The sequence below is a fragment of the Peromyscus leucopus genome, chromosome 11 (genome assembly GCF_004664715.2).
Source record: "Peromyscus leucopus breed LL Stock chromosome 11, UCI_PerLeu_2.1, whole genome shotgun sequence".
In the NCBI taxonomy this organism is placed as follows: Eukaryota; Metazoa; Chordata; class Mammalia; order Rodentia; family Cricetidae; genus Peromyscus; species Peromyscus leucopus.
The window spans coordinates 19,312,602-19,384,690 of record NC_051072.1 but is presented as its reverse complement, the minus strand read 5'-3'; positions in this window follow the sequence as shown (position 1 = coordinate 19,384,690).

The window sequence follows — 72,089 nt, the reverse complement described above, 5'->3', positions numbered from 1 at the left end:
CATGTGGTCAGTGGTAATATATCTAATCCCTTTTAGTACCAGCCAACTTCAAATAATATTTCCAAATTGAAATACATTAATCTCTTTGGTCTGACTTTACTAAAATGAATTTATGGAATAGGTTAATTGGAGCCACCACATCCATGGCTGTGAACCAGTCATTTAAAATGATATAGGTTACATTAGCTCATGGTGGAGCAAAGCAAATTGATTTTCCAGATCCAGTGACCTACTAATATTTGGTATCTGTGACTGAAGAAATGCCTTAGGGATAGAATGAATCTCATTATCACCAGTATTGACAGAAAAGATGGAAGAATGAAACAAACAGAAGTGGGCAGAGTGATGGAAGAGGGAAGAACTGCAGTATGTGTTGGGAGGAGTTGAGGATCCTAGAGTGGTTTGACATCATAGAGTCCATTTATCATGGAACAGGGTGGCTTCAAGTACTCCCCATATTGGCCAGACATTCATAGTTTTCAGTAGTGGTCTTCTTGGTTATAAATTGGCAATTTTATTGAATTTGATAGAAAACTGGCACTATGAAAAGCTCTATGATTAGGGGGTCCCTGGCTCCAGTGTGAGTCAAGTGAATGGACAGCACCCCATTCTTGCTTTCTCTTCTCACTGGGAGTCTTTAGAATGCTTCATGTTTCATCGTATAATGTTAAAAAAAATTAACTTCAGATTTCTCAAAATGTTGCAGTTTTTTTTCAGTTTCTACTATAATTTACACCCTATCAGTGGGATGCCTGCATGCAGGCAAGTATACACCACTAAAGGGTATTGCTAAGTGTCACCTTCATGTGCGTTTTTCTAGTGCCGTGTGTCTGTCCTTTACTCTTCAGTCCTGCCTCTTAACTTGCAGCTGTGGCAGGTGCTGTAATTCAGCTGACTTCTTGGGCTGTGAGTTCCTTTTCTAGTGAGGAGGGATTAAAACCCTGTTCTTCATTCATCTAAGTCTGCTCTAGAGGAAGCAGAGCTTATTCTGGTCTTCATAAATGGTTCCTTCCTCTAGCCATTCACTTTTTCATATACTTAACAGGTGTTTTGAATATATTCTATCATCATCATCATCATCATCATCATCATCATCATCATCAACCTTCTCCTCCTCTTCCTTGTCTTCTTCCTTTCTCATCCCTCCCCACCCCCAGCTCTTATTGAATCAACACTACTGTACTGAAAAGCCTTGGTGTTAACAAATGAGAAGTTAGGACACCTAAGCAGAGAAACACCAATTATCTTGTCTATGTATTGTGTCTCTTTGCTTTTTGCTATGGAAACCACAATCTTAAACTTCACCAGATAAGAAGCACAGGAAAACTAACCTAATAAACAAACATCCTGCATATCTCTGGCTCCTGTGATTCGAGTGTACTTGGATGGCACTGGTGACAATCGACACTTCTTATCACATTTGCTGTGAGACAATGAATATTCCAAGTGCTTTGCTTTAATTTTTATAACAAATGTACGGAGAGTAACTACTGTTGCCATTCTGTTAAGGTGAATGGAAGAGAAATGTGACACAGAAGTTTAGGAAACTTTCGAATATTAAACAGCAGGTGATGAAGCTGTGACTCTATACCCAGCAACCTCGTTCTAGGGATGTTTCCACAGACACTAAACCGTGCATCTCACAGGAGATTGCAGGAAGATTTCCTATGCAGAAGTGCATCTCTGCCACATGGACTAAACAAGTTTATCTTGTTCAAGATTCCAATTCTAGCATTGAGCACCTAAATGAATGAATAAGCAACTGAAACGGCGGCTAGTATTTGTAGATTATGATCTACAAATTTTTAGAAAGTATAATTCTAAATAATTAAACGTTATCAAAATCAAATAGAATTTGAGGCATTTTCTCTACAGTCTCCCTACCCTAGAACTGCAGCTGTGGTTTCTTTTGCATGTTTCTGTCCATATTCCCTTTTTCTCCCTTCTGTCTCCTACCCCAGCCCTTTCTTCTTCCCTCCCTCCACTCCTTCCATCCTTTCTTCCTCAAGGCCCAAATTCTCACTCATTTATTCTCTCCCTCTCTTTCATTTGGGGTTGAGCTAGGACTTTGTGCAAGCTAGACCAGCATTCTACCATTGAGCTACATCTTCAGTCTTCTTTTTATTATGCATTTTGAGACAGGGTCTCACTCAATTGCTCAGGATGGCTTTAAACCTGCTTCTGCCTCCAAAGTAGATGGAAGTGAAATCCTGAGCCACCAGGCCTAGTAATGTCCATGTGCTCTAGTATACATTTTTGCATTGTATCTTATGGATGTCTGAAAACCCAGGATGTTCCAGACTGAACTCACAGTTTCCCTGCCTCAAATGCCCTGTAATTTGGCCAGTGTCTTTGAATATGGTGTAATTATTATCTATGTTGTTGTTTAGGTCTGAAAGACAGGATCTCCCCTTCATTTTTATTCCAACATTATATTAAATAATTCCCTACAATGCACACACACACACACACACACACACACACACACACACACACACACACACAGACACCAAAGTTTAGTTGAGAAGAATAGCCTCACACAGGCTTTCAACATGCTTCCAAAGTCACTTTTCCAAGTCAGTTTGTTGTAACTTCTTCACAGTCCAAAACTTTCATGGAAATTGAAACTTTGCTTATCTTTGCCTCTCTGTCTACATTTTTTACAATGTCTTCATTATTAACACTACAAGTACAGAACATAACATTAGTTTAGCTATTACACATTCTCCGAAGGCTCATGTGTCAAAGCCTTGGTTCCAGGATGACACTACTGTATAGTAGTGGAATTGTTAGAGGTAGAGCCTAGTGGTCTGTCACTAAGTCATGGGGAGCATTATTGAAGAGGAGGTGGCACACTGTCTCTGCCTGTTTTCCTTTCACTTTCTGGCCATGGAATATGTGGTTTTGCTTTACCATATGGTTTCTGAATGGTGTGCTGCCTTGACACATTCCTCCAAAGCAATGAGAAAAAACAAAACAGACTTTTTTTGCTTTGTAAATTGATTATCTCAGGTGTTATTATAATGGCAGAAATTTACATGGATAGCTTTCTATATTTCAATATCACAAACATGAAAAAACTCAACCAGGTTATGCCTGAAGAGGATTATTTGATTCTTGGGTCAGACACTTTAGAGACAAGAACCAAAGGACCAATGATGAGGACATCAGGCAATAACTCTGGAGAAATTCCTCAGTATTCCTGTTTTTAGAGTGATTCTCATGTATTTCTGGATACCAAATGCATTGAAAATTTAAATAAGAAAATTAAATCTAAGGAAAAAAAGGAGATGATAGACTTAGACCATCTCAGGGTGCTAAAGTTACTTTTAAAAAGCAGTAGTTGTAATAATGATAATAATCCTGCTTCTTTCTAGTTCTTAATTTTTTTAAAAAAGTCTCCAGTGGAGAGTAAAAAGAAAGGACAGGTTAAATTTGGAATAGACTTTTCCCAAATTAGGATGCCTTGCTTTCCCAGTACTCCATATAGATGTGAAAGTTATAGAGGGAGGTAAAAATCCTGAAACTGTAATTATGCCTTTACTTTTAAAAATTTAATGGTGATTCTGTTTTGAAAAAGGCTTTAATCCATGTGGTCCCTCATTCACGCCTTACATTTTTATTTGTTTGGAATAAAGCATAAATACAGAAGATGGGATAAATTTTGATGAAAATGAAAACAGCTAAGTGGTCAGTGACAGAGCCTTCATGAGTATTTTCTGTTCATCTGTGTGAAGAGAACATGCATGAGGCTAGGCTGTGAGCCAGGGGTCGTCTCAGTAGACACTGTCCTGCACTTTCCTCTGCAGATTCATTCAGTAGATGCAGTCATGCACTATCCACCATCTGTCTCATTCTCCATTCCCACAAATTCTGTGTTATCACCAGGGAACCATCTCAGAGCTGGGGACACTGGAGGTGCTGGGTGCTAAAATAATAAAAATAGAGGCATTTAAACGGTCACTCTCCCAAACTGACATTTCCTTTTCTTTATGAACAACTAATAGCGGAGTGTGGTGACAGGAGGAGAGGATCGGCAGTGTGTGATAGCAGTCATGGTAAACAAAGAAAAAACATTTCAGTGTCTGCTGCTGTCAGCACTTCAGGTTTGCCTTGTTTTCTTCCCTGCACTCCATCCCATCAAGATGCTTCAAGATGACCATTGCCATGGTTTCCTTTATCACAGTTTAATGACTTGGCATCTCTTCTCCCACTTCCCAGTGTTTTTCTAGGTGGGAAATTACCAGCCTGTGTTGGTAACAGAGAGAAGAAAAGCCCATGTGTCTTTCTAATCTAGTCTCATCCCTTCTCCTTCTTACCACCTGCCAGGGGTATATAGCCTTGCTGTTATCACTTCTGCTGAATTAAACCTGGAGATGACTCTATGGCATATATTTCCTTCCAGAAAAACATCAAAAACAGTTTGGCCCCTGGCATAGCATTGAGATGATGGACAGGGTTTCAGTTCAGTATCACCCTCTCTATACGGAGCCAACCATGTGTTATGACTGCCAAAAAATACAAATAAGCGCTAATGCAATGCACGACATTTCCCTCAGCATTCTCATTAAAGGAGTTTGCCTACAAACAAAGCTAATGATAGTTATTATACAGATTAAATTATGTTTATCAAATTATTCAAATAAATTAATAAAAATTACACCATGCTGGAATTTTCTAAGCATTCAAAGGGAGGAAACGCAGGCATCACCAGTTGTCAGTCCTGCTGAGTTTCAGTGTGGTACTTCCAGAATTTAGCATTCTTTATAAACTGCAGCAGTTAATGGGGGGATTCTACTGACCGTTCTGAGTACAGAAAACATTGAGTTTCTAGAGCCTGTTCAACACTTTCTCCATAAGTGGGATAGGAAAAGAACTTGTCACTTTAAACATGCAGAATCTGGACTCCTGTTCATTTAATACTGAAAGGTAGAAGCTCCACACAGAAGGCCAGTTTCAGACAACCTACTTATTACGTTTCAGTTGTAGACCGTATCTCTCAGATATTCGTGTGTTGAAGTCCTAATTTCCAGTGTGACAGTGTTTGGAGATGGGGCTGGTTGGGCTTAGTTAATGTATTGAGAGTGCAACCCTTGTAAGAGGAGACATTGCCAAGCTTTCTGTCTTTGTCCCTAAGAGTACATAAGAAAGAGATGCCATGAGTATCCAGGGAGTTGGCAGTGCCCTCAGAGCCAAGAGAAGAACTCAGAATTAAATCTACCTCGCTAGCACCTTGATCTTGGCCTTCCCCCTTGCAGATATTTGAGGAATAACTTGCTTTTGTTTAAGTGTACACTCTATGTATATATTATTGTAGCACCCGACCTGACTAGGAAGCACTTTTATCTTGCTAAATCTCACTGTTACTAATTTTGTAGGTGCCCATGAAACCTTATGACTTTTTTTTTAAATCATTATTTTGTGGATGAGAAACAAACGTTAATTTAGTGCCTGCTTTGTGCTAAGAAGTGTGCTAGATGGCAGAGATATAAAAATGAACCCACTATATTCAGGTCACTCTTATTTTCCTAGAGGAATGAGTCACATAAGAAGATAATTATAATGCAATTTGATAAATGCTATAATAAAAGTATTAAGCAGAGATCTGGAAGCACTAAAGAGCTCATTTGACTTGGGGGAACTCAGGAAATGTTTCACAGGGGAGGTGACATGGATGACTGTTTTAAGTGATTGCACGTGATGCTTGTAATCTGTGCACCAGGATTTACTCAGGAAGATGTGGCTCCCAGAAGGAAGGAGGGCATTCACATAAGCAGTCGGCAGCAGTTCTTGGGCTGTATGCCCAGCCTTATGCTGGGTATCAACCCAGAACTTCCACCTACACTGAAATCTCTCTAAGAGTTCTTTTATTGAAACTAAATTCTTTTTGTAAATAATCATTTCAATTGACATTTTCATATAACGCATTTTGATCATATTAACCCCCCCAAGGCTCCTAAGTGCCTCTTTATCCCCCCAACTTTGTGTGTTCTATTTCCCAACCTCTCTGTCCCCCACTCTCTTGTGTTGCTTGAATATTCTTCAGTGTCCTGGAGAGTGGTTGACCTACCAGGGAGTCACACCCTGAAGAGAAAACTGACTCTCACTCTCCCAGCAGCTATGGAATGCCAATAGCTCCTCAGCTCGGGGTGGAATTTCAGGTCCACCAACCCCTTTCCATGCTGGGATTTTATCTGGCTTGAGCTAGTACAGATTTTGTGTATGCCATCACTACCAAAGTAAGCTCATATGTGTATCTGCCCTGTTGTGTCCAGAAGACACTGTTGAAGTCACCCATCATATTCAGCTCTTACAATCTTTTCACGCCTTCTCCATCAGTGATTACTAAGCTTGGGGGAAGACTGTAATATTGTTGTTCTATTTAGGGCTAGGCATTCCCCCACAGTCTCTTATTTTCTACATATTGACCAGTTGTGAGTCTCAGTATTAGTCACAATCTGCTTCAAGAAGAAGCTTCCCTAATGAGGGTTGAAAGATACAACTAATTGATGGGTAAAGATGTAAGTCATTAGGAGTCATTTTAATACTAGGTCCAGTTATCAGAATAATAGTAAGAGTTAACCTAAATTCTTCATTTCTAACCTAGAACCAAACTTTGAGAACAAAATCTATGGATATAACCGAATGAATAAAGTATATTTAATAAGTATCCTTACCTATGATATTTACATACTCTGATCAGCATAGCAATGCACTCAGGATACAGAGGCAAAAAAAAAGCAGGCTTTCTCACACATTCTAGTGTAGATGAACCCTGATATCAGATGCCCCACACATTTCAAAACAACATATCCCATTATCATTCAGTTTTTATTGTAAGTAAATTTAATCTGCTCTACTTGCTTTGTGGGTAATATGATTTTTCTTTTTCTCTTGATTTATAAACAAAGCATCTCTGTTTTGTTAAACTAGTGGAGTTCTATTTAACTTTACCTTCAAAATCTCACAGTCAGTAAAAATAAAACCAGGTGGCACAGCTCAAAGCTTGGTATAGAATTACTGAGAAATAATGTCTGTTCTAATAGCTTCCTTCAATTCAAAATTCCAACCACTTTACAGACATCAGTTAATGATAGCCAATTTCTACCAAAATTAATGAACATATAATGAAGATTAACATACTCTGAGGGCCCTCCCTAGATTCAAGGCCAACTCTTCCTTCTGCTTGGAAGCATCTAATTTGACCTCTTTACTGCTCTTATTCTATAATTGAGGAGTTTCAAACTTACCTGCCCTGAAATTTCTGAGGAACCAGCAGAGATGTTAATCAAATGTTTAGCACATAAAATGTGCCAAATAACAACTATGTGATCGGCCAGGTAGGAGCTCTCTCTGGAACATCTGTGGTGCTTGACCCTTCCTGGGATGCTCTTCTTGACAAATTATGTTATACTGCTTCAGTGCACATGAAGGAGCAACAAGATATAATGTGAATGATTGAAGCTATTCTTAAAAAAATTCAGTTTCTTATTTAAAACAGGAGTGAAGAACACTGGGGGTGTGTTACTACAGTAGCTGATGAAATTTGAGGAACGTGGTTGCAAATGACTGCACAGCATTGTAGAGAACAAATGGAGACTTTCATTCATTTAAGGAGTTTCATGTCCCTTGACATAGCTGTTGTACTCATGAACTCAGTGTAGCTGTGATTTTCTGTACAAAACCTGTACATGATGGGGCCCATAAGCCTTTTTGTTGGATAAGGTGAAGCCCATGGAGTCCTCCTCCTCCTTGTGAGAATATTTACAAGCAATGGTAGACGGGACAAGAAATGCTATTTTCTTCAGTGATATAGCCAATAATTGCTATGGTAAATAGCCTCTCACCTATGCTTGGGAAAGTGTGCTGGCTAGTTTGATGTCAACTTGACACAGATTGGGTCTTCTGAGGAGAGTGAATCTGGATTAAGAAAATGCCTCCATGGGATTGGCCTGTAGGCTAATCTATGGGGGATTTTCCTGATTGATAATTGATGTGAGAGAGCTCAACTCATGGTGGGTAGTGACAGGGGTCTATAAGAAAACAAAATTGAGCAAGCCAAGACTAGCAAGCTAATAAGCAGCTCTCTTCCATGGCTTCTGCTCAAGTTCCTGCCTCTTGATTTCTTCTCCTGCTTCCCTATGTGATGGAGTGTGACCTGAGACTTGTAAGATGAAATGATCTCTTTCCTCACCACATAGCAACAGAACCCTAACACAGCAAGAAAGTCTAGTTAAGCTCAGTAAGTCACATAAAAAAGAAAGTATCAAAGTAGGAAGGGGAGGCTTGTTTGGAAGAGGAGTTCCATGGAGGAGTTGCGGGGAGGAGATAAGTGGATGGGGGCAGTGTGAAAATTATGGAAATCCATTTTATAAAATTATGAAACTGTCGAACAAGAAACGTTTCTTGAGTTCTTTGTATATTCTAGATGCCAATTGTCTCTCTGATACATAGCTGGCAAAGCCAGGAAAATAGAAATGGACCATTAGAGGGATATATTAAGGGAGGGAGAAGAGTAGAATACAGGTAATGAAAATAGAGAGGGGATATTGGGAGCAGAAAGGTTCAAGAAGTGAATGGGACAGGGATGGGGATGGGAAAGTAAGGGTGGCAGAAGGGTCAATAAAAATAAGGATATATGAAAAAAAAACTATATGGAAACCTATGATATTGCAACCCAAGTACAAAATATAATCAGAGGACCTAGAGAACACATCTGATATGGAAGAGCAGGAGATGAATACTGGAGATTAGAGGTTTAGGTGAGGAGAGGGGTAGAGTCATGGTAGAGAGATTGGGCAGGTGCTAACCAAAATCAAGGATGAATAAGAAGCCTTATGAAAAATCATGAATCTGTAAACTAATTCAAAATATAATTTAAAATTGAGTTTGAAAAGAAGTATCCCTGTATGGATGAACAATGCTGCTTCCAGGGAACATGGGTAATTAAATGAAACTCCCAGAGCCAGGGCCAGTCTACCTCATTATTGAGTTATTGACTGGGGAGTCCTTAGAGGTACCCAAACAGCACAGACTGTTGCCATTGCTATTGGTTACCCATCATATGTAGTTGGTAAGACATTGTTGTTGAAGACACCATGTGCTTTGTGTAGTGGGTAGCCATTCCAACTTGGTTCTGGAAGTTCCAACCCCCATTGAGACTCTGGCAACTGTCACGCCTACGAGGCGGGACGAGGGGAGGCGCCTGGGGACCCGGGAGCTGGATGGGCCAGCGCTCGCTCTGGGCGCTCTCTCGTGCCGGGACGCTGACCAGTGCAGATTGACTGTGTAGAGCTCCGGAGAACACCATTGGACTGCATTACACCTTCCCCAGACCCTGCGACCTACCCATTACTTAATTTGTGAGTTTCGCCATTAAATAAATATCCTTTTAACTACGTGGAGTGGCCAAAATAATTTCTCCAATACTTTGGATGAAGGACATAGAGAAATAAGTCTTGAACTGATCATGAAATTCTCTCCTTGGTGACTTACTTCTACCAGCAGGCACTTCGTAGTCTGCAGGGGGAGTAAAGACACCCATGGTCTTGTTCATTGCTGGATCCTCTATGCTACAATATTGACCTTCTAGACAAGATATACTCATTGATTCAACAGTGGTATAGCTGCAATGCCTCAACCTTATGATTGAATTCAAGGCCGGTTCAACAGGAGAGTATTCATGCCTGCCACTGTAAACTAATCAAATCCCCATGCCTGGGATGTCTACTACAGTTTCCCTAAATTGCATTTCTGTCAAGCCAATTTCTAAATATTCATATTTAATACCGTACATTTGTGCAGCTCTCAGCCTTCATCTTAGTAGTTCCTTATTGCAGCATGCAGTGGTTAATGCAGAGGTTCACAACTGGTCAAAATGGTAAGAATATGTAACTGAGTGCTCAGCCACAGGTAGGACATCTATACTAATCTCCTCCATTCCAAAGTTCAGGACACAGCATGAAAGAAGGGCCAGAAAGATTGTACGATATGGGCGATGGGGAGAAGTGTTGTGAAATTCTGTCCATTGGTTGCACCCATGAACTCACAGCAGCTGTAGTTACCTGCACAGGATCAAGTGTGTTAAAATTCCAACGTGGCCAGATAAAGGCCACCTGACTGAGAGGCTATTAGCAGCTGACTTCTTGCTGGAGTAAGAAGTCACTTTTCTTTTCGGGGGATGCAACCACACATAAGTTGTTCATGTCCCAGTGCTTGGCCCCACACACATGCACATAAATAGACAGCACTATCTGTAATAAGTTCTGTTCAACAAAATCAAAGGCCATGAAGTTGGGAGAGATATGTGCTGGGAAGGATTAGGAGATGGCAGAGGGACAGAAAGGAGGGAGGTGGATATGATCAACATCCCTTGTATTCATTATGACTGCTTAGACATAGCTTGACAAGGATGACATAAATGGACATGTTAATGTGGATGAGGGAATGCCCAGGAGGCCTCAATTCTTGACAAAAAACAATAGGCAACTAAGAAATGCTGAGAGCAGGGGAAATAAACAGTCTGTCCTAGAGAAGAGCATACCAATTGGTCATCCAATGCCAAAGGGTCAGCATTTGAAAAAATGCTGAAAAAAAAAATATATATATATACAAGTAACATAATATAGATGGAGGAGGTTGTATTTGTGTATTTAAGAATATATGTATATATACACATACATATTTATACATATATGTAACAACAATTAAAGAAAAAGAGAACATGAATTTGAAAAAGATCAAGAGGGTATATGAGAGAGTTTAGAGGGAAGAAATGGAAGGGGAAATTTTGTGTCAATCTCAAAAGTTAAAAAAAAATGAAAAAAACTTCAAATAATAATAATAAAAGTTTGCTTTCAGGTCTTGGCTCCAAAATGGCAAAACAGAAGAAACAATAAACATGCAGAAAAGGGTCACAGACATGTACAGCTAAATCTCTTCACAAACTGTGCCCAGTGTGTGCCCAAGGACAAGGACATTAAGAAAGGGTGTCATTAGGAATACTGTAGGGGCTGCTGCCATCAGGAACATATCAAAAGCAAGCGTCTCTGACCCTCATGTGCTTCCCAAACTCTATGTCAAGCTGCCTTACTGTGTGAGCTGTGCCAGTCATAGTCAGCAATCAACCTTGTGAAACCTGAAAGGACTGAACACCCCCTGGGAGGATGGAACACCCCCTGAAAGGACTGAGAACACCCCTACAAGGACTGAACACCCCCTGGGAGGACTGAACACCCTCTGGAAGGACTGAGCACCCCCTGGAAGGACTGAGCACTCCCTGGAAGGACTGAGCAACCCCTGGGAGGATGGAACACCCCCTGGAAGGACTGAGCACCCCCTGGGAGGACTGAGCACCCCCTGGAAGGACTGAGCACTCCCTGGAAGGACTGAGCACTCCCTGAAAGGACTGAGCACCCCCTGGAAGGACTGAGCACTCCCTGGAAGGCCCGAGCACCCCGTCCACAGTTTAGAGCTGCTGGTGCTGCAGAACAACCTCCACCAAAGCCCAGGCAAAGAGGTGGCTACATAAAGATAGAAGGAAGAAACAACTTGGAAGAGAAATGAAAGTTATATTTTAAAAAATAACAAGTTCAATGTATATATACTAAGCAAAATGACCTGCTCTGTATAATCACAACTGCTTTGTGGATTATTCAGAAAAATTAGCAGTATGCTTGATTCTGTTGGTAGTTTTGAAACTTTCTCCAATTTCATTTCCACTCTCATATTTATTAAACTAACGTCTTTCTATTGTTCATTTTAATTGATTATTTACTGGTTCCCATGCATCCCTTTCATATCACTCATATACCATTTACTCATGGATCAGCCAGAGAGATTGTCGAGGTAATTGTGAGGACTGAGTAGAAATCCCCACAATGTCTCTCCATTGAGCATAACACCATAGGCAGCCTTGAGAGCCACAGTTATAAGATCATGGCTTTGCTGGCTTCTTCTTAGTGCCCCAGCTTCATTTCCAGTCACTTTCCTTTTCTCACTATTCCTCCAAGCCATTTTGTATCTTGTATTTTTTAAAATACATATCTTCTTTTCACAATTCATCAGAAACGAGCTGTAGGAATCAGAGGTAATCACAAGAAGATGTGTTTTTCTGAAGATACAAATAAAAGTAGGGGCAGTTTTTGACAGTGTGAGATGGCATCTGAACCCATGCTACCTGGTTATTTTATGCCAATTCAGGCCCCAGATGTCCAACAAGTATCAGTTATACTTAGAATATTCCATTGCTACAGCTACAGCAACAGAAGTATTATATGCTTATCCCTGGTAAATATTTCTGAAGATCTAGAGAGAGCTGAGGAGTGATGGTAGATATAGGAAGATTATTGTTTGGATATTCAGTGTCTCCTAAAAAGGCCGCTGTACTGACATATTGAATCCTATTTGTGGCACTCTTGTGAGGAGATTGGATCATGAAACATGGCAGGAAAAGATTAATCTATTGTATGTTTATAGCTGAATGGGATATCTCAAGAAGAGGCAGTGTAGGAAGCCCACCAACCCCTGCCAGGGACATTGCTTGTAGGTTCTATCCTATCCTGCCCCTTATTTTCTGTCTTTAATTGTGTCTTGGTACCATGAGGTGGTTTTCCTCTACATATTCTACAGAAGCAATGGGTCAAGTGAGCATCAACTGTTTTTAACTTTTGAAACAGTAAGCTTTATCTCCATCCATTAAGACACACTCAAGTTTGCCACAGTCAAAAAGTAACGAACGCAATGGGGAGATAGGATTAAGTATCATCCTCTGGCATGTGTATATTCAGTTTCCTTGACATTATTTTTTCCATATTATGTTTACTTTGTCTAATCCTGGGGATCAAATCCAGGGCCTTAAGAATGCTAGGTAAGGGCTCTACCACTGAGTTCCATTTATTGCCTTTCATTTTCATATTCTTTCATTAAGACCTTGCCTTCAGCTGGGTGGTGGTGGTGGCAGCGGCGGCACACGCCTTTAATCCCAGCAGTTGGGAGGCTGAGCCAGGTGGATCTCTGTGAGTTCGAGGACAGCCTGGGGTACAGAGTGAGTTCCAGGAAAGGCGCAAAGCTACACAGAGAAACCCTGTCTCAAAAAACCAAAAAAAAAAAAAAAAAAAAAAAAAAAACCTTACTTTCTTCCCCAGCTCACCCACAATGATCAGCAATCTAATTGCCTTCACCTTAAAAACAAGAGAACACATGAATTGCAAGGAATTGAACCCCTGACAATGCACATGAGCCATGGTAATGTAAGTGCCAGTGTGGACTTAGTGTAAATACCATCTGGAGTGAACCATGTGTTGACTCTGCACCTCTACAAAGTTAGGGATTTCATTATTATATTTCCAAGCTCGTGGACACTGTACTTGGGTATTTTCAGCCCTATATGATCCTTTTCCTCCTCCCTTACACATCTTCTCTCCTCATCCACATCTCTAATGGTACCCTCTCCCTTTAATGTCTCTCCTAACCCTAACCTCCAGATTCCACAAGTGGAAGGAGCATGTGATGTTTGTGTGAGACTGGTTTATTTCGCTTATCATGGTGATCTCTATTTCCAATTATTTCCCTGAAAAACGGTGTAATTTATGTTTTATTTCAGGCTGAATAATGTACAAATAAATATATTGAGTTTTTTTACAATGTGAGAAAGAGTCTGAACCCATGCTATCTGGCTATTTTGTGTTAATTCAGGCCCCATGTGTCCAACAAGCATCCATTATACTTAGAGTATTCCATTGTTACAGCTACAGCAATGAAAGTATTATGTGATTAGCACTGGTAAATATTTCTGAAGAGCTAAAGAGATTTGGGGAGTGGTGCTAGATAAAGGAGATTGTGGTTTGGATATGCAGAGTCTCCTAAAAAGGCCCATGTATTGACATATTGAATCCTATGTGTGGCACTATTGTGTATACATGCCACATTTTCTCTATCCACACACAGAAGTGTGCTTAGGCAGATTTCAAAACCTGGTTACGTGAATATAGCCATCAAGATATGGCTATAGCTACAATAATCTGGATTCTTATGGAGCACACCCTTAAAAATGGAATGGATTCCATGAAGTTTTGTTTTTAAGTGGAAAGAGCCTCCATGTTGATTTCTATAGTGGCTGCACCAATTTACATTCTTACCGACAGTGTATAAAGGTTCCCATCTCCCCCTGAACCCTCACCAACAATGGTTGTTTTTTTTATTATAAATACTATTTTATTTCTCTTTCTAATGTCGATAATATTAATAATGCATTTCCAATTATTTTTAAGGATGATATTGGTATTATAGTCATACTATAAAATGTCCCTTTGAGGCTGAAGAGATACCTAAGTGGTTAACAATCCTTACTGCTTTTGCAGAGGACCTTGTTTATTTTCTTAACATTCACATTGGGCAGCTTACTGTCCTCTGTAACTCCAGATCCAGGGCATCTGACACCCTCTTCTGTGGGCACCTGAATGTATGTAGTACACATGCATATACTCAAGCATGCACACACACACACACACACACACACACACACACACAATCTTAAAAGTGTTTTTTTTTTAAATTTTTTGGTTATATTTTATTTGTCTAGTTGAGAACTTCATACATGTATTCAGTGTATTACCTCCTGCTCCCTGCCTCCAATTCTCCCAGACACCACTCTGTCCCCTTCCCAACCACATATCTTCTTCCCTTTTGCTTTTCTTTATGAGTCACTAAGACCAGTTAGGGCTGCCACCGTGTGCATGGGGAAAGGGCCATTTGTGGGATAGTCTTGTTATGTAGCCCAGATTTGTCACCCTCCAGCCTTAGGCTCACAGATACTCACGTTTGCCATCATATCCAGCTTGATGTAGTTATCACTTACATTTCTCTGAGAGTTTAAGATGTTGAACAATTTTACACGTTTTTGGTCATTTATATTTCCTTGCTTATTTTCAATTCATTTCCACCATTCACTGCTTGAATTATTAACAGTTTTGGTGCTTGACTTTGTGTGCCTTGTGTACCCTGCATGTTAGTTCTTTATCTGGTGAATATCTAGCAAAGAGTCTTCTCATTTTGTAAGCTATAGCTTCACTCTGTTGCCAATTTCTTTCGTGTGCAGAAGCATTTCCGTTTAGGGAATTCCATTTACCAGGTCTTGTTACTCTTTCTGTTGGTGAGTTCTCTTGAGAAAATCCTTTCCTATGCCTAATGTTGGTGTGGTTTCCTCTCGCAGTTTGGAAGTTTCTGGTTTTACATTAAGGTCTTTGGTCCTGTCCAAGTTGATTTTAGTACAGGGTAAGAAATAGTTCTCTAGTTTAGTTCTTTTTTGTGTGGATATCCAGCTTCCTCAGCACTACCGGTTAAAAGAAACCCATGTTACAGAGCTTGCTTTGGGCACTTTTGTCAAGGAAGAATCAATTTCTGGATCTTCTATCCTATTAAGTCATTCTATGTGTCTGTTCCTGAAAAAGCTATAAGGACGCAGAGGTGTCAGTCTTTGAATGACAGCAGATTCTCCCTGGCTGGCCAGCTTTATTGTGCTGGAAGGTGCTATGCAGGCTGCTGGGAGAGAAACGACATCCCGTGCTGGAACTTGGATGCTGCAGCACTGACATGCCAGGCAAGGAGCACCCACCGGCGCAATAGTGGTATGACTGTTTATGTTAGCAACCAACTGTGCTCTTTAATGGAGTTAAGGCTCATTCCATTGGAAGGAACTAATGGCTGGTGCTCTAAACACTGTGAAAACACGAGGGCTGGGAGGAAAGTCACAGGCCCTAGAAAAGAACCTTTTGATATTGTTTTCCTGAATGGTCATATTGTCAATCTGCCTTCTAAATATTAACATTTGTATCCATAGATTCATGATGTTCTTAATCTTGGTTAGCAGAGCTTGTTAGGGCAGGGGGTAGTGGCTAATACAGAGATCTATAATTGGTTTAAGTGCTGAGAATAAACGACGGAGCGTTCAGCCACATAGAAGACATCTGCATTAATACCCAGGCCACAATTCAGGAAGCATAATGAAAGAGTGAAAAGAATATAAGAGCTGGAAGATCAGGAGGACTGGTATGAGATTATGTCCTTGAAATGACTTCTGAACACATGAACTCACAGAAGATTTGGTTATCTTACCCAAGACCTGGACAAGATCAAGGGAGTCAAAATTTCTAGCATGGCTGACCACTTGTTATTGGAAAACAGAGTGCTCATCTCTGGAGAAGACTAATTATCCCTCTCTCATCAGTCCTTGGTTGCCTGTAGCTCTTGTCTAGAAGTGGGTCCCCTTGAAATTTCCCCTTTCTACATTAACATGTCTATTAGTATTGCCGTTGTCTGGGGCTTTTTATGGAACCATGTTGTTGGGGTAGCCTGGGCATAGATTTGCTTTCATTTCTAGGATATACAATCTCACAACAGACTTCTTGTTTCTTTGGTTCTTCTGATCTTTCAGGACCCTCTTCTGCAATGTTCCTTGAGTCCTGAAACCACACACATACTAACAACACTAAATAAACTCGGCAGATTGTGTTTACGTGTTTATGCATACATGTGTATGTATCAATGATAAAGGAAAAGAACCCACATATTTAAGTGAAAGTGTTGTGGGATGATCTTTTTGTACACTGTAAAGATATATCTCTGCCTAAGGCGCCTTCTGATTGGTTTAATAAAGAGCTGAATGGCCAACAGCTAGGCAGGAGAGGATAGGCTGGGTTTTCAGGGGAAGAGAGGAACTTGGGGTGAGAATCTAGGCATGCAGGATGCCAGGAGGCACTGAAAAGTTTGGACATTTGGTACCGAGTAGAAGTGACCAAGCCACATGGCAGAACATAGATTAATAGAAGTAGATTAAGTTATAAGGGCTGGTTGGGGACAAGTCTAAGCTAAAGGCCAAGCTTTCATGATTAATAAGAAGTCTCTGTGTCATTATTTGTGGGCTGGCAGTCTAAGGAAAGCCCGGCTACATGGAAGTATGGGGAGCATAGCTTTTTCTTTTGCATGGCATTTAGGTCTTTCCCTGACTAATCACTCGGACCAGCACTTTCCGTCCTATGTTGAACAAAAGCAATGGGATTTAGCATTCTTATCTTGTTGCTGGTTATTCACATTTGAGTATTATGTTAGTATGGGGTCTTCAAAGATAACACATACTATATTGAGAGTATTTCCATTTATTCCTCATCTGTTGTATTAATTTTAAAACCTAAATGGTTGTTGATTTTTGCCAAGTGCTTTTCCCCCATCTTTTAAGATGATTGTGCAATATTTATCCTCACTCTGTTAGTGTGATTTATCACATTGATTGATTTTGGTATGTTGAATCATTCTTGTATCCCAGGCATAAATCCAATTTGGCTATGATCTATGATCCTTTTGATCCATCATTGAATTATTTGATGATCTGTTGTTGAGGACTCTTGTATTTGTTTCATCACAGTTATTGGTCTGTTGTTTTCTTTTCCTACAGTGTCTATTTTGCTTTGGCATCAGTGGTTCCTGCCTCAAACAGTGAGTATGAAAATCCTCTCCTCTTCAACGCCCTGGGAAGAATATTAGAGAGCCTGACATCAATTCTTTATTTTGTAGCAATGTCCCAGCGAAGCCGTCTAATTCTGGGCATTTCTTTTGGGTGAGGCTTATTAATGAGTCAGTGGACTGGGAAGTGTACTGTGAAATCATGTCTCCTAGAAATGACAAGGAAGCTATACCTGCAATATAGCAACAATATGTCTTCCTGTAAGACCCAAACAACAATAGCACCAATTATTCCAGTTACACACAACAATGTGTTTAGTATGTTATTGTCACTTTTAATGTCCCACCAAACTCCTCAATTTCCAGGCATTTTGTATGAATGAGCCTACCACACATCTCTTGAGAGGCATTTTTTTTTTTTCATTTTTTGAGACAGGGTTTCTTCGTGTTGTTTTGGTGCCTGTTCTGGATCTTTCTCTATAGACCAGGCTGGCCTTGAACTCACAGAGATCCACCTGGCTCTGCTTCCCAAGTGCTGGGATTAAAGGCGTGTGCCACCATCACCTAGTCTGAGAGGCAATTGTTAAGCTGACCTGTCTTCTTTTGATCCACAGTACCACCTCAGATGCTAAAGATTTCACTTTTGCTTTTCCTAAATTGGGGCCCTGAAATATTCAGGTTTCTGCCCTTTCTTAAAACCCTAGTGTCCAGAAAGCTCTTTTCATGAGATTCTTTTTTCACTATATAGAATGGCATTCTAAGAAAGGGGTGGGAAAGGAGCAGTCAGGTTGCCCCTGGGCCATTTAAGGAAGATTCATAAGTAGCTCCTGGGTTGTTTTCTAGATGGAGTTCGTAGGGCAATGACCTTGGTTCATATCCTGTGTTCCATACTTCCAGCTATACCAATCACTGAGGTATGCCAACCATCTCAATGTTCTGGGCTGTTCAAAAAAGAAGTGGCTGAATAAAATAAGAATATATTCATTGCACTCTTACATTCCCTCATGGGGAGATAAGAGAACTATTTCTTGTCACTGAACTGTCTGGCTTTTTAGGAAGTGATGTGAACATAATGATGCTGTTACCTCTTCCATGTGCCTATTCTCACATTAAGATTTTATTCCAAAAATGTGTTGTCACTTCTCTGCTAGACTTTTCAACTCCTATGAAGCTACTCTTGCCCATGGGTAATTGTTTCTTATAATTGGTCCTTCTACGGAAAGATGATGATAGAAAGCTCCCATTGTGACACATTATTGATGTTATCATTCTTTTTCTGTCTTTTAAATATTTAGGTGAAAAAAAAAACTGATGTCAATATATGAATGTAATGGTTAATAATAAATGCCTTTATTGGGACTCATGGCTGAGTGTTTATGTGTTAGTTGATACTATGAGTGCAGTGACACTTTCCAATTATGGTCAAATAGATGAATGTTACCAAGGTGCCTTTCAGGGCAACTTGTCTTGCCTTTAAAGCACAAATATTTAGTTCTAATACCTGCGTCTATAGATTCACCGAGCTCTTAACAAAATGCCACCACTGGTACCTCCCAAAGTGTAGAGAGATATGCTTTTCCAAGTGAAATGCACACTATCACTCTGTGTTCATTTTTAGCATTCCTTAGGAAGGAATAGTTAATTCTTCCCATATTTTAGATGGAATAGAAGCCATAAAGTTGCCCTGCTTAAAGGGCAGGCTGGGGCACAGGTGACTGAAAACTGCATGCTATGGTTCTACTTTCCCTGACTTGTGTCAGCCAATAACTGGGCACAGAATACACGAGACTGAAGTCATCTCTCTCAGAAGTAGGACTTGTATACAAAGGGATGCTGCTCCAACCTGGCTGAGACCTTCTGTGCTGACCTGTGATACAAGGTTGGTGCTATTCAAGTCTCTCTCCAGTTTCTTGTTTCATAGGTGTCAGGCGTACATCAGGACTGAAAAGTCCCTCCTACATGTTTCTGCCTGTTCTTCCTCTGGTCATCATGGGCAATCAAGCTGCCTATTCTCCATTTAATGCCATCTTGTTGCCTGACTCTCAGAGAATCCGAATTGGGTGACATGATGACCATACCACTCCAAAGGAAACTTATTACATGTAGTAATGTATGAACATGCCCAGTCTCGGAAATCAGCTTGTAGAGGTTTGTGGTGGAATGGGGGAGGTGTGTGTAAAAATTGCATCAATAGACTTAGGTTCCTCAATTTGATTTCAGCCTGCTTATATTCTGGGCATTGGATTTTATTTAAAGAATCAGAGCAGAAATCTTAGAATATTAGAGTCTAAGGAGGATTCTTTCTGTTTAAAATGGGATTTCAAGATCAGGATGTATTTCAGTTTCTAGGACAATTAAATCACTCAGAACACCATGTTTGCACACTGTGTCAGATGGGCAAGGTATTTTGCAGTAATATTTTAGAAAATCAGTGGCTTACGGAATGCATATTTGGATTGCATTCATCTGTTTTCTATGTTCTCAGACATATGTAGATGTACGGTGCGAAGATTGTCATCAACAGGAGCAAAATCCAGAATTAGAAAAGCCAGCTCTTCGTTAATTATTACAACCCTAAAATTCACATTTCACTGATAAAATTGTGCTAGCCTGAAGTGGCAACAGAATTTGTATGCTTTTTTTAATTGGGAAAAAATAATATTTGGGTCTCTGTTTGTGACCCATTATAGGTTCAGATACACAATAAATAACTGCTTAACAAAATTCATAAAATGATGTTTAGGGGAATTTTAATATTGAGTAAATATAAACACACTTTTTAGTACTTTAGCTGGTGTGTGTGTGTGTGTGTGTGTGTGTGTGTGTAAAAGGAGAGAATTAGTCCTAACACTTTATAACTGTGTTTGACCTCTGATATCTGCTTCTTTGATGCCAATTTTTATTTAATCAATAAACAAAGGAATGCCATGGTGTGACTGCTTGTGTCCCTCTAAAATTCAAACAATGGAAGTTTATCACCAGATGATGTCATTAACAGGCAAGTCATTTTGGAAATGATAAGATCATGAGATTTTATCAACAAAGCAAATACCTTTATTTTAAAAGTCCATCAAGGCTTTGGGTCCTTTTGCTTTCTTTCACATGTATAGAAGCACCAACAGTCCTTTTCTCTTCTACTGTGTGAAGATGAAGGAGGAAATCATTGCCTTGGAAGCAGAATGTACCTCTCAATAGACACTAAACCTGCTGGTACCTTGATTTTGTGCATCTAAGTCAATAAATTTCTGTTTTTATGCATTACTCAGATGGGTACTTTTTCCCTAAAGCATCAGGGAAAGAATTAGACAAAGAATAATATGGACACAAAGCTAGAAATATATATATATATATATATATATATATATATATATATATATATATAGAGAGAGAGAGAGAGAGAGAGAGAGAGAGAGAAGAGGTTTAGTATTTCTTAAAGTGTTACCTTTTCATGTGATTGCAATGGCTTTCCCTACAATTAAAGAAAACCTTAGGGATGTGTAAAGACTTTATGGAAAGCCCTGAGACTCAATAGAATTTCTCTCTTAATGAAAACCATGTAGGTACTCTATCACATGGTATTGCAATGATATTTAAGAACACACAAAGAGGACATGCTGTCATTTCTTTCCTTGTTAAAATAATGAATTCATGAAATTTCATGAGGTATTTTTTTGGCTTGTACTGTTGGGGATTAAACCTGGGGCTCTGTGTATGCTTGGCAGGTTCTATACCACTGAGCCATAGCCTCAGCCCTCTTTTGAAAAAAGATCTCAGTATTGCAGGCTAGCCTTGGTCTGCAGGCTAGCCTTTGATTTCCAGCAAGCTTTGGATTATGGCCTAGAGCCTTGGATGCAAAGTGTAACCTAGGCTGGCCCCAAATTTATTATCTTTATTCCTTTATCTATTTAATATTGGGATTATAAGCATGTGCCACCATGCCCAGCTGTAAAATATTTCATTATGATGAACATATCCCTACAGTGTCCTCCAGGAGGTAAAGCTCGGGAAAACGTAGAAGCTCCTGGGTAAAAGTTGCAAAGCATTGTGATTCCAGCAGCTAATGCCAAGCATATATGAAGCATATTTGTGTTTTAATAAGAAGATTGATGCTGATTTTAGTCACTTTCTGGTACAATAAATATGGAAGCATTTCTTTTGAAAAGTTTTCTTCCCCAGGAACCAACGTTATTTGTGTCATTTGAGTTTGTGAAAAATTTGTACCATATAAACATCACACACACACACACACACACACACACACACACACACACACACACACTTAAAAAGAAGACAGTATAAATTGGCTTGGGATTTAGCTGTAGATTCAAACTGCTTGGATTTAAGTTTTAGCTTCACCATTTAGACATGGTTCTATTCTGTGCCTTTTGCATCCGCAGTGGTGACATTAGCATAGTAATAAACACTGTGTCATTGAGCTACTTCATGGTTACATGGCTGTGATAGAACGTAGAAAGTTCCAGGCACAAAGTAGGCAGTACTAGTCATCATCATGAAATAAAACCAATCTATTCCCTGAACTATGTCCCACAGAGAGTCTACCTTGCTATGTGGAAACATGGCACAATTTCATAACTGGGACCTCAATATAGAAATTCCCTGAAGGCTCAACTCACAGCTCTTTGTAGGAATTTCAGAAGCCAGTGTTCTTTTGAATTTGTATTCACTATTGCCACAACGTGTTTTTTAAATTTCCTCTGGCTAGAGTCACTAGACTGTGACTCAAATTAAATTATAACTTTGAAAGTGGATTTCCTCAAGTTCCTTGTGCTCCGCGCAGTGGGGCCCTCACATACTTGCTGCTACTATTGGATGTTTTCTCCTGCTCTTTTTCTTGATAAATTTTGACTCATTATGCCACTTCCTTTATATGTGATATTGATACAACTTAATGGGAGCAAGATAGAACATGAATCACAGGATCTACCATAAACACTGCTTAAGTTGCAAAGCATATGTCTAAAATTGGGTAATATGGACTTAAAGTATATTTTTTCTCTTCCTTTTCTGGCAGAAAGTCTGAAACTAAAGATTTGCTAAAGGACAAAAGCATCACAATATTTCCAGGCATGTCTATACTCCTAGAAACACATGGAAAGTGCTAAATGTTGCTAACTGAATTTGCTTTGTTGGTCAGATCTCTACGTTGATGCTTCCTGTCCTAAATACTTGTTTTTCCAAAGAAGCCATTTACTCTTGGGATCAGCAGAGCTCTCTTTTGCATCTGGATATTTTCACAATGACTTGCAAAACAGTGAAGTGATGACATTATAGGTAGACTAAGCCTAATGGCCAGGTTGAGTAATAGGCTGGACAAAGTATTTCAAAGGTGTTTAGTATTCAGCTACTAATAATAGGGGGTACTAACAGCAAAGCAAACTGCAACATTTGTTCTTCTTCATTCATAGTGGAAGAACAGTATCATAAGGAACAAGGCACACTAGCGGTAGAGATATGATATAGATCAGATATGGTATACAAATATTGTGCTGTAGAATTGTACTCATATGAATGAGAACCTTATAAATGAATACTCTGCTCTAATTTAAAGCCTAATTTTGTGGATAACAACTGTTATTACTTTTATTTTCACTCCCTCATTAACAAAGGACTTTAGAGGCTAACCACTACAAATAATGTTCCCTAAAATGTAGAGTGTGAGAGAGATGTAGAAGTTGGGTCCTGGCAAAGGGCGTTAGAAGCAGCTTTGCACCTGCCTAATTACTCTCTGGCTGACTACTGATTTGCAGCAAATGGACAGTTGAATCTTGGCTGTGGGGTGCTGTGATTGAAATCAAGCTTCTACATTAATTATTCCCTGAATTTAGACTAAAGATCATCTTTTTTGCCCATTAAATTGACCCTTACAGGAAAGAAATTGAATGACTGATTTCAGTCATGAGAAATAGGATTTGTGCATCTATTTCAAGAGATTAGAATTGTGTAGAGAGATTTTTCTTCACAAAGCCACATCCAGTTTCCTTTCTTTTCTTTTTTTTTTCTTTTTAGGAGTTTGTGGATTGATTGCTTACATACAGGCTGGGTTTAGAAGATTGTTAGTTATTGATTTAAGAGTCTCAAGCTTTATAGATCTCAGAAATAGTTTTCCTTTCTCCTTAAATAGACATACACCACTGAGCTTAATCTATCCCCTGAGTCCAGGATATCATTTGAATTTCTCAGGAAAAATGGCTAACAGCTTTGAGTAGTCTGCTTGTTGTCACCATCAATATGGACTGTTAGTTAATATACTCAAGCTCTATTACTAGAAACTACAAGCAGATTGTTTGATGCAGGGTCCATGTGCCCAACAGATTCAAGATTGGAATAACTCTTATGTGTCTGCATTGTAGGTACACCTGCATTAAATTCTATCAATGGGCTGGGTTAGAACATTTTCAGGGCACTCTTTTCAGAGAAACCCTTTCCCAAAGAAATTGTTGTGATAGTATACCACTCAGTACTTGCCATGTAGTATGAGTCTACAGTTTCATACCCATTTTTCAGTCCTTATCTTTTCCTTTGATTTCTTTTTCTTATTTCTGATTCTCTCAAAGACGTGTGTGTGTGTGTGTGTGTGTGTGTGTGAATTCTCTTTCTTTATGTCTTGTGATAGGAGCCTGTGAAGGAGATGAACTTGCATAGATAATGGCATTTATGTGTGTGACAGTCAATCTATCCACATGCTCTACTTAATTGGTTAATAGTGATTATAGTGATCTGAATGAGAAATGTTTCCCGTGTTCTCCAGTATTTGAACACTTGGTCGCCAATTAGTGGTTCTCTTTGGGTAGGTTTAGGTTGTGTGGCCTTGCTGGAGGAAGTATGTCACTGGAGGTAGGCTTTGAGAACTAAAATCATACCACTGCTATACCCTCCCCCTCTCTACTCCCTGCTCCAGCTGTCACATTGTCTTGTCTGCTCCGCCATCATGGACACTTAGCCTCTGGATCTGAGAATCAAAATGAGATCTTCCTTCCTCAAGTTGCCTTGGTCACAGTGTTTGGTCACAGCAACAGAAAAGTAACTAATACAGTGATGTTGACATAAGTCTTACACAAATAAGTGAATAAATGGTGGTTTTTATTTTATGAGTTATATAGATGTTTTCTATAGAAAAACACTTTTTAATGTTGCTACAGAGTTTCTTGATTTCTACAATATAAATGTTTATCCACCCATCTCTATGTGCCTTTTGTGATACTGTGATAAGACTTTTTACAAAATAACTCTGGAATGTTTCCTTGGCCCTGAACTCTCAAAGGAATGAAGAATGGTTTTAGGAAAGTACTTGGGCCTCAGATGTTTGGTGAACAGAAAAAAGGTATCTCAAAAGCTCATCATTAGAATGCCTCAATTCTATTTTGTTCTTAAGTGTGTGAAATGAGTGATGTTCATGGTCATAAATTCACTATCTCTAGGTTTCCTTGTTCTAAGTACACCGAATCGAAAGCTCAAAGACATGGACAAGATTATATACTCTCAGTCCTGGATGGGCTATCCTGCTTGCCATAAGAATTTATATTCTTAAAGAGTGGAATTAGCCAAAAATGGCAAAGACAGATATCAAAATTAAGTTGACTGAGATATAAGAATTAAAAACTGAGTGTATTTATCTTTGAAAATAATCGATTGTTGCCTGTGTCAGTGATCTATAAAAGACTGGCCTCAGAACTTACTACAGGGACCTTATCCATTCTTCTACAAATTGCTAAGTTCCACCAAAGCAAAGACACTATTCCCCACTGAGGCCTAAATAAATGACAAGCTTGAAGTGGTAAAAAACAAATTCCTTCTCTGAGTTACTTGAGCAAAACGCTGTTTGAACAGAAATCACATATTTCTACCCATGTGATGGAAGTTCACCTCCTTTTACAATGATCTGTTTATTTGAGAAGTAGCTTGGCAAATTCATCACAAAGGAAAGAGTACTAGGAATTTTAGTGGTTTCTACATCCCCAAGCAATGGAGACAAACATTGGGAATGGAAAATGCTTGGCCTCGTCCACCCTCAAATCCTTATCTGGGTTATTACAATCTATATGTTTTATGTACATATTAAGCATTTTCTAGTAACCAGGGAACAATTTATTTATGCACTTTATTTTCACTGCATATCTATGAGAATGGGATAAAGCAAACATTGATCTACATAATCATATACATAGATTAAGGGAAACTTCCTGAAACAGTGCGAATTAGATCATTAAAAAATAGCAAAATTGAAGTTAATGGCTTATTTGCTGAAAGTAGGTGTTTTAATTATTCTAGAGAGTTTGAATTCATGAATAAGTTATTAGCCACTTATATCCTGCTTTTTCCTGGCTTCCTTTTCCTGTCCATGATCCTGGGGAGCCTCTGATCAAGGTCTCGTCTGCCTTATCTGAACTCTTACTGGGGAAGTCTGAGATGACATAGGCAGCTGCAGTAGATGGGGTTGTCATTGCTTCCCACGAGGTGGCAATTTTAAAGAAATAATGAATGAAAACTGTAATGGAGGATCTGGAAACAAATTTTAATTTTTTTTTGAGCAATGCGGATAATATGCATTAATATCAATCTGCAGTCAAAAGTATAGATATGCTTCCCTTCTCTTTTCTGCTTCTAGAATACACAGGAAAGAGCACAGGCTGGAAGACTTGGGCTTGACCTTGAACAGATTTTCCATGTACCTGATTGGTACAACCACACTCTCCACTGTGTCTCTTGTTTCCATATGCCTTGTTCATCTGTCTCCAAATTGGCTGGCATCCATACCTGCAATGTTTATATATTTTTTTTCCTTGTTGCTGACATGTTGTTTTGTTTCATTTTAGCTATTTGTCCCTTGATCATTCTTTGGTTCTCAATTAATGATATTTTTTTTCTAATAGGCCTTTTAAATCCCACCATCTGAATAAGGCACCTCTGTGTTACCATTAAGAGTCACCAGTCATGTGTCACTACTTGGGATGTACCGCAGTGTTCATGTGAGTTTAATTTCATGGTTCTTTCCTCATTGCCTGGCTGGGATAGACACTATGCTTCATTACAGATGGGGATATTGCTAGTACATTGTGCATGCTCAGTAAATATTTGAGAAACTAATGGATGAATAAATTAGATGTAAGGATCAGGGTAAGATAAATAAACTACAAGATCTTAACTGTCTGAAGCAATATGAGACAAAGGAATTTCCATTGTCTAGCTGCCATCTGAAACAGGTCCGGAAGGAGACTTTCTCAGAATAAAAGCAGGCTTTATGCACACAGTCAGAATAGAAGAAAGTGTGGAAGCACAAAGATTTTTCTTTTTTTTTTTAAGGTTTTTTTTTTTAACATATAAAGTAATAGATTTCATCAAGGAGTTTTCACCTGTACTTTGTTTCCATGGGTCTTTCTCTGTCCATCTCTCTGTGCTCACTTGTCCTCTTCCTTCATCCCTCATTCCACTTCATGTCATATGTGTTCTAACACCCTCCCCTCCATGTCCTTAAAATGACACACCTACACTCACTACCACATAACTACTCACATCCGAAAATGAGAAACTAAGGTTTGCATATGAGACAGAACATGTGGTATTTGTCTTTCTTTCTGAGCCGAGGTCACCTCACTCCATATAATCATTTTCAGATACATCCCTTTTCCCGGAAATTTTGTAATTTTCCTTTTCTTTATAGATGAATACAATTCTAGCATGTATATGTACCACATTTGCATTATCTGTTCATCAGCTGATACACATCTAGGCCAATTCCATACCTGGATATAGTGGATAGGGCAGCAATATTCATGGATGTATAAGTGTCTCTCTGGTCAGACAAGATTTTTGATGCATTTGAATTGATTTTTGTGCATGATGAGAGGTTGAATCTAAATTCACTCTTCTTGTGGTAAATGTCCAGTTTTGCCAGCTTATTTGTGGAATAAGCTGCTTTCCCCCTCCTATGCTTTTACTATCTTTGTCAAAAATTAGGTAGCCATGTTGATGTGTTTATTTCTGGATCTACTGCTAAGTTCCATTGACCTACATATCTGTTTTTGGGTCAGAACCAGGACAATGTAGTATAATTTAATGATGATTATTGCTAAATCCATGGCAGTATTCTTTTTGATTAGGATTGCTTTGGATATCTGTAGTATTTTGTGTTTCCATACAAATTTTGTGACAACTGGTGTCAAAGAACATAATTCCTAAAGTCATATTCAGATGAGTAATAAAGATAGTTTCATCCATGTGAACATAAGGATACATTTCATGAGCAGAACAGGCTGAGACCAACAGACTACATTAAAAGACAGACACAACTATTTTGTCACTAAGAAACCCACTAGCTAAGAAAGACATCCCCAAATTGGGAGCCAAAGCTTAGGAATAGATGTGCTCAGTGAATGGAAGTGGGCATAGTGATTCTCATATCTCATAAAGTTGACCTCAAATCAAAACAAGTCAAAAAAGATGAAGAAGGCTACTATATTCAAGGAACATTTCATCATGGAGATATAACAGTTATAAATACTCATGAACTATGTCTTAAAGTATAAAAGACCAAATACATCCTGATGCAGTAAGAGTCAGTGGCTTCAAGACTCTACTCTCATATTTAGATACGTCTTCTGAACTGAAAATCAGTAAAGAAAATTTATGGCTAAACAATAGCATAGATCAAATGGATTTAACAGACATCTACAGAATATTTCATACAAAAGACAGGGGAGTACATTTTCTTCTCAGCAGCCTGTGAAACTTTTCCTCTGAAATTAATCCCATTATATGTCACAGTGCATCCTTAACAAATACAAAAACATTGTAATAATTTCCTTATCTTATCAATCTAAAGTGGAATAAAGGTAGACATAACAGCAAAAAAAGCCTCAGAAAGTGAACAGTTCAAGAAGGAACAGCACACTTTGAATGAACAGTATGTCCCTGAAAGAATAAGGAGGGAATTTAAAAATTCTATAATAAAATGAAAACAATCCCTGTTTTTTTTTATCAGCTATACCCAAACCAAGACATATGTGGGGAGAGGGAATCTTAATAGAGAAAATGGCTCCATATGATTGGCCTGCAGTCAAATCTTTGCAGAATGGTCTTGATTAATGATTGGTGTGAGACTCTACCCTGCTGGAGGAGATCCTTCCCTAGGTAGATGGTTCTGAGGTTGTATAAGAAGGCAGGATAAGCAAGCCGTGAGGAACAAAAGGGTAAACAGCACCCTCCATGGCTTCTGCATTAGTTCCAGTCATGAGTGCTGCCTTGATTTTCTGTTATAATAGACTGTGATGTGGAAGCATCAGATAAAGCAAACTCCTTCATCCTGGAGTTGCTATTGGTCATGGTGTTTCATCACAGCATTGAAACTCTAATGAAGAAACATTATTCCAGAAGAACAACTTGAAAACAGCCAAGGCATCCCTGAGAGGAAAGTTTGTAGCTATCAGTGCTCACATTAAACATTCAGAGAGATCCCAAATGACCTAGTAACACATAATGCCAGAAAAATAAGAAGCTAAGTTTAAATGCAATAGATGGTGAGAAATAGTAAAGATTAAGACATAAATTAATGAAATAGAGACCTAAAAGAATGATATAGATATAAAAAATTGTTTTTTGAAAAGATTAACAATATTGACCAACCTTTTGCCAAGAATAGACCAAAAGAGAAAGGACTCTTACAAAATTCTAGATGAAAAAGGAGCTATTACAACAGACCCCAGTGAAATACAGAACATCATTAGGAGATGCTTTGAAAAATCATATTCCATAAATTGGAGAACAATAACAAATGGATCCATTTCTAGTTTATGTAGGTACAAATTATTTAAACTATTCATTACCCATAGCTGGTAATGAAGTTGACACAACAATCAAGTTTCTCTGTGAAGTAAAACTCAGGGTTGAGCAGATCTAATGCAGAATTCTACTAACATTTTAAGGAAAAGCTAGTATCTCTTATACTGTTTCACAAAAGAGAAATAAACATTTCCAGTTTCCTTTCTAGTTACTGTGACTAAGTTCCCTGGGTGAAGGGTAAGGGGAAAAGAGTTTCTTTGATCTCACTGTTCCAGGCTACAGTACATCATAGCAGCAAAATCAGAGTAGCAGGAATGTGTTGAGTGACTGGTCACTATGCATCCATAATTAAGAACAGACAACAGTGAATTAATGCTCAGTTTGATTTCTCTACTCTTGTACAGGTCAAGATACCCTGCCTAGGGAATAGTGCCACCAACAGTTGGCAAGTCTTCCCATTCCAATTAATATAATCAAGATAATATCCATAGTCTTGCCCATAGACTAATCTGATCTACAGAATCCTTCATTGAGACCCTCTTCCCAGGTGATTCTAGATTGTGTCACGTTGACAATTAAAACTGATCATGACAAGAACTTCATTAGACCCACACTGTGAAACTAGCATTACTTTGATACCTAAGCCATATAAAGACTTAGCAACAACAAAGAAAGTTATAGTCAAGTTATAGACTAATCTCCCTGATGAACATAAATGCAAACATTGTCAATAACGTATTTGCTCACTGAATTCAATAACACATTAACAAGGTTGTACATTACAACCAACCTGATTTTATTCCAAGATTCAAACTTGGTTAAGCATATGCAATTTAAAAATGTAATGTACTCTCTTAATAGTCTTAAGAACAGAAATCATATGATCATCCTGTAAGATGCATAAAAGGTATTTGAAAAATCACAATATTATTTGATGAGAAAAGTGTGAAAAACAAAGACCTGACAGAACATAACTTAGTATAATAAAAGCTATATATGACAATTGTATAGAAAACATTATACTAAAGGGGAAAACCAGAGCACTTTCTCTAAAATCTGAGAGTTAAATGTGCCCACTCCATATTCTTACAGTACCTTGTTCTAGATGATGCTCAAAGACTTACATAGGGCAGCAAGAAAAGGAAATGTATATAAATGATAACAATTGGAAAAAAGATGTAAAAGTATCTCTATTAGCAGATGGCATGATTCTATACTTAAAAAGCCCTCATGGATTCCATTAGAAAATGATTACATTTCATGCACACTTTCAGTAAAGCAGGTGGACACACAATCAACATATGAAACTAGTCTTTAAATGGATGAAATGATGAACTTGCTGAGAAAGAGATTAGGAAAAACATCCATTTATAATACCTCTACAATGCAATCTTAAGACACTAGAAGAAGTTGGAGGAGACTGCCTAATGTGTGATCTATAAATCCAACACTTTCTCTATCCAAGTCCCAAGGACATTCTTCACAGAATAGAAAAAGGTTTGCATTACCATTCAAGATTTATAATTTTATTCATGCAAGTGAGTTAACCTCTAAAACACAAACTGGAGGCCACCATCTTCTTAATGAAATCCTGACTTGGCTGCTCACTGTATGTGACATAAATTTCAAATTCCTTGGGTTCATATGTAAAACCTTCACAATTTGGTTCTGTCAAGACACCGTTTCTTTCCAGCTAAGACAGGAGTCCTGCATGCTGGCATTTAAAACAAGTGTAGGGTTCCCAGGATTTGGAATTTTTTTTCTTTTTCTTTTTGGTATACTACCTCTAAACCTTGGATATCCACCCCTAGAAGTTTTAAACTTTTGCTTTCTTTTTACTTTTGTTCAGCAAGAAAATTCTAATTCATTTCAGTGTTTGGCTGAAATGTTGAATCTCTAGCCACTTTCAATTTTTCTAGAAAGACAAAAGACCTGTGCCGGCACATGCTACTTTAGTCTCTGTGAGTTCATATGAGCTTTGCTCGTGTTGATTTAGAGGGTCTTTTTTTTTCTTTGTGTGTGTGTGTGTGTGTGTGTGTGTGTGTGTGTGTGTGTATGTGTGTGTGTTCTTTCCCCTTTGGCTCTTACACTCTTTCTGCTTTCTCTTCCATGGTATTTCTTGGGAGTTTTTTGAAAGGAGGGATTTTAGGACTGAGAGTACCAAGGTCTCTCACTCTGCATAATGTCTGGTTGTGGATCTCTGTATTTGTTCCCATCTGCTGCAAGAGGAAGCTTCTCTGATGATGACTGTATAAGACATTGGCCTATGAGTATAGCAGAATATCATTAGGAGTTATTTGATCACTACATTTTTTAGACCAGTACTATTTGGTTACCATAGGTCCCCGGGCTATCTAGTTTCATGTTCTTGGTCACTTAAGTAGTGCTGACTATGAGTTCCATCTTATGGAAGGGGCCTTAAGTCAGATCAGTTATTAGTTGGTTGTTCCCACAAGCTTTGTGCTACCATTGTCCTAGAATCTCTTGTAGGCAGTATACCATTGTAGATAATGGTTTGTGGCTGGTTTAGTGTTTATGTTTCTCTTTTGAGAGCATGCAGAATAGTTTCATTCACCAATGTTACTATTTCTACCATAAAAATGCATTACCAAATTTTAACCCTTTTCAGTAGAACATTAATTTTAGATCTTTTGAGAAATCCTAGTATTGTCTCTATTTCTAAGACATTGAAATAAAATCAAATGTTAAAATTTGATTTCAATAAAAATATTAAGATATTGCTTCTGTTTTTTTTTTCTGTTACTGGGTAGCCCTCATTATCAAATGCCAAAACATCCATCTCCTTGTTCAGTGTCAGCCTTTAGTGAGTCACAGAACACAGAACTTTTTTGCCCTGTGCGTAGGTGGTAAGAATGGGACAATTTTAGACATGTAAACTTCTATTTGGCTGTTCTGTGTTCACCCTGTGATTTGTCTGATAATCGTCTGTGAAATGTCAAGACTTCAGATACGTGATGCAAAGAACAAAACTCCCTTTTCAGGTTTGTGCTTGTAAAAATAAAAGAACTCTAGTAAAGGGACAAAAGAATGGGCAGTTTTATAGACAGATGCTTTAGACATACCCCACATTAATACATCTCAAGGTTGAAAACAAGAAACATAACCTCTCACAGTGTTTTAATAGTTACTTCAATTATTTCTGCTTTCAGAAGAGCTGAGTGCTAATGTACCCTAGCTTCAATCTGGCCTCTAAATTACTACAGTGTGACCAGTGATAGTCACTTCCTGAGGCTGTGAGGCAGCAGGTAGCTCTTCTGCTGGAGTCTAGGCATCTTATGAATGGCCCCATTGCTCTCTCTTGGCTACCATTCCATCTTGTGGAGACTCAGATTGGACTGCCTTGGCCCAGTGCTTCAGTAGTGGGCCTTTTATTGACGAATACATTGCAAACTGACAAGAAGATCTTTGGTAACAGGAAGACTCGTTCCCCAATTTACATTCTAAGCCACAAGATAGGTGCGAAGGGTTGCTTACAGCTTTCTCTTCCACGTGCTCACATAACTCAAAGTATTTAAGATGCAGGACATTAAAATCCCAGAACTCATTCTCTTCCAAATAGAACAAAGTTGCCATAGAAAACTGGAGATCACACAGCAATTCACCAAATACAAGTATAAAAACATGTTTTTGTAGCTACTTATGCTAATAATTATTCTATTTATGGCAAAGCCATATGGAGGATGAGGAATATAGGAGATATTGAAATGGAACTTTTATTTATATTTTACATTGTAACTTTGATTACACCATAAATCTGTTGAAAAATATTTTCTAAATGACATTTTGTTTTGGTAAGTACAGTTTCTCTAGCCTTAGTTATAAATTATATTTACTAGCTTCACTAATATTTTATGAGGCATAAGAATCGTTAGTTTATACATTAATTGCCCTTTACCATTAGTGGAGCAAGGGAAATAATTGACCAACTGGAGGAAATCATATTTAGGGGACAACAGAAGGTCCCCAACTAACCTATCAGTGGTCATTGCCATCATCATCATCATTATCATCAGCATCAGCATCATCAAGCAGCCGTTTTCAAACAGGCCATCTGAGCATGGTGTGGCAGAGCACTCTGCAAGGTTAATGAGACCGTGTCAAGGACTGCCATTCCAACGTTTCCATTCATCAGACACTCTCCACCAGCACAGACCCTTACACACAAGTGTGGATGACTTCCATGGTAAAGCCACTGGCTACAACATGGTTTTGAGAGATGGTCACTCTGAACTGAGGAAATAAAAATGCTGCATAGTAAGTTTCTTTGTGCTCTCATTTAAGCAAAATAATCTTCGGTAGTTGATAAAATATTTTATAGTACTATGGCTCTGACTTACATAGTCTTTGATAGATCCTTTTTTTCCCCCTGAGGTATGGGCATCCTCATAGAATAATTACCTACAAACAACTTAAACATAACCATCTCCTTCCTTCATTCCCTTCCCTTTCCTTCCTTCCTTCCTTCCTTCCTTCCTTCCTTCCTTCCTTCCTTCCTTCCTTCCTTCCTTCCTTCCTTCCCTCCTTCCTTCCTTCCTTCCTTCCTTCCTTTCTTCCTTCTTTCTTTCCTTCCTATCTGCCTACCTGCCTGCCACCCTCCCTTCCTCCCACCCCCCACTTTAACCTGAATATTGACTAGGAACTTGAGTGCATTACGTAAGCACTTTACCACTGAACTCAATAACCTACCCAATATTTCTTAATAAATTATTTTTTGTGCTTGCAGGGGATGACAAGTTATTCTTGAATTACAATGTAAAATGTTTTCCTTACATTCCATCTGCTCACTACAGATGATTTTTTTTCTTTGTTAAATTTTCTATTATTGATTCAGGAACACCAAGTAACAAATAATTGTTCCTGTTGTTGATATAGCATTCATATTTATCTCTCTTAATAGGTGTATAAATTGGTTCACTTATTTCCCCTCTGATTTTGAAAGAAAGGCAAAATATTTACATTTGTATGTGGTGAAGCTTACCAGGTAAAGATGAATACTTGTGGTATTGTTATCTACAAACACCAACAAAGCCTCCTTTAAAATGATATAAGCTGATCCTTGTGAAAAGTCTCCTTATTCCTCTTTATAAAGCTCATTTAGAAGCCATATATCATGATACATGCCTTTAATCCTAGCACTTGAGAGGCAGTAGTAGGTGGATTTCTGTGAATTCAAGGCTAGCCTGGTCTACAGAGCAAGTTCAAAGGTAGTCAGGGCTACATAGTGAGATCCTATCTCAAAAAGCACAAAAAAGTCAAGCAAACAAAAGGCAAACCCCATCTCACTTGGCTCTTGTAGGCTTTCTTGCTGGGAATTTTGAGAACACAAGCCAGATGTTGATTTGCTTGTGAGGACTTGTCTTCAACACATGAGCCGGAGAAAATAAGTGTCATTCTTCAAATGGAAGGCAAACATGAAAACTGTGGTGTTATTAGCTGTGCAATTTCCACTTTAATCCCTTTCTGTCAGAGATGTTTTCTTTAGGACATTGAATATGAGGCAAGGTAACAAGGACATTCATTAGTCCACAAGTAGAGTTTAATTATCCTGGGAACAAGGACTATTTATGATTTTTTTTTTTAATTTACACCTGACTTTAATGCCTTTGGTATTCAGAGAAGAAAAAGCATCATTGTAAGCCTGAGTTCCCATCACAAAGTCAGGGTGTTAAAATAACAGTTTTAAGGTCTTTGTGTAAACCATGTCCTGCTCACACCCATGCCTTCTCTCTTATGCTCTCAAATCCTTTGAATGACAAGAGCACTGGGTGGAGGTGGGGGTGCCACTCTGCACTGGCTATTGAAAAGTATTTATGAATTTTGAGCATTATCTCATGCTTTGAGTCTTACTATATACCCGTTGATGCTGATGATGAAGTATTGCTAAGCATCATAGAGAAATACAGCAGAAATTGTTATTGTGACACCTTTCTGATTGTTATAAAATTCCTAGCACTTGGTGGTGGTGTCACATGCCTTTAATCCCAGCACTTGGGAGGCAGAGCCAAACAGATCTCTGTGAGTTGAAGGCCAGCCTGCTCTACAGAGTGAGATCCAGGACAGGCACCAAAACTACAGAGAGAAACCCTGTCTTGAAAAACAAAACAAAATAAACAAATTCCTAGAGGGTGATTCCTGAATGTGTGGCAGGACTTGACTGCCTACCACCTGATCCACTTTTACTGAAATCAAGTCAAATAAGTTGTACAGTAGTTTGTATTAAGTCCATATCCTTTTTCTGAGATGAGGATGCAGCACATATAAAAAGAACAATTTTTATTCTGTGATACCTCAAACCCTTAGCCAAGGTATTCCAATTCAAAAAGCTATTGGTATCAGTGATAAGATCCAGAATCTGTCACATGGAAATGCCTCCACAAAATATTTGCAAAGGATTATAGATCTTTTTTTCACAACAGAGACAGTCAAATGGACTTAAGCCTGAAGAAAATGTAGTTATATATAGAATCTTAAAGCAGTAAAAAAAATTTCTATTAACCACACAGGAGAGAAAACCATTACCACCCCTGCCATCTCAGCACTATGATATAAAACAGTGTCCTGATCAAAGATGAAAACAAATCTATAAATCCAGCCTATGCTTGAGGAGGACACATCCACAATGGCATTAGATGTGACTTTGAATTGCAGACAACTTAAAGACCTTCTCAACGATGGTCAACCTCAATAAGATTGTGAAACTCAACACTTGGCCCTATAAAAAATATTTGCCCTCATTTTCTTGAGATGTTTTATTAACTTATCCTATAAATCTCTTGTGCTTTCAAGACAGAAACAATAACACCCAAGACTTTGGCTATTCTAACAGTGTTGTTGGACTATCTGCAAAGTTCAAAGAGAATACATCTTTTTATTATCTATTTCATGTCATAGATTTTGTTAGGCATTGCAGGGGAAAGAGTTTGTAAGACAGAAAACTCAGTGAGTAATTTGGAGGTGACATTTGTATGCCTGACAGAAATAGTGAACCGTAAATTAGTCACCAGATCACTTTTAATTTTCTGATCAGACTGTGACATATTAAAACCAAAGGACAGTTTGGATTTAGTGAATGAAGGAAGTCTTGGGTTATGCATTAAAAAGGTATTTTCCTTGGAATAACATTTAGGAGAAAGGTTTTAATCTATCTAGGTATGTTTGTATATATTTATATAATTTATATACTTTTTTTTTTAAACTAAAACTTGGCTTGCTTAAAGATATGTCAAGACAACACAAAATTAGAACACAGACAAGTCTAAGTGCAGAGTTAGATAACTCTGAGCTATAGACCCAGCAGCTCATTCAGATTACAGGTTACACCATTAGGGTCTAAAGCATGCAGATCCTAACTAGAGAGAGTGAGTAAAATGCTCATTACACATAGAAACAATAATTTTGGGCCAGCAAGATGGCTCAATGGTTAAAGGTGTTTCCCTGAAGCCTGATGACTTGAGTTTAATCCCTGGAACTCAAGTATATTAAGCCCATGATGCTGAAAAGCTTTTTAGATATCCTTTGAATCACATGTGCTCTTACTAGTGATTGATGAAGTGATTTGCTTATTGGGTGATTTTTCTGCTGGGCTTTCATATCCAGATCACCTTTTTTATCCCTATAGCACTCAATTCTCAGTGCTATGTGAGTTCCTAGCACATAGTGACCCTCAGGTGGTGTTTGTTGCATAAAGAAATGGCGTCTGTGTTTTTTCTCACATGAAACTCATGTAGGCATGGACCTTTAAAGGTGTTCTGGAAGAAGGGAAGATCTGTGTAGCCTGCATCACTTTCAGCTCTGTGTTCTGTATCTATTTTCTTTGTTTGCTCCTTTGTTTGTGGCCTGGGGTTTGTACATCCATTTAAAGAAATGATTCAACTTTATGTCAATGACACTTCAAGAGGGCATTTCCTAAATATCTACCCCTGTTCTCCACACAGATGTTGACAGCCTTAGAGGTTTATATAAATTCAGTCCTATGATGGAGCATATACAATTGAAATACCCTCCAAATAGTCATTTTGCTGACAATTTATTTAAATTTATCTATGTTTGTAGATGAATTTCTAGGCTAGTACTCTCGGCTAGATCTATATGATAGAACAACATAATTGGAGCATAATTAATGTAGCCATTCCATCTTTTCCATCATCATGTCATAGCCTACCACAGTTAGTTGTTGGCAAAGTTATTTACAAAGACTCTCCAGAGTGGACGACTTGATTCTCCCACAGGCAGCGTACTCACATCAATTAGACATAGAACGACACCAGACAAATATTTAACTGGACAAGAATAAAGGAGAAAATGTCTTGAAAGTTCCCAGTCTCCTTTTCCAGGCTACAATTGTACAATCACCAGGAGAGCCAAAGTGAATACTATTGACTCTTTATAATGGGTGTTCTGATAGGCAATCACAATGGAAAATGCACTGTAGTTCAATAATATTACATTTTTTTCAAGAGCCTTATATTGAGGTTTAAAACAACCTTTAATTTTTTATAACATCTATAAAACTAAAATTCAGAATTTAATATCAAGAACACAATAGATGCTCAGGTTACTGAAGATAGAGCATGCAATTATATCACATAGTAGTTGTTCATTAGTGCTTTAAACAGGAATTGTAAAAGGGAGTTTGTAATTCTATACAAATGAGGATAGTAATTTGGCCATTTAATATAAATTCCGAAAAGCAAATTTGATGTAGTGATGTATCAATGTATCTCTGTGCATTTAATTTCTTATATTTTCTGATATTTAATATCTGATTATTGGGTTTGGATGACTAACTACACATGGTTTAGATTAATAAGAAGCCAAATATTTTTAATGAGCTCGTAATTAACATTTATTGTACTTAATAGCATGTTCAGTATTCAAAGAATCTCAGTGTAATGCCATTGTTTCCTGCAGGTCATGATAAAAGGGCAATGGGATGTTCTCATTTGCTTTACAAAATCAACCAACCTACCAATCAACCAATGAAAAAAAATCTCTAAACACCCCTCCCCAAGAAAAAAGATTTCAAAAACTGAAATGATTGATCTTCTCCTAATGGATTATTATATGATTTTTTTTTCAGAGCTGAGGACCAAACCCAGGGCTTTGTGCTTGCTAGGCAAGCGCTCTACCACTGAGCTAAATCCCCAAGCCTGATTTTTTTTTTCTGGTTGAACTAAAGTCATTCAACATTGAGTTCACCATTAAAAATACAATTTAATACTAGGGTGTTGGAATTATTTAAAATAGTTTTAGGATATATTTGCTTCAATAAGTTGAGAGCACATAATAGATATCTTTGAAGAAGTTAATATCAAGGAGGTGTTCAGTCATTCAAATCATCCAGGACACACATTCCCCTCATGATCAAAATTAATGTGAGCATTGTATCAATACCCTTCTTCATGACCCAAGAATGAGGGAATATTTAAGAAGATGGCTGTGCAATGTTGTTAGAGACACTCCAAATTGGTAATCTCCCAGCCACAAGACTTGGCTCTCCCAGAGGAGATAATATATATATAAAACGATTAATACAGAATAATATACATTAAAAAGCAGCAAAAAGTGATAAAAAAGTCTATATTGATTGTGAGGAGAAAACCTGCTGATATAAAACAAACTTCATCAAAGCTGAAGATCATGCACTGTGCTATGAAGAGCGGTTAATGCTTGAATAAGCAAAGCAGGGATTGACTACATACATCAGGCTCTAGAGTAGGATGATGAGGCTGGGAAATGTCTAGGGTGCAAGACAATCACATGAGGAGAAGCGAGGGCTGCTTCATTTAAACTCAGTTCTGTCACTTCCTGTCTCTGTGACCTTAGGCAGTTTAGTTCTCCTCATTTCAGACGCTAAGTAAGCAAATGGGAATAATAATCTACAGAGCCTTACACATGAGGAGATACTAACAGGTGTGTGTGAGAGGATTTTGTTTGTTCCATTGTATGTTTCTCGGGAGAAGGAAAAGGCTAAAAATGGAAATGGTGTATACCTGATTCGATTGCAGATGGTTGTGATTTGATATAGATTTGGCTGCATCTTTGGGCATTCAGACCCAGTCTCACTCACTACTACAAATCATGCATGTAGTCAACAGGTGAATTTATTTAAAATACTTTCTTCTAAACCAATTTATTCTCCAACCTTAGAACTTTAAAAAATCTACATATTACAAAGGTAGGGCCAGGAATGGAAATATCTTTTATGTAATTACTGAAAACAGAGTGAAAAGAAGAATGCTTCCTAAATTAATACTAGTAATTGGTAGATCCTTATTAATATCTTTTTGTAACAATACCTCTATTTGGGATAAAGCTTCTATAACACATTTCAAAATGCAGGACATATGCTGGGGTCTTTAACCATAAAAAATAAAAGCAGACTTCTAATTTAGCTTAAAATAAATTTAATAATGATATAGTGTAGCTCATAGACTTTTGGAGAGATTTGAAAATGTCAGAGTGGAAGTTTCATTTTAGAAAAATTCACCAACTATACCATGAACCTTGTAATGGTTTGAATGAGAAATGTCCCTTCTAGGCACAGGTATTTCACCATTTAGTCCTTGGTTGGTCGTTGAGGGACTGTTTGGAAGGAGAGCGTACTAGAGGAAGCAAATCACAGAGGCGGGCTGGTTATAGTATCGCCCCATATTGGACTATGCTAAATTCCAGTTTATAGTCTCTGTTTCTTGTGTGTAGATGCAGATGTGACTACTTAGCTTTCCCCTCTAGCTGACCTCCTCCATGACTCTCCCACTAGTGTGGACTCTGTCTGGAGCTGTAAGTCAAAATGAATGCTTTCTGTCATACATCATTTTTGATCAGAGTCTTTTAATCACATCAACAAAAAGTAACTAATACAGATGTTTTCTACAAGTGATACAACTGATAACATGGCTGCATTGTAAGTGGAAAGCTAAACTCCTGATATTTTACTTTGGAAGACTACCCGCTTTGTCTGTCCCAGACTGAATGAGTAACTCCAACTTACTCATTCTTCCCATTACTAGGTTGTGACTGAGTTTAAACCACACAGGAATAGTACTGAATAGATTTTCTGAATAAACCATTGAATAGAAAAATCTGCATCAGTGCAGGATTGAAATTGGTGCCTTTGATATTATAGGTCTGTTGTAAGAGCTGTGGGATTTCAAATCAAGAGGAGAAATAAAAGAAAAAGTGAGACAGAGAGAAATATGAGAAACTTAGTGGGTTAGCTCTATCAACAATTAGATGTGGGATCCTGGGAAGATGAATTAATTTCCGTGACTTATAGTTTTCTAAGTGAAAGGCAGATGGTATCCCAATTTGTAAATGCCTCTGAGTGTCACCATCTTCTCATATATTGCATTAAATTTCAAATGAGAATTATTATTCCCATTTCTGGAGAAGAAATAGAGGTGCTGTTAAATTATAACTTATAAATGGCTTGTTCTCAATCCTAGGCCCATCTTAATTAGAATTCTAAGCACTTTCCCATAACATCTATTAATCCAAATATCATTCAGCTCAGAAATTCTATTTAAGCATGAAAGGTTGGGAAGTAGCTTTTCCTACTGGTGACATTTTCTTCAGTTTTTACCCAACTCTTTACTCATGCTCTGTGCTTATGCATTTTCCTGTGTGTTTCTGAGTTCAATAAGTGTGCTCCTTGGCCCACCTCTGCCGTCTGCACATACCCTCTATGATTCTCTCCTAATCTTTCTATTCTTTCTCCTATCTTTAAAATAGGATCTGGCTGCCTAATGGAAGCAGAATATGGTCATCAAAATGCATGCTTGGTATTAAGGACAGAATTATACCATAAAAGAAAATTGTATCACAAAATGAGTTCCCGTTTTCACTGACCTCATTACCCTGGTAAACTACCCTGCTTTTCCCTCGTCCTCAGCTGTGAATGGACAGGCCATATTTCATAGGTTGCTTCAGATAAAAATCTTGCTGGGTCCATCTGTTATGTAGAACCATTTCCATCAAGAAATCTAAAATTCTACAGCTGGAAGGGATTCAAAGATCACCTAATCACACTAGGTTATTTTAAAATTTAGAAATTGGGTCTCTCTGAGTATAAGTGCTTTCTCCAAAGTTAGAGAAGAGCAAAATTCATAACTTCCCAAAGGGGCTGGAGTGTGGACTTTGATGAAGATCTGTGGCTCAACGTCTCAACACCAGTCAATTATTTAGCTAGAAAGTCACACAAGTGGCTTTCATACTCTACATGCTTCCTGAGGGATGCATGGTCTAAACCCTATGTGTTAGTGGGTGATTGCTTTATATGTGGGACTGCATTGTAAAACAGTGATCATGTATCCTGTGGATATCATAGGATACTCTGAATGTAATATGATACTAGTAAATCAGGCTACTATGAGTATATGAATACTGATTTATACTTCTTAGATATGTAATGTTTTGGAGAGAATATTAGTACATTAGGATTATGTCAGCTCTGAGTGAATCATTATAAAAAAGGAGGCTGTTCTCATTACATAACGAGTGGTAAGAATAAAGACCTATATGATGGATGGCGATGGAGAGTCAGCAATCAAGTTTCAACTGTTATCAGCACACCGTGTGCTCTGTGTTTTTCCTGTGCTCCCAATGAGAAGCAGGGCCAACTACTGTACCGATAAAACTTCCCTGCCTATAGTTTACCGGATGTTTGCTGTGAAACCACAAAGCCGTACTTAAAACTGTAGTGCTCCTTTACTTGACAAAACAGGTTTTGGAAGAAACTGAAATCTATTTTATTCATATCCAAATGCTACATAAGCACCAGCTGTTACCATGGAATGAAGGGATTTGTACATATTTACATAGGCTCTTGGTATCTGCAAATTTTCAAGGCATGCAATTTGGCATATTGACAAAGCATTGTGTCCTGATGCAGTGATTTTAACATTATAGACCTAGTCAACATTATATCTGCGTTTCAGAGCCATATTAGTAAAGGTAGAAATACTTTTCTAACAAAATCTTAGTAAAATTAGCCATAATTTCTTACTGCAGGAGACTGGTCTGTGATTGGCTTTTCTATACAGCTCTTAAACAGATCTTGTTGGCTCCAGTGAGACTTTTGGTATTATACTATTTTTAAAAAATTGTGAAGTGAAGTTAGTGGTTTGTAAATCACTAATTCCTTTCTAAGCTGAAATGTTAACATGACCATTTACAAAGCTTCACACAGATCTTTTGACCTTGCTTTTGGGTATAGTTTTCCACTTGAGACCTTCAAATCTTTGCCCGTGAGTGTCTATAGTGAACAGCTGAGGTCAAGAAAAAGCAAATCCCACACAACAAGTAGAGTCTGTCAAATCCCAGGGCATCTGGAATCCTTATCTAAGTACTAGGATGCCTACTGCTACTTGGCCTACTTTTTTTTTGGCTTCTCCTTATAAAACAATTGACATTTGTTTCAGTGATATAAAAAGGAAGCAGGATATAAAACTTTTAATTTGCTCTGAAATGCCTAAAGTCATTAATAAATCCATTTAAAATGTCAAAGTTTATTAAGAATACACAACCCTGTTCAGGTAATTTAGGAGGTAACTATGCATATGGATCACAGTCTCATTAGATTGGCATTTGAATGAATGAGGTTACTTGATTGTATCTGTCAAACAGGATGTCTCACAGAATTCATAAAATCTACATTAGCTTAGGCCAAATTCAATTGAGTCCCTGTGCTATTGATTAGGATATGAAAATAGTTTCTTAACAACACAAACATTTTCTCCCAAGGATTTACTTAACTTTAACCTATTTTATAATGTACACACATATACTTTAGTGACATTGTTTTTGAAAACTTTCTGGCATCATATTTTTAGCAGCCTCTTTGTAATTATACAAGTTTATTGCTGATCTTGTTTTTGTTTGTAAGAAATATGTAACTTCAGTGGTGGTGGGGTCATGGCTTTTGGGGTATGGGCTTAGCAGTAAGTACAGAGAAGCATGCTTGTAGTCTAAATCACAGTCAAGTAGGTCAGAGGAAACAGACTAAAATTGTCTAGCTTTTGTGTGACTAAAGTCCAAGAAGTAGAAACTTGAAGGAAGATAGCCTTGTATTTCCCTTTGAGCAACACAATGAGCTTCCTTTCCTAGAAACATGCTTCTGATTATACTCTTCTGCACTAGCATTGATTATAGCAAAGATATGCCAAACATCTTGGCCAGAAGTGGCCCACTTCAGTTTCAAATGAACATACTGCACATAGGAGCTTAAAGATTGTCTTGAATCTGCTAAGATCAGGGAAGAAAGCCCAGTCAAAATTCCAAGTTGTTTCAAGGGTAAGTGGTGCCCCTTTGCTGTGAGTATGGCATGACTACAGTAGTCTACCACTGCTTAGAGTCTGTTGCTGTCTGTATCACTGAAATACTCTTAGAGCTATGATTCAACTCTAAAGCTATTTTGAGAAATAGTAACATGGTTAATGGATGCAGAATTTGACCTCTTAGAATTTCAACTCCTGAATGGAATGTCTGACATATTCACACTGATCATTTTCCCTATTTTCAAAGAAAGAATGTTTTAGGATGAACAAGAATGTAAAAGCTATCTTATATGTCACCTTCACAAGGGTAAAGGATGACTGGACACTAAGCAAACATTATTTCTAAATGTGTCTCTGAAGTTGTTTCTGTAAGAAAATAGCTTTTGAATCAGTAAATGACCTCTTAGTAATACCAGTGGCTGTTTTCCAACTTGCTGAGGGCTCAACAAGAGTCCAGAGCTGAGACAAAGGAAATTCATTCTCCTTGCACTAGACATCTATCTTCCCCCATCATTAGATACTGGAATTTCTGGTTATTTGGCTTTCATACTGCAGGACTTCCATGAATGTCCCTCTCAGTTCTCAAAACTTTCCTGGTTTTCTAGTATTTTTCCTGGTATTTTTATATATGGCAGATGATGAAATGAATAAGAATGGCTCCTATAGGCTCATGTATTTGAATACTTAGTCATTAGGGAGTGGTACTACTTGAGAGGGATTAGGAGGTGTGGCCTTGTTAGAGTAGGTGTGGACTTTTACTGGAGGAGATGTGTCATTGGGGTAGGCTTTGAGATGGTAAAAGCCCAAGCCTAGGCCCAGTGGCCCTTTCTTCCTGCTGTGTGCAGATCCAGATGTAAAACTCTCAGCCACTTCTTCACTACTCTGTTTGCCTACATGCTGACATGCTCTCAGCCATGATGATAATAGCAAAACCCCGAGACTGTATGCAAGCCTCAATTAAATGCTTTCTTTTATAAGAGTTGCCATGGTCAATGTGAGTCTTCTCAGCAATGAAAGAACACTGGTCAAGACAGAAGTTGGTACCAGAAGTTGGGTACCTGTGATAGGGCTGATTATGCTTTTCTTTGGTGGTATATGGAAGACTTTGGGACTCTAAACTGGAAAAGCAGTTGGATGCTTTAAGTTGGGCTTAATGGGCCATTCTAGTAAAAACATGGAAGATGATGACATTGCGAGCAATGTGGAATGTGGAGGCCTGGCTGAAGAAGTCTCAGAGCAGAAGAATATTAATAAGAGGCCTAGAAACCATTCTTATGACACTTCAGTGAAGAATGTAGCTGCTTTCTGGCCCCCACCCCAAAAATCTGCCCGAGGCTAAATCACAAAGTTTTGGATTAACAGTGTTGGCAGAAAATATTTCAAGGCAGTCTAGCATTGATTTTGTCATATGATTATTAGTGGCTACTCTTATGTAGATCTAGAATGAAAAGGAGCAAGCTGAGAAAGGAAAAATACAAAATGTACAATTTGAGGAGAAAGGGAACACCGGGAAGTGTAATGGAGCTAAGTCTAGTGCTCAAGGAGTTAAAAGGTTGAAAGAAAAGTCTAATACTAAATGGAATAACAGGAGTGGTGACCTCAGGAGAAGACCCTACCCAGCTAAACTTCTAACTTATGAAAAGTAATTAGGGAAAAACTTAAGTTGTGAAGGGAACCATCTAAAACAGAAAACTGATGAAAATGTATTTGAACAAGGGGCCAAGTTGTAGCCCTAGGAAGCAGAAAAACTTGACGGCTTTGACTGCATGATTCTAGCTATAGAGTCAAGGATACAAGAAAGATGTTGCAGAATCTCTTTCTGTGACTAAGGAAAGCAACTGAGTCCAGATGTGTGTCAAAGGTGTCCCTTCATGGAAGCTCAGAGAGACCATTGGGTGAAACTATGAAGGTGAAGCCTGAATTTCATTAGAGACCCCAAGATTTTGGAGATGCCAGAGATGTGGGATACCTGCCAAGAAGAGCTGTAGACCATGTGTGGAACCAGCTCAAGAGAGATAAATGTGTTGCAGTCAACAAAGTTGCAAAAAAAAAAAAAAAATGGAGTTCTGAAAAGCATTTTGACATCAGACATGGAGATGCAGAATTTGGAGTAGTTTTCTCTACTGGTTTTAGGTATTACTTTGCTACAGTATTTCCTTACTGTGCTCTCCTTCCTCCTGTTTGGAATGATAATGTGTATTCAGTACCATTGTATTTTGGAAGTATGGGATCTGCTTTTTGATTTTGATTATACAGAAGGTTACAGTTAAGAGAGATTGCCTTGAGTCTCTGAAAAGACTTTGAATTTAGAACTTTTTTATTTTTAAACTTTTTTATTTTAAGATATAATAATACATTTCACTAAGTTAAATAACTATTTGATCACATACAAATTGTTAAACATTTAAACAGAAAAAATTTTTCAAAATTCTTGTCTTTTTTCTTTACTTCTCTATTGACTCCTTGGGAGTTTCACACCATGCACCCCAATTCTGTTCACCCCTTGGTCCCCCCATATCCTCCCCTTATCCCTGTCATGCCCTCCACCAAGTAAAGAAATAAATCAAAGTATGCAACCAAGCCAACAAAACAAAAACAAAACAAAAAACACAAACCAAAACCACTTCAACAGAAATATCTCTTTGCTTCTCCTTTCCTGCTTCTCCAACACCTCATTCATAGATTGAGACTGTGATAGACTATGCGGACTTCTGAAGTTGGACTGAATAAATTCTACATTATGATATGGCTACAAGGTTATGGGGTGAGAGAGTGAAATGTGGTGGTTTGAATAAGAAGTACCTACACAGGCTCATATATTTGGATGCTTAATCATCAAGGAGTAGTACTACTTAAGAATGATTAGTAGCTGTGGCCTTATTGGAAGAAGTGTGTCACTGGGGGTAGACTTTGAGATGTCAAAAGCTCAAGCCAGACCAGTGTCCCTTTCTTCCTGCAGTCTGCAGATCTGGACATAAAACTCTCAGCCTCTTCTCCAGCATCATGTCTGCCTACATGTCATGGCCATGCTCTCTGCCATGGTGATAGTAGACTCATCCTCTGAAACTGTAAGCAAGCCTCTATTAAATGCTATCTTTTATTAGAGTTGCCATGGTCAAAGCGTCTCTTCACAAAGGAATATTGAGTAAGGAAGGCGTGGAGTCTCACACCTTCCATGATTGGATGACCATTTTCTCATAGCATTAGAGACAAAACTCAGTACACTCATTCTATTTACCTAGAATGTACAAGGCCTTTAATTTGATTCTCTATCACTACATAAAATATAAAAAAATATATATTCTCTTATCATAATTGTTATTCTTTGGAGAAACCCTGGCCATTTTGCCAAGTATAATTTTTTCAGTTATTTTCATGAGATTAAATGTTACAATATTACACTAGTGGTGAAGAGAACATTAAATGGTTACGAGTGCTTGGTACTCTTCCAGATAACCTGACTTCCTTCCTAGCATGCACATCAGATGTGTCACAATTGCCTGTACCTCCAGCTCCATGGGATCAACCTCCTTCTTTTGGCATCCTTGGGTACCTGTACACAAATGGAATCCACTTACACAGACAAATGATATGTAAAAATAGATCTCAAAAAATATTAGTACACACATATATACATGAATTGATGAATAGAAAACTGAAGAAAAAAAAAAACAAGCATTGGTACAGTCATCTCTTTCCAGAAACTTTAAATATTTAAATCCTTTGGAACAAAGCATATTTTATGAGGTTATTATATATACTTATATCCTACTATCTTTAAAGATAAACCTCAGAGTAACATTGATCTGTAATCCTCTTTGAATGAGAAATCCATTGACCATTTTTTCCTGATTTGAGTATACTGAATCAAAGTTTTCATTAGAATAATTTGTTTAGTAGCATTTTAAATACTATTTGTGACATGTATGTGCTTGTCAGGTGATTGGCAGCTATTGTTATACCTATGGGGTTGTTCAATTGAATCAGTACCTACTTGCTTCCAGGACTGCTATTTACTATAAGATATACCAGTGTGTATGATACAAAATGTAGTAACATTCTTCATTTCTTAAATAACCTCTAATTAATGGCTACTATGACCATCTTTACATAAACTACTTAGTAGAGATTTATTGAAAAGAAAATCTAATATTAATAAACATTTCACTTCTGCTTCTCATCCTCCTATCCGTTCCTCTAGTTTATTTTTTATTGACCTTATTATCAGTATGTGTGTCACATGCAGAAATAATGTATTATGACATATATAATGATCTGATTTACAGAGGACATGTCATACTAATGTTTTGTATCCTTGTTCTCTAAAGATATATAATAAAGTAGTTGCAATACATAATTAAAATATTTTTACATTCGAATATATTCAAAGCCAGAAGGAAAAGCCTTATCAATATGTTAGTACTCTCTGTGTATTTCTACAAATGAAGCAGAGCATTTCAATTTAGGGAAGAGACTGGTGACCTGAGTGAGTCAGTCTGCATGTATATGCACATGTGCTGAGGTGTATCAAGCTGATGAAATATTGACCATCTCTATTCCACGAGTGAGTCCATCTTCTTTCAAATATTAACTGAATGCCAGGCACTCCTGTGGTTCTGGGGAGACAGCAGTCTACAAAATAGACAAGGTCTCTGCCTGCATGGTGCTTACATAAGCCCAGCAGGGGATACGGAATAGGATAAATAAACACAAATAATATTGTGGATGGTGATGAGTGCTAAGAATGAGTAAGTGAAGGATGTGATAGGGAATCACAAGGGAACTTGCTTTAGATAGAAGGAACTGCAGGGTGTAAAGTGATGGCAGAGATACAGCCTCTGCCCTCAAATTGCTAGAAGCCCAGGGGGTGGCTGGGATGTGTATTCTGAGAGCCATTACTCACTCATGTGCTATTTCTCAGACTTCTGCCAAATCCCCACTCTTGCAAGAGAGATGTTAATAGGTATTTTATGAAAACAATCAAAAGTTCTGTTGTTAAATGTATTTGGAAAGCACTGGATAGCAATGCAGAATCTCTTGGAGATTTACAGCGCAAGGGAGCACAGTTCACTATAGATGCTGGGAAGTCTTACAGTAATAAAAATATATAAATTTGCGTAATGCTAGGTTTCAAAAATATTTTTGACCTTGAATTCTGACTCAATCCAGTAAGTGCTTTACCATATAATGAATTTTAATGCTGTCAAGGAGATAAAGGTATATAACTATCACGAGACTTAGCAGCCTGGATGAAACAATGTATTTTGTGAATGGAAGTAATAGTTCCAGGAAATTCAGAGATTACTATGCTTTGATCATGGTCATCACTGTCCAGTGGTTTTTCAAAAATATATTTTCATTAGGAATGTGTTTTAGAATAGGTACAAATCTAGCTGTTAGTTATATTAATAGTGTTTATCTAATGAAAATGAAAAAAAAGGTTTTGTTTTTGTTTTGGCAATTATGGGATTATTATGAAAGTACTTTCTGTCTGTGGTGATGTGTTACAAATAAGTCTAGTCCATGCACCTTAGATATTTGTGGTTGGTAAGGTCAACCATAGATGACCTTTACTGACTCTATTAGACACCCACATACATTTTGTAGTCTGAGATGATTTACAAAATGTTAGCATAATTTAAAGAAACTAACCAGAGTTTGAAACAATTTAAAGAGAGTAAGAAGGCTCTTGCCAAGTGCAGTCCTAAGTTCGCGTGGAGAGAGCTGTATGGAGAGAGTTGCCTTGGATGACTGATATCCTTCTTTCTGATGCAGATACCGAATTTAGGGTCTCAGGACACAAAGATGAAGGTGTGACTATCCCGACTTATGCATTTCTTGTCCTAGTGTTGCCCATTTCACCTGTTCTTCCAAATGGCTAAACCCAGACAGACAGGAGCAAGCAGGAGAGCCTGCTGATGGATTCACATGAATTAGCCTTTAAGACCAGAACCGGGTAAAGGAAGGTACCAACTGACTTTGGAGAAGGAAATAGATTATGTAGATGAGTTTGTTTCATGATGGAACTGTGTTTTCTGCCTTTGTCCTGTGTTGAAGGACAAACGGTTAACAGTTTTCAGGGCAATCAGTCAACTATTTGCTCCTCAGTCAGTTCCTGCTGCTGCTATTCTTTCCCTCCTACAGCAAGTCTTTCCAGGGATTTTGCCCTGATTCTCCGGGATCCCTCTTTCTTTCCTCATATCATTTAGGGTTTGTATATATTTTTTACTGTCCCTGAAATTGTTCTCCGATGAGCGCGTGTCCTTTCCGGAATCGTAGTACTGCCCTGGCTGAGACAGCTCAGGCAGCTATACCAAAATATCATAGACCCAGTGCCTAAAACAATAGCAATTAGTTTTCTTAGCTTTAGATGTAAGAGTTCCACCTCAAGGTGTCACCACATTTGGTTTCTGGTTGGGGGGGGGGTCCTCTCTTCCAAATTTCCTTATTGTGTCTTCATGTGCTGGAAGGAGGCAGGGGTTACCAAAGTGGGGTGCTGCTATCTCTGCTTATAAGGTCACTCACCCCATCACAGGAGCCCGACCCTCATGACAGCCCCCAGGTCCAAACACTGTGACTGTTTGCTATGACTTTAATAAAGATTTTTTTTTTTTTTTTTTTTTTGAGAATGTAATCTGACTCGTGTCAACCACACTGGTGGGAGCGACTGACTTCATATTCCCCTAGCGCGTCTCCTGTTTTTTGCGAGGACCATGGAGTGAGGCCTCCTGATGTGCACTTCACAGAAATAGAAAGGATTATGGAAATGAGTTTGAGAGTGAGTAGAGTCCCGACCGATGGCGTGTTCTTGGTAGTGTGTCACGGTAGGATGGGGCAACGTGTCTTTGAATGCTATTTCTGGCATGGTCATGGCACAGGAAGGACATGGATCTGGAGAAAGTGTTGGCAGAAGTTTCTGTCCCAAAAGCTGCTCCCAAGTAACCAGGATTAATATTAATTATAATTGCTCAGATTTATTACTAACTAGCTCTTACAACTTAAATTAACCCATTTTTCTTATCTAAGTTCTGCCATTCTGCCATGGCTTGTTACCTCCTTTTTTTTTTTTTTTGGTTTTTCAAGACAAGGTTTCTCTGTATAACAGTCCTGGATGTCCTGGAACTCACTTTGTAGACCAGGCTAGCCTCGAACTCACAGAGATCCACCTGGTTCTGCCTCCCAAGTGCTGGGATTAAAGGTGTGCACCACCACTGCCCAGCTTGTTACTTCATTTTGTATGTATCCTGCTTTCTCTGGGTCTGGTTCCTGACTCCCCTGCCCCCACCTTCCTTCTTCCCAGTGTCCTTAGTTTGGTTGTTCCACCTATACTTCCCACCTGTCTACCAGCCAATCAGATTTTTATTAAACTAATCCGAGTGACAAATCTTCACACAGTTAATGAGGGAGCGTCTTTCTGTATGCTGTAAATGTGTATTGCTTTGATTGGTTGATAAATAAAATGCTGATTGGCTATTAGCCAGGCAGGAAGTATAGGTGGGATCAGCAGACAAGAAGAATTCTGGGAAGAGGAAGGCTGAGTCAGGAGACACCAGCCCACCACCCAGGGAGCAGCATGTAAAGGCACACAGGTAAAGCCACAGAACATGTGGCAACATATAGACTAACAAAAATGGGCTGAGTTTAAATGTAAGAACTAGTCAGTAGTAAGACTGAGCTAATGGCCTGTGTCTGGGCGGAACACAGGAAAACTTTAAGGTACACACAATGTAAAGGAATATTCTACACTTCCCCCTTTTGTTACCCGCTAACTCTTACATTTAAATTAACCCATATTTCTTATCTATGCTTCACCATGTAGCTTGGTACCTTTTCTCAGTATGGCATGTCCACCTTGCTTCTTTCTGAATCTGCTGGCAACTCCAGACTCCACCCTTCTTCCTCCCAGCATTCTCAGTTTAGCTTTCTTACCTAACTTTTCCTGTTCTGCTATTGGCTAGTTAGCTTCTTTTATTAATCCAATCACAGCAATATGTATTCACACAGCATAAAGGAATATTCCACAGAAAAGGCAAGTGCAAGTCAGCTTTCATATTATATTCCCTGCAGGAGAAATATGGTGAAGAGTCTTCCTGAGATCAAGGCTTTATGTGGTCTGAATACTGGCTACTGACCCACAGAATTTGAATGCACCACCTCCAAACTTTGTGATAAAACTCACTTCTCATTGTGGAGACTTAAATTTAGCCATTTTGAGGGGAAAATAAGCAATTTATGATGGATCTGTTATAAAAGAGCTAGAAGGAACTACGCACGCCAGTTATTTTGACCTCCCTCTATCTTCTTCCATGTGAAGACAGTAAAGATGCCCTTGCCAGACACTGGGCCTACTAGTGCCTTGATCTCTGATGTCACAGATCCTAGAGGTGTGCAAAACAACTTTCCATCTTTTATCAATTAACCAGCCATATGGATTTTGTTAAGCAAAATCCGCAAGTATAGTAAGACATGTGGCTTTATTCCATGCTTAAGCAATGCAGAATGGATAGAAGTAATTATTATAGAGATATTTTTCCATTAATAATTAACCTGTAGAAGCAATTGCATTTATTTCAAGTTCTAGTGTATATATTTAATCATAGGTTCAGATGTTTTGGACTATTTCTTGATTGATAGTTTTTATGTATATTATATGCTTTTAAAACATGTTAAGTACCTGTAACATTACATTTCACTCACATTTATGTATCAAGTGTATATAATATTTTATGTTTGTCAATTTTCTACATACTATAATCTGCAAAAGAACCCCCACATTATTGTGAATCTTCTTATCCCTGTCATGGCAACTATATTAAAAAATCATCTTTGAGACATGCATTAAGCACATTCTAAACCCCACTAGCAAGACAGATATTTATTGAAGTTGGATCTCTTCACTATTGTCAAAACCACCACTATCATCTCTTTGGATTCCCAGGATTATAACTTTTGAAGACTGATTTCCAGCTATTGAAGATGTCCTGTCCATCATCTTGCTGGACCACTTCTGAAGGAAACTGTGACCACTTTCTATGTCAGTCACCCTAGATTGTTGCCACTAAGTCCCTTATTTAGCAAAAAATCTTCAGCATCCAATAGCACTGGTTTCATTGTAGACACTTTACAAATACTTGCTATTGATTATTGAATTGCTCTGTTAATTAAATGATTCCTGGAGGGGTCAAAATTAACTTCTGACTCAATATATAGATTTATGACTTCTTGAAAAAATTTACCCTATAGAACTGTGATTAAAAAAAAAAAATGTTTGTTTTCATTTGCTAAGGGCTTCCTACCTTCCAGATTTTGTAAGTCTGGTTTCCAGTTTAAAGATTTTCACATGCTGCACACACACACACAGACACACAGAAACAGACACAGACATGCACACACACACACATACACACTCACTTACACAAACATACACACACACATATATTCTCACAAACATACTTATATACACATACATACTCAAAAACATATACTCACACACACATAAATACACAATCATGTGTATAAATATACATATTCACTCACACATTCATGTGTCCACACAGGCACATGCACATACAGACACATGCCACTCACATAGATCCTCACATACACATAGTCTTTATTTTCTACAGCATTAAAATTAGTAGCTTTCAAGCTACTAGAATGAGAAGGCTATTGACAGAACTTTCAGCCTGGCCAGTGATTAATATAACAGCAGGTGTATCACTTTACTGTTTTGCCAATCAGTTTCTATAGCTTGAAAATAGTGAAAATTTGTTCTTTTGCTTTTCACAGCGATGGTGTGGAGATTGAAGGGAAATGTTTTTAATAGATTGGATCTCTGTCAAAGCTGCCATGACATTGTAGCTCCCTCATGGAACTATTTTAGACCTGAAATACTTCAGCCCAGTTCTTAGCTACCTAATGCCCTTTACACTGCAAAAGACCACCCTGCTTCTGCTACCAATGTAAAGAGTTTGTCAAGGGTCTTCCACATAACACTATTACTGTCTACAGACAAGGAATTTCTATATAAGCTTTATGAAGTTCCATCAACTTATGGGAGAAGACAATAAAAGCCATCACACAGAGAGTCAGAATTACCTGCTATTTCATTTTTTGCAGGAAAGGCTAACGCTGGGGTGTTTCTTCTGATTACAGATGTACTGCCATAGAACACACCTGTGTTCAGTCAAAAGGCAGTTCATCAGGACAGACATTCTTTGAAGTTTCTCCTTCAAAGCAGAGAAATGTGCTAATGTTACAGTGAAGGGAGGAGTAGAACTCTCATTGGAACTCCAGGAAAAGGAACCAGAAATGACACAAGGGACCTAAAGATAAAGCCTCATTGACAGAGAAGAACTTGGAAATGCAAGAATCTCAGAAATGGTGGTGAGTTGGAGGTGTGATAGACATTCCAAGCTAAAAAATGTAGCCTGCTTTGGCTCCATAGATGCTGGCTGAAGACATACTGCTAAGTTGGAGACAGAGGACTTTATTATTCAGTACACAGAACAGGAGACAGCACTGGCTTCATATTTCCATCCCTTCCTGTGACCAGAAATCCCACAGAGGGGATGATGGGGATCCAGGAAGAGTCTCTGAACACAGCGAGTGTGTGTGACAGCTGAAGAGTCCTGATCACCAGCAAACTCCAGTCTTCCAAAGGGAGGCAAGCAAAGCTGCTTAACCTTTGTCCTAGGAAAGATGCTACTTTTATTATCCTGGCCAGGAAACAAACCGCCGTATGTTAAAGGATGGAGAGACTTCATCTTCCAAGGCTGCTCACTGCACAGATATCTTTGCAGAAACAATCCAGAACAAAAGTGACTCTTGTCTCTGTACAGACCATGTACGTGCAGAAATGTGAGATATTCAGGCAATTGTCTCCTAAAATGTCTCTCCACTCTCTCCAGTTACCAAAATTAGAGTCTTTCTGTGGAGGGGCACTTCTCCCTGCCCATTGGCTGTGCATTGATATATATGTCTATAACCCAGTAATGTACTCTGCATGATGCATCCATTTTGGATAAATGACTTTAAACAGTTAATCCAAGGTCTCACTTTCTTCAGCCCATGAAAGCCACTATTTTCCTCTCAGGATTTCTGTTCTGCTCAGCTATCAATCACTCAATGGGGAACTTTGCAAAGGTGGCGTATCAGATAAATTCATTAACCAATTTAATCCATTTATGTGTACACTAGGAATTGCAGGGGACATTTTATTAGATTTCCAGCCAAGTGAAGCAATTTAGTGATAAATTACATTGGTCATTTAATTCAGATTTTTGTATTTACCCTTTTTGAATCACTTTCGTTACAAGTTTGGTTGACTGATTGATGGTGTGTGTATGTGATTGTGTATGTGATGAATGCCTCTAAATGTGTGGGGTCGCTCTGTGTAGCCAAGGGTAACCTCAGACGGGAGATCTTCAGTCTCCTGAGTTGAATCTTGAAATTACAGATGTGCACTCCCAGGCTTTGTGGCTGGCTTCAAACAATCATCTCCAGGTCCACTGAGGGCTCTGTCATAGGTCTTTATTCAAAGGGTTTTAGGATATCTTCCTGGAATATTATTTGAAAGACCCACCCCTAACCAAGAAGCTATTGCAATTGATACCCTCTTGGAAAGGAAATAAAATCAGTTTTATCCAATTGATTGTGACAATGTATATCAACCAAACTTCAAGCCATGCACAGGAGTAGTTGGCCAAAACAAAATGGACTTCGTGTTTTTTATTCAGTTTTTGTTTTATTGGTTTATTTTTGGAGGGAGAGAGATATAGATAGATAGATAGATAGATAGATAGATAGATAGATAGATAGATAGATAGATAGATAGAAGTTGGATGGATAAGGAGTTGCAGAGGATCTGGGAAGAGTTAGTGGGTGGGAAAGAATATGATCAAAATACTTTAAAAGTTTCTAAATTAAGTAAAATGCAGAGGCAGCTTGGATTGGACACTGGTGGATTTTAACTACCATTTCATAGCTGTTAACACCTTGTTTATGACTTAAGATAAAAACCTGTAAAATCTATAAAGAGCTGAGTAATGTGTAATTTTAACCATGTGTAATTTTAACTTGGGAAATAACATAACTTAGGTGAAATTGTGGGACTTATTTTGCACTTTGAGAGCTTTTGATTCTCTGAGGGAAAAATTTCCAGTCCAGGAAAGATTAGAACAAATAAAGAGATAGAAAAGGACCGATAATCTTCAAAGAGGCCTCCACGGTGTCATCAGGCACAGCCACATGAGTGCAGGGGACTGTGAGAGAAGAGAAGGCCTCACTGCACACTGGCTCACAGGGAAATCAGAGCTCCAGGGAGCCACGGAACTGATTCAGCATGCAAAAGAGCAAGAGAGACTGGACAGAAATTTCACATTTTGGCCAAGTTTTAAAGGAAAGTGCCAAGCTTAGAAAGTTTAAGCAGATAGATTTCTAGATGCTAATTTTCAATTCATCATGACTAAGAAGCCTATACACATGTTTCAAACTGTTAGTTTACTTCTACGCCTCTGCCTACTTAGTGAGGGGAGAAAACGTAGTTCTGTAAGAGTTTGCAGCAAGTTCCACATCGAACCAGATTGGTGATCTATGACAAATCTATTCATCTCTTCTTGCCCTTGCTTCCTGAGTTAAAATATGAGTTTTATGTAGTTACATCAGCAATTTAGAAATGTTACCCATGGCCTAACTGACTATTTCTCACAAAGTTTACAATGACCTAAAGTAAAAATAAATCTACAAAAAGAAAATAATTTAACAATTAAAAATATATGAGGGCCATAAAATGAAAACTAAGAATGGTCTCCTATACTCTAAGATTATATTTAGATAACCTTTTTTTGGCAACATTTTTAATATGTTCTAACAGAAAAGAGCTTTCTTTGTATATTTTTTAAGTTTTTGACTTCTTTGCTTGAAATTAGGAATACCCTCATGTTAATTCCAATTTATATTTGTTTATGCAGTGAATGTGTTCTATTCAATTCCTGAAAATCCCAGATCTAAGAACATTTGGAAATGATTTTAATAGTTTGCTAGAAAATTAAACACAAAACTATTATATAACTCAGGAATTTCACTCTTGAGTGTGTATCCAATCAATTTTAAGCCAGGACTCAAGTGTTTGTAATCCTGTTTTATAGCAGCATTAGTCATGGTAATCAAAAGATAGAAACAATGCAGACCAATGAGTAAGCAAAATCTGTTGTATAAACTCAAGGGAATATTACTCAGCCCACAAAAGAATTTAAATTTGGATAAGTGATAGGTAAGGATGAGTTTGAAACACCCTGAGTGAATTAAGCCTTATGCAAGAAGGAAATCATGTATTTCTGTTTATGTGATGTATCTACACAGTCAAGTTCAGAAAAAGTGGAATAGATGCTACCAGGATCAAGAGGAGGAAGGACAGGGAAATTACAGTTTAATTTTTTTTAATGAGAAAGATGAAAAGTTATTAATATAGATAATGGTGATGGTCATGTACCTAATGCATGCATCTAACTATGAATGCATCTAATATCACTAAGCTGTATACTCATGGATGGTTAAAATACCAAATACAATGTTATGTATGTGTGTCATAGTTAAGAAAATCTGAGGATTCCCTGTAGTACACAGACTTTCCATTTTTATGTCTCAACCCATAATTATTACCCTGCTTTTGCTTCCCAAGAGTTCTAACTATAGTAGATTATATTTAAAGGTCAGGAATTGTTGCTAAATGATGATAATGTCTAATTTTAAATACTTTAAAATAATAATCAAGAAACATTTAAATGTTTCTAAAATTGTTGATATTTTGTAGCACTTTTTTAAATTAAATGAAGATTCATTTTGAATGAAGTAAAATCATTACCACGAATTGCATAATTTTTAGTTTTTAAGTTGGATTAGTGATGGGCAGGTTTTTAAAGATGGCCTATCATTTGTTCTTTCTCATATTTCTGCCTTTGTGGAACACACTGCCCTGGAGTGTGTGTGTTTCTAACCAGTGCAATGAGGCACTGTTTCCATGATTAGTCTTCCATGAAGACTGTCACTCCTGATTTACCCATGGATTCTCATTTGACTTCTTGGCTTCCAGGCTTTGATGAAGCAAGCTGTCGCGTTAGAGAGTTTGATCGTTGGTTTCATGTGTCAAGTCGCTTATATCCTTGTCTTGGTCTGTTTGTGCTACTACAACAAATGGCTTTAGACTGGGTAGCTTAGAGACAACATACATTTCCCTTTCCAATTGTTTGGAGACTGGAAAGTCCAAGATCCAGGCGCTAGCAGTGTCAGAGTCTGGAAAAGGTGCACTTCCTGATTCATGCCAGCCGTGTTTTCACTATAATTGCACAGGGCAGAGAGAAGGGCCAAGGCGGGCCTCTGAGGTCTCTTTTAAAACTACACTAACTCCATTTATGAGCTCCAACCTCATGATCTAATCACATTCCACAAGCCTTGTCTTCTAACACATTCTTCTTGGGTATCAGGATTTCAATAAATAAATTTGGGGGTGGGGTGGGATTTAAGCATTTACCCTGTTGCCACCATGTTTCCAAGGTTTTGGTCAAAGGCTAGTCCAGATAATGCTATTTTTTAGACTGATTAAGATTTAAATTACAGACTTAAAGCGAAGTAGACTACAGTCCATAATTAATTAGCCTCATCTAATCAGTTGAACGCCTTAAGAAAAATATCTGACTTCTCTGGGGAATGAGGAGCTCTGCCCATGGAGTGCCTTTCAGTGGGAATTGTGATATCATTCTGCCCTGGTTGTTTGTCTGCTGGCTGACTTTTCAGACGTGGCAAGCCCATAGTGCTATGAGCAAGTTCTTAAGCTTTAAAGAGTTCCCCTTCCTCCTTCTCTTTCCCTCCCCTCTCGTCCTCTCCCCGTCTTTTTCCTCTCCCCGTCTTTTTCTTCTCCCCCTCCTCTACTCTTCTCTCTCTCTCCTATGTGTACCCTAATGGTTCTGCTTCTCTGGAGAACCCCGAGCTGTGCTTAATATACAGAGGAATTAAGAATAGCCTCGATATAGGAACAAGTGCGGAAGTGACTCCAGTGCAATAGACTCAGAGATACTGAAGCCTCCAGTTACTACTGAGTGTAGAGATGTACCTTCCCCACTGAGACTTGGCTACAGTCCTTAAAGAGGACCTGGCATGCTGCTTCTTCATTTCTTACCCACAGGCTCTGTCAGAACTCTCCATGTAGAGGGAGGACATGTGGATTTGGAACATGAACTGCTTGGCATTCATTTTGTCACCTAGATGCCATTTTATTTTCTGTAAGTCTCCTTACTGCAAAAAAGGGGTTGTTAATATGCATTTTCCTTTAAAAAGTTAGTATGTGAGAGGTAGTGACAGAACCAGAGTTGGACTGAGACAGAAAGACAGAAATAAAAAGTTGGTGTCTTAGTCAATGTTCTGTTGCTGTGAAGAAACACCATGACCACAGCAACTCTTGAAAGGGAAAGTATATAATTGGGGCTAACTTACAGTTTCAGAGGCTTAGTCCATTGTCATCATGGGGGTCGGGGTGGGGCATGGCAACACACAGGCAGACATGGTAGTGGCCAAGTGGCTGAGAGTTCTACATCAGGATCTGCAAGCAGCAGGAAAAGAGACACACTGGTGCTGGCTTGAGCTTTTGAAACCTCCAAAGCCCGCCCCCAGTGGCACACTTCCTCCAACAAGGCCACACCTCCTAATCCCTCTCAAGTAGTGCCACTCCCTTATGACCAAACATTCAAATATATGAGCTTATGGGGGTCATTTTTATTCAAACTGCCACACTTGATCTCCTGTTTAATGAGAAAAAGTGCTCACACTAGAATGGAGAACACAGTCCTGGGAAGAGTATTTTGAGTAGGGAGAGTTTAGGCACCCACTGCAGTTGGAACACATTTTTGTTTTCAGGCAGCATACCACTTTCAAAACCTTCTCATCTTTGAGGCCAGATCTTCAATATTTGAAGAGTGAGTAACTTGAAATGAGGACAGAAATGGGCTTGTACTCTGAGCAGAGGAAGTCAGCAGAAAGTCATGAGATTTATTTCTGAGTTTGCAAGGGACTCATGCAGCAGGGGAGGCTAGTGTTAAATCTCTCTGCAAATTGCTTCTCCAAAATGTGGGCACAGTCCCCTTTCACAGAGGTAACTCATGTTTGTAAACACATCCAAGATCTAAAGATGAGATCGAGGTGCGCTGTTTTATTTTCAAGTGGCTGAGTAGCTTGCACCCGTGAACTCTTTAGACGAAAGTGCTTTGCGTAGTTTACTTAATGCTTCTCATGTTTGATCTTCCTGAGTACTGGATATAAAAGAAACAGTGAAGGGTAAAAAAAAAAAAAAAGTTTTAGGAACATCCTGCTGCATGCCGAGTTTCACCCTGAATTTGAGGGTATTCCTCTTCTTGTATTTAGTGCTCCTTCAGAGCCACCAGATCCATAAAACTCTCTAGTCCTTAAATATGACTCAAAACCAGGTCGATATCACTGAGCTATCCCAGACTAACTTAAATCTACCGAATGTTTCCCCAGAGGTTCCTATACCAATCATGCCCACGGGTATCTTTCTCGAATCTTTGAAACAAGCAGAAGTAGCTCTTCCGCTACTCTTGAATGGTGTTGCACACTCCCGCCTCCCAAGTTCTCCTTCAGTATGACTGTTTAAAACTGATATATATTCACATCTGCCCAGCTGTGAAAAGTGTCGAGGAAGCCTGGCTAAGCAGCTTTGCTTGTCAGTACAAGTGGAGGGGAGCATGTGTTAAAACTGAGACTGACTTCAGGATGTCATCCTGTGGTGGGAGGTGGTCGGGAGCATTTACAGTGCACACACTTCAGTGGCTTTGAATGGCCTGTGTAATTACCTTTTGCCAAGTTTATCTCGTTGCTGCGAGAAATCTTGCTGGCTTTCAAGGCTCCGCTATGAATGTATTTTATGATTTTTTTTTCAGCTTCTCTCAGGTACCATAGTTATTCGCTACATACCTCACAGGCATTTGATTAGCCTGTATAAATGTCAGCCCTAGTGAATGGTTTCACTTTATGTAGTGTCTGGAAGTCTAAGTAACGACAGCATTATAAAGTGAGGAGAAGAAAACAACTTGAAGAATAAGTCCTTTGTGGAAATTGTCTTGTTCCTTCTGAGTTGTGAAGTCTACCAACTGTTAAGAGTTCCTTGATTGAGCCTAATAGTGCTTGAACACAGGGATGGAGTTCAATTGTAATGCAATTGAGTCACAAACTATGTGGTATTTTATAGAGCCCCATGGACTGACAGGCCAGCTGTGTGGACTGGCAACAAACTCATACCCAGAAGCGTTTCTAAGCCTCTTCTACTTCAGACACTATATCCATGTCAGTTCTTTGTCTCTGTTTCCTTGCGCTCCGATCCTTCTGAGTGTTTCATTGGTGCCTCTGAAACCTGTCAGACACTATCCTGTTATTTATACATAGCACAGACTTCTTGTAGCTGGGCTCCTGAAAACCCATGTCTTGGGCTTCCATTTTATCATGTCCTACATTTCCTTTCTACAAATTGCCTCCTCCTCTCCCCATCCCCCCATTTCGTCCCCAGCTTCTTCTTTTCCTCTCATTGCTTGAACTTTACTTTTTGCTTACTGGCTTTCTGGGGCTGCGTTCTTTTCCTTAGATGGACTGTTCCACTCATCTTTTTATACTTCATGCAATGCCATTGATCCCCAAAGGTATATTACTTATTTTGAGTGGTCCGTGGGAGTTCGGGTTGTGCTGGCATCGCTGCCTATTCATTGAGTTCTGCAGGTCCCTCAAATTAACTACGTTCAGAAGAGAGTTCATTGTCATTCCCTGCCTTGGGAATTCATCATCTTGAATCCTAAATGATAATTGCCGAGCCACCAGTTGCAACTGAAGTTGAAGTCAGCAATCATCCCATGCATTTCCTGCTTTATCCTCTGTATACAATCCCTCCTACAAGGCAATAAGTCTTTGTATCTTTAGACTCTCAAATATTTCCTTATTTTTCCATCATTTCAGCTGCATGAGTGCATCATTGCTTAAACAGCTTTACTTTAATATTATTCTTACTTATTTAATATTGTTTCTTTTTTGGTCTTAATGTTGTCTTTTGTCTGGAGGATATTACTAAAACATTAATATGACGATCCTGATCTTATAGTTACAATATATGACCCAAAGGAATTCTGTGCTCTCTGGATTATAAAGCAATGTTTTCTACCTCTGGACTGATCATACCCTTCTACTATTCATAATTTTTACTTAAGCTTCAAGAGTAAGTTCAAAAAGAAATAAATTTTTTTTAAAAAGGTGTGAGTTCAAAGTCTACATTTCTCACTTAGGCTGGCTTAATTGCCTCTTCCCTTTCCTCTATTGGAATATATTTTAGGGAGTCCTTCAAATATTCAGAAATATCATTTTTGACATTGTGAAATTGATCCCCAACAGTCTAAAATAAATATTACTGTCAGAACTTGTGGGTTTATGCTAATGCTATTCCATTCACAAACGATGGTCTTCAGCATAATACAGTGTATGAACAGGACAACACTTACATTAAATTTATGTGAAGTAAATGAGAAACTGAGTTTTTTTTTTTCCAACTGAGTTGACTTAGGTAAAGAAGCACGCTACCTGTTTTAAAAAATGTCAGTTCACAGATTTCTTTCATTTGGCTGCCTACAGTGTATTTTAGTTTAATTTCATAGACATCAACATTGTTACATAAAAATAATGAGTTTATATATCATGAGAACTAAATCTTTACCTAAAAGAAAGTAAAGTGATTTTTAAGTCAGACAAAGTTGGCGAAAACAATAACAACAATATAAAGATAAAGCATTTTGTTCTGTGTATGGATGTTTAGCTCACAAGTCTTTCTTGGAATGTTATAATTGGGCAGGATTTATGTCTCAGGTTAAAGCTAGAGAAGCAAGCAAATTCCAGAGATTTGTAAGATGCAAATTCAGTGGTAACACTATGTCCCACCAGGGAGCCTGGCATTATTTACAGAGTCAATCGGGCTGTGACAGGGATCTTTCTTTTTTATCTTTGTGATAGCTCAAACTCTATTTTCTGGCTTTTTCTCAGAGTTCTACAACCTATAACTTAAACAGCCTATATCAGACATGTTAAAGTCTGCTCTTCCCATCAGGGGACTTGTGGAATTGACTTGCTGTCCTGGTGAGAAGATGAGCAAATTGGTATGGGGCAAAAGGTCAATCTGCATTCATGGTGTGCTAATGTCTTTGTAGATGAAAAAATTATAACCACCCCCCTGGATGTACCCAACTTGTATGCATATCTTTCTTTTTTTTCTTTAAGTGAGTAAAATACATGAGCAAACTCATTGAAAATATGTAAAATGAAATGGAATTACGAATTTTCTTATGATACTACTTTCTGGTGGGCTTATCCCTTATCGTCTCTTTTATAGTGACCCAAAGGATCAATTTGAGAGGCAGTTGTATGGGAAGAACATAGTCCTGAAACTCTCCATTTCAACAGGATTCTTGCCAGGCATAGATACTAGCAACCTTCATCTTTTTTATTTGTTGATTCCATATCCAGTGTTTGCTAATTTAATCAGAATTGCCTACTGTTATGGAATTTGTAATGACCATGGCACATGTGAGTTTAAAAACATCAGCTTCCAGCATTTGTTCCAGCTTTCTTTGTCATGCTGTATTGAGGAGATATTTTTGGTAAAATCAATTAATTACGAGTCAATCACAAGGGCCCTGTCATTCTGTTTCTTGAGCCAACATGTACCATGTAAACATGACTAACAAAACAGCTCCCTAGAGCAAACGAGGTCAATTGCTGCATCATGACATTAAAACTTGGACTGTGCCCTGTCAACTCTTTTAATTGAATTAAGTGTTGCCTGAAAAGAATGAAAAAAGTAGAAATGAGTAACAGAGTCCTCCATTATGTCTAAAATTGTTGATGCAGGAATTTTTTCTCCAAGTGGGGAATTTTCCATCTCTAAAAAAACATCAAAGTAAGTGCTTTCTCTGAAAAAGAATATTAAATACCCCCATCAATCGAAAGACTAAAACTTGATGTGATATTTATAGGATCTTCAGTAACTCTTACTCTTTTTAATTTTAAAAAGGATAATAATAAATTTAACAAGAGAATTTGAGAAGATAAAACTACTTATAAATTCTGAAGAGGAATAGAGCTTGATGGTAAGATCCTGTTGCTGAAGATATCACACACTTTGGACACAGGATATAGAGAAATCACGTTGATACTGATCAGGACTCTTCCTTCTTGCTAGCTAACTTTCATAGTACCTGGAGGTGCTATGCAGGCTACTGAGGTGTGTGTGTGTGTGTGTGTGTGTGTGTGTGTGTGTGTGTGGTGTGGGTGTTTATTAATAGTCTTACCCAGCTGTGAACTGCAATAATGACTGTTATGATAAGACATGCCCATGGATGCAGTAAAGGTATGAGTGATATGGGCGTAACCAACAGCTTTCTGATTGGATTTAAAGCCTATTTCTTAGGAGGAAACTCATGTCTATCACTGTAAATCTGGCCCAGAACCTATGGCTGGAAGCTCATAGATCTCAGAGGTAAACCTGCTGCTATTATTTGGCTAAATGGACACACTGTCAAACTGCATTCTAAATTTGTATCTCTTCACTTACAGGATAGTGTAGCTCTTAGACATAACCAGGGAAGTTTCTGTGTAGTGGTTGGTGGTTAATGCAGAAACTAGCAGCTGGGCATTGAGCAGAGAATAAAAGTCAGTGTCAGTGAAGTGCTCAGTCACAAATGGCACATCTACATCACCCCTTACCTTTGTAAGGCTCAGTAAGGATTGAAGAAGATGATGCAGAAAGACTAGAAGGGTCAGAGGTTTGATGGTGCCAGAGCAAAATCTCTTCCGTATATGATAGGATCATAGCATCCATGAAGTCACAGAAACTCTGGTTGCTTGCACAAGATCAAGGTCATCATCACTCTAGTATGGAGTTGTGTTGGGAGTGCTGGGAGGCATGGGCCTCTTGAGGAGCTACTGAGGATGAGGGCTTCCACTGTCTCCCTTCTTAGGGAAAGGATAATGGATTTTCTTTATGAGTATGCTCCCTGATAGGCCAACTATAGTCCAGTGGATGAACTCACAGTGGTGAATACATGGGCAATACAAATTGAATTTTAAAAAGATGAGGCACAAAGTTGGAAGATAGAGAGGTGGATGGTTGGATCTGGTCAAAGTCAGGGAGAGGGGCAGAACACGGATATGATCAAATGTATATGAAAAGATTTAATAAAATATTTTTATTATTATTTCTTCTTAAAATATTCTCAGAGAATTATTGGAGAAATTATTTTGGCCACTCCACGTAGTTAAAAGGATATTTATTTAATGGCGAAACTCACAAATTAAGTAATGGGTAGGTCGCAGGGTCTGGGGAAGGTGTAATGCAGTCCAACGGTGTTCTCCGGAGCTCTACACAGTCAATCTGCACTGGTCAGCGTCCCGGCACGAGAGCGCCCAGCGTGAGCGCTGGCCCATCCAGCTCTCGGGTCCCCAGGCGCCTCCCCTCGCCCCGCCTCGTAGGCGTGACAGTTGCCAGAGTCTCAATGGGGGTTGGAACTTCCAGAACCAAGTTGGAATGGCTACCCACTACAGAGAATTAATAAAACAATATATTAAAATATACATGGACTGCATTTGTTTTACTAATCTGGTCTTAAGCTCTGTTTCCTAGGTTACTAGCAAATTCATGTTTTATTGCTAAAAATTCATTCAGATACGTATAAGAAAACACATAGATACTAAGTATTTCAGTTTGATGGATTTTGATAACAGTAGACACTTATATAAAAGACAATGTCAGTATGCTAAATAAAATAAACAAAACACAGGAAGATAACTATTGAAAGTTCATAGTCATGTGGAGAAAACATTGAGGTCATAGAAGCTGAGTGTAGATATAATAGTAATTATCTGAGTCTGGAGAGAGCAGAGGCAAGGAAGGAATTGAAAAATCTGAAAATATTTAAATGGGAAAAAGAAACTCTGGTGTTTTATTGAACAGTAGACTAACTATAGATAACTTGAATATTTTTATAATAAATAACGGTAAGATAATGAGGGAGATGTATGTGTCTATTCTAATTTGAACAGTACTCACTGTCTACATTAGTGAAATGTAACATGACTCCCCTGTATATATCTGTGTGCTGGATGGTTTAATGTTAACACAAGCTAAAGTCAACTAGGAGGAGGTAACCTCAATTAAGAAAATGCCTCTATTATATCAGGTTGTAGGCAGGCCCGTAAGGCATTTTCTTAATTGGTGATTGATGGGGAAGGAGGAGAACATTGGGAGTGGTATCTTCCCTGGGCTGGTGGTCCTGGGTTCTATAAGAAAGCTGGCTAAAAACAATGAGGAGCAAGCCAGTAGGCAGCACCCCTCCATGGCTTCTGCATCAGCTCCTGCCTCTGGTTTCCTGCCCGGTTTGAGTTCCTATCCTAATTTCCTTTGATGATGAGCTGTGATGTGGAAATGTAAGCCAAATAAATCCTTTCCGTCTTGACTTTCTTTTTGATCACGGTGTTTTATCACAGCAATAGAAATCTTCAGAAAATATGTATAATTTTACTATAGTGATTAAAAGTAAAAAAGAAAAAAAGTGAAGCACGTGAGGTGGTTCAGCGGGTTAAATGTCAGGCTGCTAAGACCAATGATCTGAGTCCAATGCTGAGACCCACAGAGAGGAAGGAGAGAACTGACTTCCACGAGTTATCCTCTGATCTTCACATAAGAGCTGTGGTTTCCCATGCTCACAAATCAAATAAGTGAAAGAAACCTAAATAAAGAAATAAAAATAAAATGGAAAAGGAAGGTTTTATCATTGTAGAAACTTTTCACATGATCCTTAGTACTTTTTTGTGGGTAGCAAAACATCTACGTTCTCGTCGCTACCATTCTATCACCCTAGCTCAGCTTCACCTGATCAACAATTTCATATTAATGGGATCATACAGGAAGAACTCAAAACTGTGCTCTGGGGATTCATCCATGTGTTTATAGAAATATGGTCTGTATCAGTTTTTTTTTTTCCTCTTCTGATTAGCATTCCAGTGTGAGTGTATAAAACAGTTTGTTTCTCTGTTTTCCTGTTGATGGACATTTGGGCTTTTTCCAGTTTTTGTCTCACATTTTGAGAAACTGCCCTATTAAATTTTACCTCATGGAAATGCACAGGCACTTACTTGGCTGTTTTCCCACCTGGGCAGCCAGAGCTGTTTCCCTGTGGTTCTGAAGAGGTTGGGTGATTTTAATGAATGATGAAACAAAACAAACCCAAAACAAAACCCACATCTGCCGTTGTCGAATTTAGCAGTGGTCCTGGATGCCTCAGAACAGTTATATAAAACAAACTCCCTACTCCCCCCAAAACACAGTCCACCAGGATTCTTAATGAACATAATTATAAACATATTTGATAAAATATACTGATAGGGTATAAACTGCCTTTATGTAAGTGATAAGCATTTGAATAGTAATTGAGATAATTATTCTATATAATGAAATATCTCTATTTTACTTAGAAATCAAAATTTTGTACTTATTAATGTGCTTTAATATTCTTTTGTTCTATTTATTAATATTCTTCCTTTGTTCTAAAAAATTAAATCAGGATATTCAAAGTTACAGATTTGTGTGCATATATTTTTAGCTATCCAGAAAATGCATGGTCTAAAATGCCCTAATTATGTATAGAGCAATAGCTTCATCCAAAACACTGTAATTATTTGGAATATAGTGGGCATACTGTTAGTCTAATTTACCGCATTGTTCAAAATAGCCACAGAAATGGCTCTACATTAGGTGATTGACAACTACTTTGAAATCTCTAGGGATGGCCCAAGTATCAATGTAAATGCATACCTTAACGTATTTTTTAGCTTGTCATTCATTGAATTTACTTTTATATTATAATTCTAATATCAAATTAAATTTCTGGGGGCAGGTAACATTTTTGCTTTCCATTTTTTGAACTGCTAAATTCCTTTTAGACAAAGTTTGATTTTCTTTTGCCTCTGTGTCTTTGAATTCTGCTGCTCAGCCCAAATCTCAGAACACTGGGAGGAAAGAAACATTGGTGGGATGATTCTATACCCGTGCATGTCATGATTAGTCTTAATTTGTCTGCTTCCTATTATACTAGAGAAAAATTAAAGAACAACAAATATTTTCCTGATTTCTGATGACTTTCTTAATAGGACCTTCCTTATACAGTTGTTGTTATATAGCCAAACACATAGTTCTTGTTGGCTTCAGGTCCAGTGCTTTCCAATTTGCGTTTGTTTCTAAGTGAAAGTTGTTTCCAAAACCTGAAGTCTGTCTATGGAAGCATCTATGTCAAGCACACTCACAGTGGACCTCACTTGGAAGAACTGTTTTCTCTTGTCTGTATTTCTTTGGCCACCATCTATCCTCTAACACTTTTTCTTTTTCTTTTTCTTTTTTTTTTTTTTTTAAGACAGGGCCTCTCTGTATAGCTTTGCGCCTTTCCTGGAACTCACTTGGTAGCCCAGGCTAGCCTTGAACTCACAGAGATCTGCCTGGCTCTGCTGGGATTAAAGGCTCGCGCCACCACTGCCTGGCCCTCTAACACTTTTCAATCTGCTTCAGATTGTTAACATTCCACAAACTGTTGCCAAATCCAGCAGGCATTCCCACCTCTTTATTTTACTCAGGCTAGTAACGTTGACTCAATTGGTCACTTCTACTCTCCTTAAAAAAAATGCTCCATTCCTGATACCTGATACCTAAGCTTCTCTATCTGGCTTGAAGTTGGACTCTCCCAGTGTATGTCAGAATCTTTCTTTGATCCACCTGGGCTGTTCCTTCCATCCCTATCTTCTTCTTGGATGATTGACTTTACATTCTTCACACACACTGATGAAGTCTTTCCATTTCTGGCCATAAAGTTCTCCTTTCAATTCTGCATTTGGATATGTGATTATGTGCATGGCATCTTCTAGACTAAATAGGCATTTTTAACTAAATATGGATTGCAGAGAAGCCTTTGTTGTTAATGTGCCTTACTGGTCTATTACCGGAAATGGACCTCATCTGCCTACTTGTTCGGGCTGGGGTTGAAGGCATTACTGTAGATCTATTTTCATTCCCCTCCTCTAACTCATCAGCAAATCCAATGGGTTATATTTTTTTTTCAAAATATGTCCTGTAAGTACCTGCTTCTATCTTCTTTTCACCATCGCCCTCTTGTCTTTATCTTGAACTATGGCAGTTGCTGCACAATGGCCTCTGTTCCTTCTCTTGCCTTTTAAATCCTTTCTTTATACAACAGGAGATAGAGTTAAAGCCTTAAAGTCCAAATTATAAAACTATACCCCCATCGTGTAAGGTCCCTTGATGATTTTCCAATAGACTTAATACAAGTTCAAACTTATTACAAAATATATAACGCTGTGCAAAATCTGCTCTCCGTGTCTATTTTCACTACTCCATCAATATAAACCTTCAGCTTTCTAAAACACACCTGCTTCTTTTCTGTATGGTGATGGTTTCCTTGCCACAGAGGGGTTATAGGAGCACAGTGAGATGCCTGCTTTCTGTTGATAGACTTTGCATTCTTACTGTGCACTTGCCAGCCTAGTGGTTTTGGGTAAATCATTTATGTTCTCTGTGTAAATTCATTTTCTCATAATATGGTAAATGAATGAGATAAGAGTGTCATCAGTACCAAGTTACTCTGCGAATTAAACGCAAAGTGTTTAGATGAGTTCTCAGCAAATCTAAACCCTCAAAAAGAATTAGCTGTTGTGTTAGGTACTATGGTGTTTCCTACCCGGCCTTTTGGGTCATGCCTTCTGTGCACAGTTGGTGTCTTTGACTCTTTAGTTCTCACATTAAACATTACCTTTCTTTAACATTTTAGCTGAAACTAATATTATTGTATACATATGTGTATATATATGTATATATTTTGTATTTTGTCCAGAATAGAACTCATTGCAATGTGGATTTGCTTTATTTACTTGACTATTTTGTTTTCTCCCCTCTCTATGTCTCTGTCTCTTTCTTCCTTGAAATTTCTAGAATATAAGATTTTTGAAGACAATGACCTGATTTAGTACCCTCCACATAGCAAGCAGTTGGCTTAACAGCATTACTTTGTGGGTATACAAGTGTGGATGTGATATGCATATATGCTTATGTATGTGTGTGTGTGTGTGTGTGTGTGTGTGTGTGTGTGTGTGTGTGTAGGCCAGGACAGAAGTTGATATTATGATCTACCTTGATGACTCTTCATCTTTTATTTTAGGACACAGTCTCACTGAACCTGACCAGTTGTCTAGGCTGGCTAGCCAGTGAGCTCCAAGGATCTGCTTGACTCTGCTCACCCTTCTACTGACCCCAACAAAGGCTTTGTAGCTGTAAGCTGCTGTGCCAGCTTCTATATGAAAGCTGAGGATCCAAACTCAGGTCCACTTGCTTGTATAGCAAGTGCTTTGCCAACAAAGCCCTTGGTGTAGCACCTTAATGAGAAAAATCTGAGTGACTCGGTGACTAAAATTCTAGTTGCTGAGAATGATTGACAATGATTGTCATAGGTATTTGTCACCTTTTGGCAACAGATGCAGTTCTTGGATACAGAAGAGATGCAAGAGGAACTTTCATGCCTTTCAAACTGAGAGGACCTGGATCTAGTGCCCTCTTGATCTCTGTCTAATTACAGTGGATGGGGCTCCCTCATTGGCAGTATAAACAGGTGGATGGCATGCACCTATGTCCATCTACATAGTCTCATGTTATTTTTTCTAGTTTCTCAGAATATGAGTATACATTTTTATTTTTGAAATTGTCAAGGATTGAATTATTTAATTATTAAAAAGAAATACTGTAAGAAAGAGAGTAATTCACCCCGGGCAATAGGTTCTCTCTCATTAGGGGTGTTGTGTCTTATGCAGACTCTTACATTTGGCAAAACATATTCTTGTATCCCTCAACTGGCAGATCCAGCCATAGAAGGATTTTATACTCTATTTAGAAACTCTTCACTTTTATTCTCTGCACAGATCGGGGAATTACCTCTCTCTCTCTCTCCATTATTATTTGTTGTGTTTTTGTGCACACACATGTGTGTGGACCTGTGCTTGCCATGGAGCATGTATGGTGGTCAGAGGACTTTCAGGAGTTGGTTCTCTCCTTCTATCGTGTGTTGTTGTGTGAGGTTTGGAATATGCATGTACCATAAACCCTCTGGTAAGAATCTATTGTGTAGGATGAGTTACCCTCTGCTCCTTTGGCTACTTTAGGGTGCATGTTCACATCCAAAGATTAAGATCATAATCTACAATCTATGAATAAGAGAGAACAAGCAGGTTCATCTTTATGGGTCTGGATTACCTCATTCATTCTAATATGTTCTTGCTTCATCCATTTACAAGGCTGGACTAGAGTTCAAGATGTGCTACCTGGGCTAGTGCTGGGAGTTGGACATGCACAAGAGGCTAGGATCAGGCAGGCTCAGAGGACTGGGCTGGTACTTCAATGTACATTTTTTTTCATTTTCAAAATTTATTTATTAAATTTAATTTTACATATCAGCCACGGATTCCCTTGTTCAATGTACATTTTTATTAGAATTTTATTCTTGAATTCTTTTCCCTCTTAAATGATATATTTAAATGAGATATTTTATACTTATTTGATTATTCATAGAGGTGGGACATACATGGAACAAGTACAATAAGTCAAGTGATCATGTAATGACAGTCTATCTACTTAAGCTATCTATGGGATTTTTTTCTATTTTATTTGTATGTATTATTTTCCTTAGTTTTAGATCTAAGAGCCTAGAAAGACTTTTGTAAGTCATTCATTTTCAGGCGTGACAAGATCATTTTCAAAGCTTATAATTCAATGCAAAAGTATCTAGTTCTATATAAAGTCACATATTTATAATTTTAATACAGGTATTTGTTTTGTTGTGTCCCTTCCTTTTCATTTTCCTCCCCTACACTCCTTCCCCCTCCTCTTCCCCCTTTCTCTCTCCCTCCTTTTCTTACTTCCTTTGTTCTTGAAGTGCTGGGACAGAGGCCATCAAGTGCTATACCACTGATCTTCATCTTCAGCCCAGTCTTTTCCCTTATTAAAAATGAAATATTTTAAAAACATAACATCCTTAGAGTTTTGAAATATTAAATTCACATCTTGGTAAACATTCACAAAGAAAAGGTACCACTGAAACTTATCTGGCTTGGACATGCTAATCTTCCTCCCTCTCAACCCCAGACATGTTACCCCCTCTTCGCTAGAAGTAAGCACTCTTTTGGAACCCTGATATTGCAGGGAAGTTTTACTCTCTTCTATATTTTGTTGAAGGAGACTCATGCAATGCACTCTTTTTTAGTGTCCGGCTTCTTTATTCACCATTTCCTTGATCAAATTAATCCACATTGTCAAGTAGTAGTAGTTATTGCTTTGGAATCAACGTATTTGTTTCCATTGTTTAGACATTTATGAATTAGTGATTATTTCAGAGA